The sequence below is a fragment of the Oncorhynchus keta genome, chromosome 35 (assembly GCF_023373465.1).
Source record: "Oncorhynchus keta strain PuntledgeMale-10-30-2019 chromosome 35, Oket_V2, whole genome shotgun sequence".
Taxonomy (NCBI): Eukaryota; Metazoa; Chordata; class Actinopteri; order Salmoniformes; family Salmonidae; genus Oncorhynchus; species Oncorhynchus keta.
In genome coordinates this window covers 14645350-14716704 of record NC_068455.1, presented here as the reverse complement: position 1 = coordinate 14716704, position 71355 = coordinate 14645350, and the positions used below count along the sequence as shown (strand labels likewise).

The window sequence follows — 71355 nt, the reverse complement described above, 5'->3', positions numbered from 1 at the left end:
GGTGTTGTCTGGTGTGGTGTGGTGTTGTGTGGTGTGGTGTGGTGGTGTTGTCTGGTGTGGTGGTGTTGTCTGGTGTGGTGGTGTTGTCTGGTGTGGTGTGGTGTTGTCTGGTGTGGTGTGGTGTTGTGTGGTGTGGTGTGGTGGTGTTGTCTGGTGTGGTGTGGTGTTGTCTGGTGTGGTGTGGTGTTGTCTGGTGTGGTGTGGTGTTGTGTGGTGTGGTGTGGTGGTGTTGTCTGGTGTGGTGGTGTTGTCTGGTGTGGTGGTGTTGTCTGGTGTGGTGTGGTGTTGTCTGGTGTGGTGTGGTGTTGTGTGGTGTGGTGTGGTGGTGTTGTCTGGTGTGGTGTGGTGTTGTCTGGTGTGGTGTGGTGTTGTCTGGTGTGGTGTGGTGTTGTGTGGTGTGGTGTGTGGTGTGGTGTTGTCTGGTGTGGTGTGTGGTGTGGTGTTGTCTGGTGTGGTGTGTGGTGTGGTGTTGTCTGGTGTGGTGTGTGGTGTGGTGTTGTCTGGTGTGGTGTGTGGTGTGGTGTGGTGTTGTCTGGTGTGGTGTGTGGTGTGGTGTTGTCTGGTGTGGTGTGTGGTGTGGTGTTGTCTGGTGTGGTGTGTGGTGTGTGGTGTGTGGTGTTGTCTGGTGTGGTGGTGTTGTCTGGTGTGGTGTGTGGTGGTGTTGTCTGGTGTGGTGTGTGGTGTGTGGTGTGTGGTGTTGTCTGGTGTGGTGGTGTTGTCTGGTGTGGTGGTGTTGTCTGGTGTGGTGGTGTTGTCTGGTGTGGTGTGTGGTGTTGTCTGGTGTGGTGTGTGGTGTTGTCTGGTGTGGTGTGTGGTGTGTGGTGTTGTCTGGTGTGGTGGTGTTGTCTGGTGTGGTGGTGTTGTCTGGTGTGGTGGTGTTGTCTGGTGTGGTGTGGTGTTGTCTGGTGTGGTGTGGTGTGTGGTGTGGTGTGATGGTGTGTGGTGTTGTCTGGTGTGGTGTGTGATTGTGTGGTGTTGTCTGGTGTGGTGTGGTGTGTGATTGTGTGGTGGTGTGGTGTGTGGTGATGTGGTGTGTGATGGTGTGTGGTGTGGTGTTGTCTGGTATGGTGTGTGATTGTGTGGTGGTGTGGTGTGTGGTGGTGTGGTGTGGTGGTGTGTGATGTGGTGGTGTGTGATGTGGTGGTGTGTGGTGTGGTGGTGTGTGGTGTGGTGGTGTGATGGTGTGTGGTGGTGTGGTGGTGTGTGATGTGGTGGTGTGTGGTGTGGAGGTGTGGTGGTGTGTGGTGGTGTGGTGTGTGATGGTGTGTGGTGTGGTGGTGTGGTGTGGTGGTGTGTGATGTGGTGGTGTGTGGTGGTGTGGTGTGTGATGGTGTGTGGTGTGGTGGTGTGATGGTGTGATGGTGGTGTGTGGTGATGTGGTGGTGTGTGGTGTGGTGTGTGATTGTGTGGTGGTGTGTGGTGGTGTGGTGGTGTGTGGTGGTGTGTGGTGTTGTCTGGTGTGGTGTGTGATTGTGTGGTGTGTGGTGTTGTATGGTGTGGTGTGTGATTGTGTGGTGGTGTGGTGTGTGATTGTGTGGTGTGTGGTGTTGTCTGGTGTGGTGTGTGATTGTGTGGTGGTGTGGTGTGTGATTGTGTGGTGGTGTGGTGGTGTGGTGTGTGATGGTGTGTGGTGTGGTGTGTGGTGTGTGGTGTGATGGTGTTGTCTGATGTGGTGTGGTGTGTGGTGTGGTGGTGTGATGGTGTGTGATGGTGTCTGGTGTGCTGTTGTCTGGTGGGGTGTGTGATTGTGTGGTGGTGTGGTGGTGTGTGGTGGTGTGGTGGTGGTGGTGTGGTGGTGTGTGGTGTGGTGGTGTGGTGTGGTGGTGAGTGGTGTGGTGTGGTGGTGTGATGGTGTGTGGTGGTGGTGTGGTGTGGTCTGTGGTGGTGTGGTGTGTGGTGGTGTGGTGGTGTGTGGTAGTGTGGTGTGTGGTGGTGGTGTGGTGGTGTGTGGTGGTGTGGTGTGTGATTGTGTGGTGGTGTGTGGTGGTGTGTGGTGGTGTCTGGTGTGGTGTGTGATTGTGTGGTGTGTGGTGTTGTCTGGTGTGGTGTGTGATTGTGTGGTGTGTGGTGTTGTCTGGTGTGGTGTGTGATTGTGTGGTGGTGTGGTGTGTGATTGTGTGGTGTGTGGTGTTGTATGGTGTGGTGTGTGATTGTGTGGTGGTGTGGTGTGTGATGGTGTGTGGTGTGTGGTGTGTGGTGTGATGGTGTGTGGTGTTGTCTGATGTGGTGTGGTGTGTGGTGTGGTGGTGTGGTGGTGTGTGATGGTGTCTGGTGTGCTGTTGTCTGGTGGGGTGTGTGATTGTGTGGTGTGTGGTGTTGTCTGGTGTGGTGTGTGATTGTGTGGTGGTGTGGTGTGTGATTGTGTGGTGGTGTGGTGTGTGATGGTGTGTGGTGTGGTGTGGTGGTGTGATGGTGTGTGGTGGTGGTCTGTGGTGGTGTGGTGTGTGGTGGTGTGGTCTGTGGTGGTGTGGTAGTGTGGTGGTATGGTGTGATGGTGGTGTGGTGTGTGATGGTGTCTGGTGTGCTGTTGTCTGGTGTGGTGTGGTGGTGTGATGGTGTGGTGTGTGATGGTGTGTGGTGTGGTGGTGTGGTGGTTTGTGATGTGGTGGTGTGTGGGGTGGTGTGGTGTGGTGGTGTGGTGGTGTGTGGTGGTGTGGTGTGGTGGTGTGATGGTGTGGTGGTGTGATGGTGGTGTGTGGTGGTGGTGTGTGGTGGTGTGATGGTGTGGTGGTGTGCTGGTGTGTGGTGGTGGTGTGATGGTGGTGTGGTGGTGTGTGGTGGTGTGGTGTGTGGTGGTGAGTGGTGTGGTGGTGAGTGGTGTGGTGTGGTGGTGTGATGGTGTGTGGTGTGGTGTGTGGTGGTGTGGTGGTGTAGTGGTGTGTGGTGGTGTGGTGGGTGCGTGCGTGTGTGCATGCGTGCGTGAGTGTGCTCGTAGAGCTTGGTAGATGTTTGCATTTTAAACACACACTTCATATACTGTAGGTTCAATTGTGTGTGTTTTAACTGTTCTCTGGACCTAGGCGGGGTGTGCAACATGTTGTAATCATTACACAAGCCTGACAGGGCTGGCCCGAAACGGGCTCAAAACACTCCCTGTCTCTTTGGCAAAGACATTTGTGACGACACCACACCGTAATCGCTGTAGCCACAAGCCAATTCAACTCCTACGCTGTCCTAGATTGTCTGTTAGAGACTGTAACCAACAAACACACAGTAGCTGTGATCACATGGGTAGAAGCATGGTTACTAGGCTGTAGTAAAGGCCAACTGCAGCCTAACCCAAGAACAGAGGTGTGATCAATGCTGCCGTGATTGTGTAATTGTTGTGTAATCTGTGAGATGCAGGGCTTCCTTGCAAAATAGACCTTGGTCTCAATGGGACTCCCTGTTAAAATTAAAATAAAGGTCAAATAAATATTTAAACGTTGTGGAAATATGTAATGATATAGAGCTGAGTCTGTGTTCTACATGTAAGATAATTATTATTATTATTTAACTAGGCAAGTCAGTTAAAAACAAATTCTTATTTACATTTACAGCCTACCCCGGCCAAACCCGGCGACGCTGGGCCAATTGTGTGCTGCCCTATGGGACTCCCAATCAGGGCCGGATAAGGAAAGCCTGGATTCAAACCAGAGACTGTAGTGACACCTCTTACACTGAGATGCAGTGCCTTGGACCGCTGCGCCACTTGGGAGCCCATCTTTATTCTGCATGATATATTTCTGCCTGAGTGTTCCACAACATTGTGCCCTGCTGAACGCAGCCTAGGCCAGGAGGATGTCTTCAATCATCTATAGAAATGATGGAACCTCTTTGATCATTTATCAGCTAAAGGTTCCCTGTAATTCAGGTGGAACCGGTAGGAGGGTCAGATAATATTTCAAGAGCTAATTACAAAGAAGTCAGTCAGCTGATATCCCTCCCCTCCTTTCCTCTCCCACCTCCCACCTCCCCATCCCCTTCCCTCCTGTCCTCTCTCTCTCCCCCCCTCTCCCCTCCCCCTCCCTTCCCCTCCCTTCCCTCCCTTCCCCACCTCTCACGTCTGTAGCCATAAAGTGCTTTAAAAAGATGGTCATGGCTCACATTAAAACCATCATGCCAGAAACACTAGACCCAATCCAATTTGCGTACCACCCCAACAGATCCACTGATAATATCATCTCAAACGCACTTCACACTGCCCTTTCTCACCTGGACAAAAGGAACACCTATATGAGAATGCTATTCATTGACTACAGCTCAGCGTTCAACACTATAGTGCCCTCAAAGCTCATCACTAAGCTAAGGACCCTGGGACTAAACACCTCCCTCTGCAACTGGATCCTGGACATCCTGACGGGCCTCCCCCAGGTGGTAAGTGCAGGCAACAACACATCTGCCACGCTGATCCTCAACACTGGGGCCCCTCAGGGGTGCGTGCTTAGTCCTCTCCTGTATCAAATCAAATCAAATTGTATTGGTCACATACACATGGTTAGCAGATGTTAATGCGAGTGTAGCAAAATGCTTGTGCTTGTGCTTCTTGTACTCTGTTCACCCACAACTGCGTGGCCAAGCATGACCTGACGACACAACAGTGGTAGAGCTGATCACTGACAAGGATGAGACAGCCTATAGGAAGGAGGTCAGAGACCTGGCAGTGTGGTGCCAGGACCATAACCTCTCCCTCAATGTGAGCAAGACAAAGGAGCTAATCGTAGACTATAGAAAAAGGAGGTTCAAACAGGCCCCCATTAACATCGACGGGGCTGAAGTGGAGCGGATCGAGAGTTTCAAGTTCCTTGGTGTCCACACCATCAACAAACTATCATGATCCAAAACATACGAACAGATTTATGAAAAGGGCACGACAACACCTTTTCCCTCTCAGGAGACTGAAAAGATTTGGCATGGGTCCTCAGATCCTCAAAAGGTTCTACAGCATCCTGACTGGATGCATCACTGCCTGGTATGGCAACTGCAACCGCAAGGCACTACAGAGGGTAGTGTGAACGGCCCAGTACATCACTGGGGCCAAGCTTCCTGCCATCCAGGACCTCTATACCAGGCAGTGTCAGAGGAAGGCCCTAAAAATTGTCAAAGACTCCAGTCACCCAAGTCATAGACTGCTCTCTCTGCTACCACACGGCAAGCGGTCCTGGAGCGTCAAGTCTAGAACCAAAAGGCTCCTTAACAGTTTCTACCCCCAAGCCATAAGACTGCTGAACAATTAATCAAATGGCCACCCGGACTATTTACATTGACCCCCCCTTCCCTTTGTTTTTACACTGCTGCTACTCGCTGTTTATTATCTAGTCACTTTACAAATGACCTCAACTAACCGGTACCGGTACCCCCTGTATAAAGCCTCGTTATTGTTATGTACATTTCTTGTTACGTTTATTATAAAGTTTAAAAAATGATGGTCGTGTTCTGCTCAAAACAACTTCATATTCCCTCACATGGCTTTTCCTGTTTGATGTTCAGTGTACATGGGGGGGGGGGTTGTATTGAAAGATCAGCACCTGCACACGAAGGAAGGAAATGGAACTTTGAAGCTGGGTGTGGCCTCATGAGCAGAGTACAGTGTCTTCAGAAAGTAGTTACACCCCGTGACTTTTTCCTCATTTTGTTGTGTTGCCGCTGGCATTTAAAATGGATTACATGTATTTATTTTTGGGTCACTGGCCTACGCTGGCCATAATGTCAAAGTGGAATTAGGTTTTTAGACATTTTTAAATTAGTTAAAATGAAAAGCTGAAATGTCTTGAGTCAAAAACTATGCAACCCCTTTGTTATGGCAAGCCCAAATCAAATCAAATCAAATCAAATAAAATGTTATTAGTCACATGCGCTGAATACAACAGGTGTAGTAGACCTTACAGTGAAATGCTGAATACAACAGGTGTAGAAGTTACAGTGAAATGCTGAATACAACAGGTGTAGTAGACCTTACAGTGAAATGCTGAATACAACAGGTGTAGTAGACCTTACAGTGAAATGCTGAATACAACAGGTGTAGTAGACCTTACAGTGAAATGCTGAATACAACAGGTGTAGAAGTTACAGTGAAATGCTGAATACAACAGGTGTAGTAGACCTTACAGTGAAATGCTGAATACAACAGGTGTAGTAGACCTTACAGTGAAATGCTGAATACAACAGGTGTAGTAGACCTTACAGTGAAATGCTGAATACAACAGGTGTAGTAGACCTTACAGTGAAATGCTGAATACAACAGGTGTAGAAGTTACAGTGAAATGCTGAATACAACAGGTGTAGTAGACCTTACAGTGAAATGCTGAATACAACAGGTGTAGTAGACCTTACAGTGAAATGCTGAATACAACAGGTGTAGTAGACCTAACAGTGAAATGCTGAATACAACAGGTGTAGTAGACCTCACAGTGAAATGCTGAATACAACAGGTGTAGTAGACCTAACAGTGAAATGCTTACATACGAGCCCCTAACCAACAATGCAGTTTTACAAAAAATAAGGATAAGAAAAAGAGATAAAAGTAACAAGCAATTAAAGAGCAGCAGTAAAATAATAATAGTGATACAGGGGGGTACCAGTACAGAGTCAATGTGTGTGTAGGGGGGGTGTAACGGCAGATTTCCTCATCGGCCGAAGAGGAGTAAGGATCGGACCAAGATGCAGCGTTGTAAGTGTTCATGACGATTTATTAAAAACGAACTGAACACTGTAATACAAAACAATAAACGATGTGATGAAAACGAAAACCGAAACAGTACCGTGTGGCGACAAACACTCACACGGAAACAAACACCCACAAACCAACAGTGAAACCCAGGCTACCTAAGTATGATTCTCAATCAGAGACAACTAACGACACCTGCCTCTGATTGAGAACCATACTAGGCTGAACACAAAACCTAACATAGAAAAACAAACATAGACTGCCCACCCCAACTCACGCCCTGACCATACTAAATAAAGACAAAACAAAGGAAATAAAGGTCAGAACGTGACAGGGGGACCGGTTAGTTGAGGAAGTATGTACATGTAGGTAGAGTTATTAAAGTGACTATGCATAAATGACAACAGAGAGTAGCAGTGGTATAAAGAGAGGGAGAGGGGGGCAATGCAAATAGTCTGGGTGGCCATTTGACCAGATGTTCAGGAGTCTTATGGCTTGGGGGTAGAAGCTGTTTAGAAGTCTCTTGGTCCTAGACTTGGCACTCCAGGACCTTTCCAGGACCTCTGTGGTGCCTCGGAGGCCGAGCAGCATACCAGGCTCTCACTGGTGCAGCTGTAGAACCTTTTGAGGATCTGAGGACCCATGCCAAATTTTTTCAGTCTCCTGAGGGGGAATAGGTTTTGTCGTGCCGTCTTCACGACTGTCTTGGTGTGCTTGGACCATTTTAGTTTGTTGGTGATGTGGACACCAAGGAACTTGAAGCTCTCAACCTGCTCCACTGCAGCCCCGTCGATGAGAATGGGGGCGTGCTTGGTCCTCCTTTTCCTGTCTTCCACAATCATCTCCTTTGTCTTGATCACATTGAGGGAGAGGATGTTGTTCTGGCACCACACGGCCAGGTCTCTGACCTCCTCCCTATAGCCTATCACCGTTGTGTCATCGGCAAATTTAATGATGGTGTGGGAGCCGTGCCTGGCTGTGCAGTCATGAGTGAACAGGGAGTACAGTAGGGGACTGAGCACGCACATTTGAGGGGCCCCAGTGTTGAGGATCAGTGTAGCAGATGTGTTGTTACCTACACTTACAACCTGGGGGCGGCCATTCAGGAAGTCCAGGATCCAGTTGCAGAGGGAGGTGTTTAGTCCCAGGGTCCTTAGCTTATTGGTGAGCTTCGAGGGCACTATGGTGTTGAATGTTGAGCTGTAGTCAATGAATTCAATGCATTCTCACATAGGTGTTCCGTTTGTCCAGGTGAGAAAGGGCAGTATGGATTGCAATAGAGACGGCATCATCTGTGGATCTGTTGGGGTGGTACACAAATTGGAGTGGGTCTAGGGTTTCTGGGATGATAGTGTTGATGTGAGCCATGACCAGCCTTTCAAAGCACTTCATGGCTAGAGACATGTTTAAAGGTCTTACTCACATCGGCTGCGGATAGCTGGTGCTCTCATGCATGTTTCAGTGTTATTTGCCTCAAAGCGAGCATAGAAGAGGTTTCGCTCGTCTGGAAGGCTCGTGTCACTAGGCAGCTCTCGGCTGTGCTTCCCTTTGAGGTCTGTAATGTTTTTCAAGCCCTGCCACATCTGACGAGTGTCAGAGCCGGTGTAGTAGGAGTTGATCTTAGTCCTGTATTGACGCTTTGCCTGTTTGATGGTTCGTCAGAGGGCATAGCGGGATTTCTTATAAGCTTCCGGGTTAGACTCCCGCTCCTTGAAAGCGGAAGCTCTAGCCTTTAGCTCAGTGCGGATGCTGCCTGTAAACCATGTCTTCTGGTTGGGGTATGTACGTACAGTCACTGTGGGGACGATGTCCTCGATGCACTTATTGATAAAGCCAGTGACTGATGTGGTGTACTCATCAATGCCATCGGAAGAATCCTGGAACATATTCCAGTCTGTGCAAAACAGTCCTGTAGCTTAGCATCTGCTTCATCTGACCACTTTTTTATGGACCTAGTCACTGGTGCTTCCTGCTTTCATTTTCGCTTGTAAGCAGGAATCAGGAGGATATAATTATGGTCAGATTTGCCAATTGGAGGGCGAAGGAGAGCTTTGTATTGTTCTCTGTGTGTGGAGTACAGGTGGTCCAGAGTTCTTTTTCCTCTGGTTGCACATTTAACATGCTGATAGAAATTCTGGAGTAAAAATGTGCTTAACAAGTCACATAATAAGTTGCATGGACTCATTCAGTGTGCCATAACAGTGTTTAACATGCATTTTTAATGACTACTTTATCTCTGTATCCCACATATACAATTATCTGTAAGATCCCTCAGTCGAGCAGTGAATTTCAAACACAGATTCAACCACAAAGACCAGTGAGGTTTTCCAATGCCTTCCTAAGAAGGGCACCTATTAGTAGATGGGTAAACATTTTAAAAAGCAGAAATTGAATATCCCTTTGAGCATGGTGAAGTTATTAATTACACCTTGGATGGTGTATCAATATACTATACCCAGTCTCTACAAAGTTACAGGAATCATTCAGTTGCCAGAGAGGAAGGAAACCGCTCAGGGATTTCACCATGAGGCCGATGGGGACTTTAAAACAGTTACAGAGTTGAATGGCTGTGATAGGAGAAAACTGAGGATGGATCAACAACATTGTAGTTACTCCACAATACCAACCTAAATGACAGAGTGAAAAGAAGGAAGCCTGTACAGAAAAAAAAATATTACAAAACATGCATCCTGTTTGCAACAAGGCATTAAAGTAATACTGCATAAAATGTGACAAAATAAATTTACTTTTTGTCCTAAATACAATGTGTTATCTTTGGGGAAAATCCAACACATCACTGAGTACCACTCTCCAAATTTTCAAGCACAGTGCTTGCGGCATCATGTTATGGGTATTCTTGTAATCGTTAAGGAAGTGGGAGTTTTTCAGGATAAAAAATGAATGTAGCTAAGCACAGGCACAACCTGGTTCAGTCTGCTTTCCACCAGACACTGGGAGATGAATTCACCATTCAGCAGGACAATAACCCAAAACACAAGGTGAAATCTACACAGGGAATGTTCCTGAGTGGCCTAATTACAGTTTTTAATTAAATCTGCTTGAAATAAGATTAAAAATGGTTCTCTAGCAATGGTCAACAAACAATTTACCAGAGCTTGAAGAATTTTGAAAATAATAATTTGCAAATATTGTACAATCCAGGCGCGCATAGCTCTTAGAGACTTACCCAGAAAGACTCGCAACTGTCATCGCTGCCAGAGAGAGAGAGAGAGAGAGAGAGAGAGAGAAAATATATACATACAACTGTAATCGCTGCCAGAGAGAGAGAGAGAGAGAGAGAGAGAGAGGAAATATATACATACAACTGTAATCGCTGCCAAAGGTAATTCTAACGTGTGAATACTTAAGTAAATTAGATATTTCTGTATTTCATTTTCAATAAATTTGCAAACATTTCTAAAAACATGTTTTCACTTTGTCATTATGGGGTATTGTGTGTAGATGGGTGAGGAGAAAATATATTTAATACATTTTAAATTCAGGCTGTAACACAACAAAATGTGGAATAAGTCAAGGGTTATGAATACTTTCTGAAGGCACTGTAAGTTTCAACATGGTTTAATAACTGATATCTTTGGCAGTGATTACAGTTTTTTAATTCAATTCAATTATTTAGAATATAGCCTATAGTGAACAAACCTATAACTAACATGAAGGAATTGGCTAGTGCACAAAAACGTTTCTGATATGATTTCCTGACTTAGATCTTAGATGCACACTGACTCAACTCCAATCATTTCCGTATTTTGCGCTCTCTCTCTCTGTCTCTCTCTCTCTCTCTCTCTCTCTCTCTGTCTCTGTCTCTCTCTGTTACCCTCTCTGTCTCTCTCTCTCTCGCTCTCGCTCTCTCTCTCTCTCTCTCTCTTTCTTTCTCTCTCTCTCTCTCTCTCTCTCTATCCCTTTCTCTCTCTCTCTCTACATATATATATATATGTCACACACACACACACACACACACACACACACACACACACACACACACACACACACACACACACACACACACACACACACACACACACACACACACACACACACACACACACACACACACACACACACACACAGTCAAAGCCTCACCCTCTGTTCAGTTCTGCGGAGCGCAACTATTTCCTGAGCGGTATAAATACAAAGGCGCGCAAACATCTGCATTTCACAACGAGGCGTGGTTCAGAACAGGTGGGCTGTTGCTGCTGTATAACTGCTGTGAGCATTAATTCAACTAGGATACTTCTTTCTATCCCGGAGACCAACACATCACCATGCCGAAGTGCCCAAAATGCACAAAGGAAGTTTACTTCGGTAAGAAGTTATTATTATTCATTATTATTCATTATTTTTGCTAAACAGGGGTGCACTTATTTTAGTCAACATTTAGTCAACATTTGACGAAGCCTGCAGACAGTTCAATACAGTTTAGTTAACCAACGTGTCTGTAGCTGTAAAAAAAAAAAAAAAAAAAAGCTCTTGAGAGATTGTGAGAGAGGAGCAATGCTTCGCTTGAGCAATTTCCTGTTAGGAATTATAGAATGAACATGTCTGTGACTGCAGAATATTTTTGGCATGCAAACTTTTAGTAACTAGTTAGTAACAATTTTAGTAATACTAGCTGACTAATTGGTTATTGACTGCAATGTTTATTTGCCCTTCCCAAAAGAGGAAGACATAATTCTACAAAAATCTGATGCAGTGAATTTAATGGGAGTCTTTTCCCCCTCAACTCTGGAGATTTTCCAACAGTGATAACATCTTGACAACAGACTAGCTGTGGTTGTGCAGGTCCTGCTAAGTCAGTGACTTAGCATAGGGAGAGGGGATAGAATAACAAGGATAAAAGGCTACAGCGGGCATTAAGACATCCCAACACAATATCTCTCTCAGATTGTATTGGAACAGGACATCACTAGTTATATATCAGGTTTGAAATGGGAAATTCATACATGTTCAAGTTGGCAGTAACCATCTGTTTGAGTTGGAGCCCAACCATCTTATCCCTCAACAACTGATATAGTGAGGAAGTGTACTGACAAGCACAACACTGTGAGGAAGGTGACATCTCAGATGAGCACGGTGCAAACTTAGATTATTATGAGCAAGGCTAAGGAAGGAAAACGAGTGCCATCACATTACAACCACTGGTTCCGTCTTGTAAACTAATATTCCCAATGGAAAATATCGCTTTTGTACGTATTTTAAGTGACGTCTTAAATGAAAGATGAGAAGAAGAGGAAATAAATATTTCCAGAGTCTGTAATGGGTTGTTTTATCCGGTGAATCCCAAGAACCTTGGTCTCCCTCTGTCTGGAGGTTCATGGAGGGAGGAGCTGATTGGACGGACAGACCATGTTATGTGTCTTGATCCATTTAGCACATTTCCTTCACTTCAGTAGCTTAACAGAGTCAGTCTGTCATCGCTGGAGACACACAAAGCCATGATACATAGCACAAAGGCTCTCTCTCTCTCTCTGTCTCTCTCTCTACAGTAAGGTTGGCCTGTCAGTCAGATGAATTGACTGATATGGCTGGGGAGCCATACCACCCCCCCCTCTCTCTCTCTCTCTCTCTGTCTCTCTCTCTACAGTAAGGTTGGCCTGTCAGTCAGATGAATTGACTGATATGGCTGGGGAGCCATACCACCCCCCCCCCTCTCTCTTTCTCTCTCTGTCTCTCTCTCTACAGTAAGGTTGGCCTGTCAGTCAGATTAATTGACTCTGCTGGATGGGGAGCCATACCCCCCCTCTCTCTGCCTCTCTCTCTCTGCCTCTCTCTCTCTGCCTCTCTCAATTCAATTCATGGTGCTTTATTGTCATGGGAAACATGTGTTAACATTGCCAAAGCAAGTGAAGGAGATAATATACAAAAGTGAAATAAACAATTAAAATGTACAGTAAACATTAAACTCACAGAAGGTCCAAAATAATAATGATATTTCAAATGTCATATTATATCTATATACAGTGTTGTAACAATGTGCAAATGGTTAAAGTACAAAAGGGAAAATAAATAAACATAAATATGGGTTGTATTGACAATGGTGTTCGTTCTTTTCTTGTGGCAACAGGTCACAAATCTTGCTGCTGTGATGGCACATGGTGGTATTTCACCCAATAGATAGATAGATAGATAGATAGATAGATAGATAGATAGATACATAGATAGATAGATAGATAGATAGATAGATAGATAGATAGATAGATAGATAGATAGATAGATAGATAGATAGATAGATAGATAGATAGATAGGGAGTTTATCAAAATTGGGTTTGTTTTCGAATTCTTTGTGGGTCTGTGTAATCTGAGGGAAATATGTGTCTCTAATATGGTCAAACATTGGCAGGAGGTTAGGAAGTGCAGCTCAGTTTCCACCAAATGTTGTTTTCTCGTGATTTGGTTGGTTTGTGTTTGTGGGGTCTGTTTGTGAACAGAGTCTCTCTACCCACCTAACAACTCCCCCATCTCTCTCTCTCTCTCTCTGTCTCTCTCTACAGTAAGGTTGGCCTGTCAGTCAGAGGAAGTGACCCTGCTGGCTGGGGAGCCATACCTTCCTTCTGCAGATTATCTTTTCGTTTTATTAAATGAAAAAACAGTTCTGCGTCTCTCCGCAGCTCTTGAACAAAATGGCTCAGAGAAAAAGGGCATTGAAGCTGAGCTTCGTTGTTTTAGCTTGTAAGGTGTTATCAGTTTTCTCTTTCATACATCTATAAAATAGTTGTTTTCAGAAAGTATCTGTCATTGCTCAAGGGAGCAGCTATACTATCTTACATTATAGTAGACACTTTAATCGAGAGCAACTTAAAGTATCAACTAGGATTAAATGCTTTGCTCAAGGGCACATCGGCACATTTTTCACCTAGTTGGCTTGGGGATTTGAAGCAGCAACCTTTCGGTTCATTGCCCGACAATCGTAACCGCTAGTCAACCTGACGCTACTGCTCCTCTGTTCATCATATATGCATCGTCACTTTAACCATATCTACATGTATGTGCATTTTTTGCACTATTGGTTATAGTCTGTAAGTAAACATTTCACTGTTGTATTCGGCGCACGTGACAAATACACTTTGATTTGATTTGACACCCTATCTAGTTTGGGAATGTTTATGCAGCAACTCCATCTTCATGTAATAAGCTTTTCACAACCTGTTCCCCTGTCGGCCTGTTTTCCTACCTGACGAGCCCTATTTCCTGTTCCATACATATCATTTATCTCCCCATCTCCTCTCTTTCTAAACTGTCTTTAGCCTTGGTTGATGTTCTCTCTACCCAACTCATAGCTCCCCATCCCCCCTGTCTCTTTCTCTACTCACCCCATCTCTACTCTCCAGAGCTCTCACCTCCCTGCCTCTCTCTCCCAGGGGTGGCTGAGCTGTCAGATGGAAGCAATAGTTCTACTGATACTTATTAAGTCAATGACTGTCGGAGGAAAAGTACTGTCTGCTTCCAGAGAGAGGAGAGCAGGAAACAATCAAACGTACCCCCCTCCCTGTAACGACAGAGAGACAGACAGAGACAGACAGAGACGAGGAAGGGCACCAACCGTCACAGTGTGCAGAGATTTATCCAGGATCCATCTTAACTACGTGTTCCCTCAATACATTATCTTCATGGACCATTTAGATTCAGATCTGAGTCAATCCAGGGTTATTCAGGGTAGTTGGAGTGGTGTAAGAAGGGTTATTCAGGGTAGTTGGAGTGGTGTAAGAAGGTTTATTCAGGGTAGTTGGAGTGGTGTAAGAAGGTTTATTCAGGGTAGTTGGAGTGGTGTAAGAAGGGTTATTCAGGGTAGTTGGAGTGGTGTAAGAAGGGTTATTCAGGGTAGTTGGAGTGGTGTAAGAAGGGTTATTCAGGGTAGTTGGAGTGGTGTAAGAAGGGTTATTCAGGGTAGTTGGAGTGGTGTAAGAAGTGTTACTCAGGGTAGTTGGAGTGGTGTAAGAAGGGTTATTCAGGGTAGTTGGAGTGGTGTAAGAAGTGTTACTCAGGGTAGTTGGAGTGGTGTAAGAAGGGTTATTCGGGGTAGTTGGAGTGGTGTAAGAGGGGTTATTCAGGGTAGTTGGAGTGGTGTAAGAAGGGTTATTCAGGGTAGTTGGAGTGGTGTAAGAAGGGTTATTCGGGGTAGTTGGAGTGGTGTAAGAAGGGTTATTCAGGGTAGTTGGAGTGGTGTAAGAAGTGTTACTCAGGGTAGTTGGAGTTGTGTAAGAAGGGTTATTCGGGGTAGTTGGAGTGGTGTAAGAGGGGTTATTCAGGGTAGTTGGAGTGGTGTAAGAAGGGTTATTCAGGGTAGTTGGAGTGGTGTAAGAAGGGTTATTCAGGGTAGTTGGAGTGGTGTAAGAAGGGTTATTCGGGGTAGTTGGAGTGGTGTAAGAAGGGTTATTCAGGGTAGTTGGAGTGGTGTAAGAAGGGTTATTCATGGTAGTTGGTCTTACTCACACACACCCCCGTTACCGTAACCACACCCCAATTGCAGTAAACACACCCTAATTACAGTAAACACACCCCAGTAACAGTAGACACATCCCAATTAGAGTAGACACACCCCCCCCCCCCATTACATTAGACACACCCCAATCACGTTAGACACACCCCAATTACAGTAGACACATCAAGGGGACTGAAGGATCTGTGTCTGTATATAAACCTCATTCACACACCCACCTACAGACAGACAGATGGACAACAGAGTGCCTGAGGAATGAGCTGACCATTCATAACCAGTGGTGACAACAGAAGTGAAGGAATGTTGTTCGATGAATCACAATAGACCTTATTCACGTGTCGGCCATGATTGCTCCAGAGTAGGAATGAAAACCCCTGTGTGAATAAGGTCAATTACTGTAACCCAACAGTGTTGCCTCTGTTACCCTCTAACACTGTAAGTCAACCTAGAGCAGTTGAGACACAGCAGCACCATTATATTCTGTCCCAGGGTAGTGGAGAGGGACATCCTTTCTCTGTCTCCTCATCTTGTTAGTGGAAGTACAGTAATTACCAGAGGTGGGACCAAGTCATTGTTTTACAAGTCACAAGTAAGTCTCAAGTCTTAGCACTCAATGTCCCAAGTTAAGTCCCAAGTCAAGACAGGCAAGTCCGAGTCAAGTCCCAAGTCAAGACCGTCAAGTATCAAGTCAAGTCTCAAATCCTGAACTTTGAGTTTTGTGTCCTAAACAAGTCATAATGTGCTCTTCACCAAATGTAATACCATTTCATATTTTTAACAAGAGTAATAGTATATTGCATTTACGCAAATCATTAATGCTTTTAAAAATATCTATATATGTATCACTTTCCAAATAAATGTTATATTTCCATGGAAATACATGGATAGCCATGAGGAAGACCCCCCCAATAGTGATCGACTATCGAGGATCGCTGTGGGGCGCATTCGGCGATGTAGGCTCGTACACCATCGCCCAACCTTAACACACACACACACACACACACACACACACACACACACACACACACACACACACACACACACACACACACACACACAGTAGGCTGACGGTTACAGTAGGCTAACGTATGTCAATGGTTTTAGGAACAGCGGTAACATCAGGCAGGATTTAGGCTACTAACTGCCTAGCCAGTTGTAGCTCAATCTTGGGTGCAATGATCACATTCCCGCACTGACTGACTGTGTGGAGGTTCGTTGATTTAACGTTACGTTAGCCTACATGATACACTAGCAAAGTAATAAAATATATAGCTGTCGGCTATATTAGCCACGACTTACCGTTCTTTGTGCAGCTTCAAATGTCAAACAAAGTTGGAAACCTTCGTCTGTAATTTTCTTCCCGCATATTTTGTAAGTTGCAATCAATTTTTTTGTTGATACAGCGTCGCTCTTTATATCCGAAAATAATAATTTTGTGTATCATCTTTCCAAGGGCTCCATCTGAATTCAGCCGCGGACGTTCCTCTGCTCTGCCACGCTCAACTGTTTCTCAGCTGGCACAGATTGATTGGCTGCTGTCCGATTCAAACTGTAAATTATTAAATGAAGAGTTGATGCGCTGCACACTTTTTAATAGCATCATTTTTAATGTTTGGGCTTGGGGAGGGTATCAAGTCAGGTCGAGTCATAAGGCTCAAGTCCAAGTCAAGTCACGAGTCATTGGTGTTAAAGTCAAAGTCGAGTTGCAAGTCATCATATTTGTGACTCGAGTCTGGCTCGAGTCCAAGTCATGTGACTCGAGTCCACACCTCTGGTGAATACTGTGGCCCAGAGGGAGGCCAAACCTTGGACCTGGTTCCATTCCACCCAGCCTCTACAGAGCCAGCTGGAATGCTGTAGGACTGACTGACTGGAAGACTGACTGGAAGACTGACTGACTGCACTGAGACACTGATTGACTGACAGATTTTTTTATTTAACCTTTATTTAATTAGGCAAGTCAGTTAAGAACAAATTCTTATTTTCAATGACGGCCTAGGAACAATGGGTTAGCTGTTTTTTTCAGGGGCAGAACAACAGAGTTTTACCTTGTCAGCTCAGGGATTCAATCTAGCAACCTTGTGGTTACGTCCAACGCTCTAACCACTAGTCTACCTGCCGACCCAGTGGAATTTGATTGCTGACTGACTGACTGGCTGACTGGAAGACTGTTGGACTGGCTTACTGACTGACTGGCTGACTGACTGACCGACTGATTGTACTGAGACACTGGAAACAATAATCTGACAGCAGTTGCCAGAATGGATCCATACTCACACTAGGGGCTCGATTTAATCCGTAGCGCTGAAGAATTGTGCTACAGCTCCATAGAAAAGTAAAGGCAGATGTTCCTGCGTTCACAGACACTGGATAAACGGTACATGCGGCATATGTCGGTTCAATCTGGAAATAATCTTTACATTGAATTTGCGCTACAGTGCGGATCATCAGCGGATTGGATCGAGTCCTAAATCACTAAAGTGACAAATACATTTTGGGGGTTTCTGTACTTTACTTTACTATTTATATTTTTGACAACTTTTACTTTTACTCCACTACATTCCTAAAAAAGATAATGTACTTTCAACTCCATACATTTTTCCTGACTCCTAAAAGTACTTGTTACATTATGAATGCTTAGCAGGACAGGAAAATGGTCTAGTTCACGCACTTAAAGAGAAAACCCCTGGTCATCCCTATTGCAGCTGATCTGGAGGACTCACTAAACACAAATGCTTTGTTTGTAAATGATGTCTGAGTGTTGGAGTGTTCCCCAGGCTATCTGTAAATTTAAAAAACAAGAACATTGTGCCGTTTGGTTTGCTCAATATAATAGAATTGGAAACGATTTATACTTGTACTTTTACTTTTGATACTTAAGTATATTTCAAACCAAATACTTTTGGACTTTTACTCAACTAGAATTTTACTGGGTGACTTTCACTTTTACTTGAGTCATTTTCTATTAAGGTCTCTAACTTTTACTCAAATATGACAATTGGGTACTTTTTCCACCACTGACAAATAACTATTGATACATAGGCCTACTGTGCATGAACACAGTAATACAGTATAGGCAAATGCAATTCTACAATATGTAGAGATTTCAGAATCATTTACAGTAATTCCAAATGTGAAGTAAGAGTTCACATGAGGGATCTGTCATCTATTGGTTAAACACTTCCTTTAAGTTGTGTATTGAGTGAGACTTTAGCAGGACACTCGTTCTCGTGTGTTCTGAATTTTCTCTACTTTATTTATGACCAAAATGAATTAGAATGTCATTTTGCTTTCAGCACCTCCTGTCCTTATGTTTGAACTTTACAGCATTTGGCTCCATTCAGACACAGCAGATGCTTAGTTGGCCCTCTCTCCCATTGCATCATGGGATAGGTCTCAGCAGACAGCCCTCCGAGCTTGAACATTTCTGCTCATAAAACCCATAAAAAATACTCTCTTTATCAGGTTTTTATATTTGCAAGGGAGGAGGGGAAATAGGGAGGGAAGAGAGGACATATTCCTCAGGGAGTCTCCACTCTCTCTCTCCTCAGACACTCAGCCAAGCACCACACCCTCCCAATATTCTTGTGACTAAAGTGTTATCTGTGTGCTGGTCTAAACGAGGCCTGTAAACGTTAAATCATGGAGCTCACGTGCAGTATCCTCACCAGACTACAGTCTAACATCCAGACAGTATCCTCACCAGACTACAGTCTAACATCCAGACAGTATCCTCACCAGACTACAGTCTGACATCCAGACAGTATCCTCACCAGACTACAGTCTGACATCCAGACAGTATCCTCACCAGACTACAGTCTAACATCCAGACAGTATCCTCACCAGACTACAGTCTAACATCCAGACAGTATCCTCACCAGACTACAGTCTGACATCCAGACAGTATCGTCACCAGACTACAGTCTGACATCCAGACAGTATCCTCACCAGACTACAGTCTGACATCCAGACAGTATCCTCACCAGACTACAGTCTGACATCCAGACAGTATCCTCACCAGACTACAGTCTGACATCCAGACAGTATCCTCACCAGACTACAGTCTAACATCCAGACAGTATCCTCACCAGACTACAGTCTGACATCCAGACAGTATCCTCACCAGACTACAGTCTGACATCCAGACAGTATCCTCACCAGACTACAGTCTGACATCCAGACAGTATCGTCACCAGACTACAGTCTGACATCCAGACAGTATCCTCACCAGACTACAGTCTGACATCCAGACAGTATCCTCACCAGACTACAGTCTGACATCCAGACAGTATCGTTAACAGACTACAGTGCCCTTCTCGGGGTGGTGTGGGGAGATGTCATTGTGAGTGGGCCATTGTCCATTAACTAAATGTGTCCTTTTATCTCTTTGTCTCACAGCGGAGAGAGTGACATCACTGGGGAAAGACTGGCACAGACCCTGTCTGAAGTGTGAGAAGTGTAACAAGACGCTGTCGGCCGGATCACACGCAGAGGTCAGCCGAAACACACACACACATGCGCACACACACACACACACACACACACACACACACACACACACACACACACACACACACACACACACACACACACACACACACACACACACACACACACACACACACACACACACACACACACACACACAACACACAATTAATTATTATTTGAGAAATATTTTAAGGAAAGAATTAAGGATATTGGAATCATTTATTTATGATATGTGTGTGTTCTCTTGTCATAGATCGTATTGTTCATAAACTACAATTAAGCCCACATTCTGGTCCATTAATCTTTCATGATTTTGTTTGGCTTTTCATCTGAATACATTCACATGCTGGTATTTTCAGTCAGCCAGGCTGGTACTAATACAGCCTGTACACTCTCTCTCTCTCTCTCTCTCTCTCTCTCTCTCTCTCTCTCTCTCTCTCTCTCTCTCTCTCTCTCTCTCTCTCTCTCTCTCTCTCTCTCTCTCTCTCTCTCTCTCTCTGTCTCTCTATCTTTCTCTCTCTGTCTCTCTCTCTCTCCCTCTCTCTAGCACGATGGCAAGCCTTACTGTAACAGCCCCTGCTACTCTGCACTGTTTGGGCCTAAAGGTGAGTTCCTATTTACAATGATCCTACAGTAGAGGTGAAAGGTGCCTTAACAGTCTATCTTGATGAGGATATCATAATTGAGAGACCCTATTATCGTAAACCATATTACCTAGGGTTGTTATATGTTTTTGGTTGAAAGTACATGTCAATGTAAGAAGGTAACAGTTGATATATAAGTTGAGTTCATTGATATGGGAGCCGTGTGTATATATACGTACCCTGATAAAGCTCCACTCTGTAATCTTTGGGAGGAGAACCTCACTATCGGGTATTCCTGACCATAACATCCTGTATGGAAAGTCTTGTTCATTGTGAACCTCAGTGGGTAAGGTTCACGCTTCCACAAAGAACATTGGGGTCATTAACATCTTATCAATCAATATATTTTATATTTTATCTACTGATAACCTAGAAACTCTCTCCTCAAAATACAGTCACTGTGTCTGAAAAGTGGGCTAGTCGAACCCCTTACATTGACAGATATCCTGAACGTGAGAAATAGTTGGAATGTTCTGCTGGAATTGGAACAGCGGTAGTCATAGCAATGGTCATGTTGGTTCCGTGTGGTGGTTCTAGAAGAGCTGTTGTGGAAAGGGGTCAGGGACCACAGGAGTTTCCATGATTGTGGTTCCGCTGTTCCACTGCCACCTGAAACATAATCCCAGAATGTTTTGTCGACGTACAGTATGCAGTCCCCTGACCCAACACTATCTTTCTTTCTCGCTGTCTTTCTCTCTCTCACTCACTGTCGCTCTCTCTCTGTCTCTTCCCTCTCCCCCTCTCTCTCTTTCTCTGACTCTCTCCCTCTCGCTCTTTCTCTCTGTCTCTCTCCCTCTCGCTCTTTCTCACTGTCTCTCTACCTCTCGCTCTTTCTCACTGTCTCTCTACCTCTCGCTCTTTCTCACTGTCTCTCTCCCTCTCTCTCTTTCTCTCTGTCTCTCTCCCTCTCGCTCTTTCTCACTGTCTCTCTCCCTCTCTCTCTTTCTCTCTGTCTCTCTCCCTCTCTCTCCCTCTCGCTCTTTCTCTCTGTCTCTCTCCCTCTCTCTCTTTCTCTGACTCTCTCCCTCTCGCTCTTTCTCACTGTCTCTCTACCTCTCGCTCTTTCTCACTGTCTCTCTCACTCTCTCTCTTTCTCTCTGTCTCTCTCCCTCTCTCTCCCTCTCGCTCTTTCTCTCTGTCTCTCATGCTCTCTTTTTCTCTCCCCCAAAGGATTTGGACGTGGGGGAGCTGAAAGCCACACATTCACTAAGTAGACCAACTCAGGTACAGTACAGACCATTCAGTGTACTCCTTCAAATATAGACCAACAGCGTTCATTTAAGTCACATTCAACTAGATCTCAATGATAATAAGATATTTGTCCTGTTACACACAACTGTGTTTCTTGCACATCCCAACTCCTCCTGAGACACCTGCAGGGTGACCATATTCCAGCACCACCAGAGAAATGAGGGTTAAGAGCCTTGCTCAAGGGTACAGCGACAGATGTTTCACCTTGTAAGGTTCGGTACTTGAACCAGTGAACTTTTGATTTCTTTCCAAAACGCTCTAACCTCGAGGCTACCTGCCACACCAGAATCAAAGCAAATATATGGAGAGAAATATACACCTTCACCACCAATCTCACAACCTTACAAACGCTACAAACATGAAAGATTGTTGTTTCGTTATACAAAATACAAATCTAACATGTTTTCTCCTTTGTTTACAGGTTCATCCACCACACCAAATGGGTTTCAAGAAGAAGGCAACTCAGCGTTCTATACCATCCTCCATACTATGCTAAACAAAAACAAACAACCAAAAAGGCTCCTTTTTGGAACCAGCGTTTTGTGTTATTTTCTGTCTTTGTGTTGTCTAGAGGAATCAGTCTTAATACACATTTTAATTGGCTATAGTGAGATGTTTACTATAGTCCTGATAGTGGATCGGGGGGTTATACAATATCCTCTCTGTTCCGGTACATGTTTTTAAAATTGTAATTAAACAGTCTTTTTCAAAATGTTTTTCTCTCTTATTCATTCATTCCTCATTGGCTTACTCAGATCAGTATTGTTTTTATATTACGTCTCATTTAGACGTTTCCTCATTAATACACTTGACAGATACATACAGAGCAATATGACACTATGTCATACTTGTCATACTGTCCTACTTGCTACAATCTATGGAAACTTGGACATGTCCACTATGTCCACTATGCCCACTATGTCCACTATGTCCACTATGCCCACTATGCCCACTGTGCCCACTATGTCCACTATGTCCACTGTGCCCACTATGCCCACTATGCCCACTATGTCCACTATGTCCACTATGTCCACTATGTCCACTATGTCCACTGTGCCCACTATGTCCACTATGTCCACTATGCCCACTATGCCCACTGTGCCCACTATGTCCACTATGTCCACTGTGCCCACTATGCCCACTATGCCCACTATGTCCACTATGCCCACTATGCCCACTATGTCCACTGTGCCCACTATGTCCACTATGCCCACTATGTCCACTATGCCCACTATGTCCACTATGCCCACTATGTCCACTGTGCCCACTATGTCCACTATGCCCACTATGTCCATTATGTCCACTATGTCCACTATGTCCACTGTGCCCACTATGTCCACTATGTCCATTATGTCCACTATGCCCACTATGTCCACTGTACCCACTATGTCCACTATGCCCACTATGCCCACTATGTCCACTATGCCCACTATGTCCACTGTGCCCACTATGTCCACTATGCCCACTATGTCCATTATGTCCACTATGTCCACTATATCCACTGTGCCCACTATGTCCATTATGTCCACTATGTCCACTGTGCCCACTATGTCCACTATGCCCACTATGTCCATTATGTTCACTATGCCCACTATGTCCACTGTGCCCACTATGTCCACTATGCCCACTATGTCCATTATGTCCACTATGTCCACTATGTCCACTGTGCCCACTATGCCCACTATGTCCACTATGCCCACTATGTCCATTATGTCCACTATGTCCACGATGCCCACTATATCCATTATGTCCACTATGCGCACTATGCGCACTATGCCCACTATGCCCACTATGCCCACTATGTCCACTATGCCCACTATGTCCATTATGTCCACTATGCCCACTATGCCCACTATGTCCATTATGTCCACTATGCGCACTATGCCCACTATGCCCACTATGCCCACTATGTCCACTATGCCCACTATGTCCATTATGTCCACTATGCCCACTATGCCCACTATGTCCATTATGTCCACTATGCGCACTATGCCCACTATGTCCACTGTGCCCACTATGTCCACTGTGCCCACTATGTCCACTATGCCCACTATGTCCACTATGCCCACTATGTCCACTATGTCCATTATGTCCACTATGCCCACTATGTCCACTATGTCCATTATGTCCACTATGTCCACTATGCCCACTATGTCCATTATGTCCACTATGCCCACTATGCCCACTATGTCCATTATGTCCACTATGCCCACTATGTCCACTATGCCCACTATGCCCACTATGTCCACTGTGTCCACTGTGTCCACTATTTCCACTGTGTTCACTATTTCCACAGTGTCCATATCTGCAAGAAGAAAAACAGAACACATCACATTGGCATCAGGCCAGCCATAGATAATACTTATTGTCCACATTCCTTGGCAGTTGGCACAATCACTAACTCAATCAGTAATCTAATTCGATTAGGATCTGGACACAGAACTATGTATGTGAGCAGGAATAGAACGCTTTCCTTCAACATTACAGTAAATACATGGGTAATCTACCTTGGCCAGAAGGGAAGTCCAGAAGGGAAGTCCAGAAGGACAGGCCAGAAGGGAAGTCCAGAAGGGAAAGCCAGAAGGGAAAGCCAGTGGGCAGGGAAGAAGGGAAGTCCAGAAGGGCAGGCCAGAAGGGAAGTCCAAAAGGGCAGGGAAGAAGGGAAGTCCAGAAGGGAAAGCCAGAAGGGAAAGCCAGAAGGACAGGCCAGAAGGGAAGTCCAGAAGGGAAGTCCAGAAGGGAAGTTCAGAAGGAAATGCCAGAAGGGAAGTCCAGAAGGGAAGTCCAGAAGGGCAGGACAAAATGGGAAGTCCAGAAGGAAAAGCCAGAATGGAAGTCCAGAAGGGAAGTCCAGAAGGACAGGCCAGAAGGACAGGCCAGAAGGGAAGTCAAGAAGGGAAAGCCAGACGGGAAAGCCAGAGGGCAGGGAAGAAGGGAAGTCCAGAAGGGCAGGCCAGAAGGGAAGTCCAAAAGGGCAGGGAAGAAGGGAAGTCCAGAAGGGAAAGCCAGAAGGGAAAGCCAGAAGGACAGGCCAGCAGGGAAGTCCAGAACGGCAGGCCAGAAGGGCAGGCCAGAAGGACAGGCCAGAAGGGAAGTCCAGAAGGGAAAGCCAGAAGGGAAAGCCAGAAGGGAAAGCCAGAGGGCAGGGAAGAAGGGAAGTCCAAAATGGCAGGCCAGAAGGGAAGTCCAGAACGGCAGGCCAGCAGGGCAGGCCAGAAGGACAGGCCAGAAGGACAGGCCAGAACGGCAGGCCAGAAGGGCAGGCCAGAAGGACAGGCCAGAAGGGAAGTCCAGAAGGGAAAGCCAGAAGGGAAAGCCAGAGGGCAGGCCAGAAGGGAAGTCCAGAAGGGCAGGCCAGAAGGACAGGTCAGGAGGGCAGGCCAGAAGGACAGGCCAGAAGGGCAGGCCAGAAGGGAAGTCCAGAAGGAAAAGCCAGATGGGAAGTCCAGAAGGGAAGTCCAGAAGGACAGGCCAGAAGGACATGCCAGAAGGGAAGTCCAGAAGGGAAAGCCAGAAGGGAAAGCCAGAAGGACAGGCCAGAAGGGAAGTCCAGAAGGGCAGGCCAGAAGGACAGGCCAGAAGGGCAGGCCAGAAGGACAGGCCAGAAGGGAAGTCCAGAAGGGAAAGCCAGAAGGGAAAGCCAGAGGGCAGGCCAGAAGGGAAGTCCAGAAGGGCAGGGAAGAAGGGAAGTCCAGAAGGGCAGGCCAGAAGGGAAGTCCAGAAGGGCAGGCCAGAAGGGAAGTCCAGAAGGGCAGGCCAGAAGGGAAGTCCAGAAGGAAATGCCAGAAGGGAAGTCCAGAAGAGAAAGCCAGAAGGGAAGTCCAGAAGGGAAGTCCAGAAGGGCAGGCCAGAAGGGAAGTCCAGAAGGAAATGCCAGAAGGGAAGTCCAGAAGGGAAGTCCAGAAGGGAAGTCCAGAAGGAAAAGCCAGAAGGGAAGTCCAGAACGGCAGGCCAGAAGGGCAGGCCAGAAGGACAGGCCAGAAGGGAAGTCCAGAAGGGAAAGCCAGAAGGGAAAGCCAGAGGGCAGGCCAGAAGGGAAGTCCAGAAGGGCAGGCCAGAAGGACAGGTCAGGAGGGCAGGCCAGAAGGACAGGCCAGAAGGGCAGGCCAGAAGGAAAAGCCAGAAGGGAAGTCCAGAAGGGAAGTCCAGAAGGGAAGTCCAGAAGGACAGGCCAGAAGGGAAGTCCAGAAGGGAAAGCCAGAAGGGAAAGCCAGAAGGACAGGCCAGAAGGGAAGTCCAGAAGGGCAGGCCAGAAGGACAGGCCAGAAGGGCAGGCCAGAAGGACAGGCCAGAAGGGAAGTCCAGAAGGGAAAGCCAGAAGGGAAAGCCAGAGGGCAGGCCAGAAGGGCAGGACAAAATGGGAAGTCCAGAAGGAAAAGCCAGAATGGAAGTCCAGAAGGAAGTCCAGAAGGACAGGCCAGAAGGACAGGCCAGAAGGGAAGTCAAGAAGGGAAAGCCAGACGGGAAAGCCAGAGGGCAGGGAAGAAGGGAAGTCCAGAAGGGCAGGCCAGAAGGGAAGTCCAAAAGGGCAGGGAAGAAGGGAAGTCCAGAAGGGAAAGCCAGAAGGGAAAGCCAGAAGGACAGGCCAGCAGGGAAGTCCAGAACGGCAGGCCAGAAGGGCAGGCCAGAAGGACAGGCCAGAAGGGAAGTCCAGAAGGGAAAGCCAGAAGGGAAAGCCAGAAGGGAAAGCCAGAGGGCAGGGAAAGAAGGGAAGTCCAAAATGGCAGGCCAGAAGGGAAGTCCAGAACGGCAGGCCAGAAGGGCAGGCCAGAAGGACAGGCCAGAAGGACAGGCCAGAACGGCAGGCCAGAAGGGCAGGCCAGAAGGACAGGCCAGAAGGGAAGTCCAGAAGGGAAAGCCAGAAGGGAAAGCCAGAGGGCAGGCCAGAAGGGAAGTCCAGAAGGGCAGGCCAGAAGGACAGGTCAGGAGGGCAGGCCAGAAGGACAGGCCAGAAGGGCAGGCCAGAAGGGAAGTCCAGAAGGAAAAGCCAGAAGGGAAGTCCAGAAGGGAAGTCCAGAAGGACAGGCCAGAAGGACAGGCCAGAAGGGAAGTCCAGAAGGGAAAGCCAGAAGGGAAAGCCAGAAGGACAGGCCAGAAGGGAAGTCCAGAAGGGCAGGCCAGAAGGACAGGCCAGAAGGGCAGGCCAGAAGGACAGGACAGAAGGGAAGTCCAGAAGGGAAAGCCAGAAGGGAAAGCCAGAGGGCAGGCCAGAAGGGAAGTCCAGAAGGGCAGGGAAGAAGGGAAGTCCAGAAGGGCAGGCCAGAAGGGAAGTCCAGAAGGGCAGGCCAGAAGGGAAGTCCAGAAGGGCAGGCCAGAAGGGAAGTCCAGAAGGAAATGCCAGAAGGGAAGTCCAGAAGGGAAAGCCAGAAGGGAAATCCAGAAGGGAAGTCCAGAAGGGCAGGCCAGAAGGGAAGTCCAGAAGGAAATGCCAGAAGGGAAGTCCAGAAGGGAAGTCCAGAAGGGAAGTCCAGAAGGAAAAGCCAGAAGGGAAGTCCAGAACGGCAGGCCAGAAGGGCAGGCCAGAAGGACAGGCCAGAAGGGAAGTCCAGAAGGGAAAGCCAGAAGGGAAAGCCAGAGGGCAGGCCAGAAGGGAAGTCCAGAAGGGCAGGCCAGAAGGACAGGTCAGGAGGGCAGGCCAGAAGGACAGGCCAGAAGGGCAGGCCAGAAGGAAAAGCCAGAAGGGAAGTCCAGAAGGGAAGTCCAGAAGGGAAGTCCAGAAGGACAGGCCAGAAGGGAAGTCCAGAAGGGAAAGCCAGAAGGGAAAGCCAGAAGGACAGGCCAGAAGGGAAGTCCAGAAGGGCAGGCCAGAAGGACAGGCCAGAAGGGCAGGCCAGAAGGACAGGCCAGAAGGGAAGTCCAGAAGGGAAAGCCAGAAGGGAAAGCCAGAGGGCAGGCCAGAAGGGAAGTCCAGAAGGGCAGGGAAGAAGGGAAGTCCAGAAGGGCAGGCCAGAAGGGAAGTCCAGAAGGGAAGTCCAGAAGGAAAAGCCAGAAGGGAAGTCCAGAACGGCAGGCCAGAAGGGCAGGCCAGAAGGACAGGCCAGAAGGGAAGTCCAGAAGGGAAAGCCAGAAGGGAAAGCCAGAGGGCAGGCCAGAAGGGAAGTCCAGAAGGGCAGGCCAGAAGGACAGGTCAGGAGGGCAGGCCAGAAGGACAGGCCAGAAGGGCAGGCCAGAAGGAAAAGCCAGAAGGGAAGTCCAGAAGGGAAGTCCAGAAGGGAAGTCCAGAAGGACAGGCCAGAAGGGAAGTCCAGAAGGGAAAGCCAGAAGGGAAAGCCAGAAGGACAGGCCAGAAGGGAAGTCCAGAAGGGCAGGCCAGAAGGACAGGCCAGAAGGGCAGGCCAGAAGGACAGGCCAGAAGGGAAGTCCAGAAGGGAAAGCCAGAAGGGAAAGCCAGAGGGCAGGCCAGAAGGGCAGGACAAAATGGGAAGTCCAGAAGGAAAAGCCAGAATGGAAGTCCAGAAGGGAAGTCCAGAAGGACAGGCCAGAAGGACAGGCCAGAAGGGAAGTCAAGAAGGGAAAGCCAGACGGGAAAGCCAGAGGGCAGGGAAGAAGGGAAGTCAAGAAGGGCAGGCCAGAAGGGAAGTCCAAAAGGGCAGGGAAGAAGGGAAGTCCAGAAGGGAAAGCCAGAAGGGAAAGCCAGAAGGACAGGCCAGCAGGGAAGTCCAGAACGGCAGGCCAGAAGGGCAGGCCAGAAGGACAGGCCAGAAGGGAAGTCCAGAAGGGAAAGCCAGAAGGGAAAGCCAGAAGGGAAAGCCAGAGGGCAGGGAAAGAAGGGAAGTCCAAAATGGCAGGCCAGAAGGGAAGTCCAGAACGGCAGGCCAGAAGGGCAGGCCAGAAGGACAGGCCAGAAGGACAGGCCAGAACGGCAGGCCAGAAGGGCAGGCCAGAAGGACAGGCCAGAAGGGAAGTCCAGAAGGGAAAGCCAGAAGGGAAAGCCAGAGGGCAGGCCAGAAGGGAAGTCCAGAAGGGCAGGCCAGAAGGACAGGTCAGGAGGGCAGGCCAGAAGGACAGGCCAGAAGGGCAGGCCAGAAGGGAAGTCCAGAAGGAAAAGCCAGAAGGGAAGTCCAGAAGGGAAGTCCAGAAGGACAGGCCAGAAGGACATGCCAGAAGGGAAGTCCAGAAGGGAAGTCCAGAAGGGAAAGCCAGAAGGACAGGCCAGAAGGGAAGTCCAGAAGGGCAGGCCAGAAGGACAGGCCAGAAGGGCAGGCCAGAAGGACAGGCCAGAAGGGAAGTCCAGAAGGGAAAGCCAGAAGGGAAAGCCAGAGGGCAGGCCAGAAGGGAAGTCCAGAAGGGCAGGGCAGAAGGGAAGTCCAGAAGGGCAGGCCAGAAGGGAAGTCCAGAAGGGCAGGCCAGAAGGGAAGTACAGAAGGGCAGGCCAGAAGGGAAGTCCAGAAGGAAATGCCAGAAGGGAAGTCCAGAAGGGAAAGCCAGAAGGGAAGTCCAGAAGGGAAGTCCAGAAGGGCAGGCCAGAAGGGAAGTCCAGAAGGAAATGCCAGAAGGGAAGTCCAGAAGGGAAGTCCAGAAGGGAAGTCCAGAAGGAAAAGCCAGAAGGGAAGTCCAGAAGGGAAGTCCAGAAGGACAGGCCACAAGGACAGGCCAGAAGGGAATTCCAGAAGGGAAAGCCAGAAGGGAAAGCCAGAGGGCAGGCCAGAAGGGAAGTCCAGAAGGGCAGGCCAGAAGGACAGGTCAGGAGGGCAGGCCAGAAGGACAGGCCAGAAGGGCAGGCCAGAAGGAAAAGCCAGAAGGGAAGTCCAGAAGGGAAGTCCAGAAGGGAAGTCCAGAAGGACAGGCCAGAAGGGAAGTCCAGAAGGGAAAGCCAGAAGGGAAAGCCAGAAGGACAGGCCAGAAGGGAAGTCCAGAAGGGCAGGCCAGAAGGACAGGCCAGAAGGGAAGTCCAGAAGGGAAAGCCAGAAGGGAAAGCCAGAGGGCAGGCCAGAAGGGAAGTCCAGAAGGGCAGGGAAGAAGGGAAGTCCAGAAGGGCAGGCCAGAAGGGAAGTCCAGAAGGGCAGGCCAGAAGGGAAGTCCAGAAGGGCAGGCCAGAAGGGAAGTCCAGAAGGAAATGCCAGAAGGGAAGTCCAGAAGAGAAAGCCAGAAGGGAAGTCCAGAAGGGAAGTCCAGAAGGGAAGTCCAGAAGGGAAGTCCAGAAGGAAAAGCCAGAAGGGAAGTCCAGAAGGGAAGTCCAGAAGGACAGGCCACAAGGACAGGCCAGAAGGGAATTCCAGAAGGGAAAGCCAGAAGGGAAAGCCAGAGGGCAGGGTAGAAGGGAAGTCCAGAAGGGCAGGCCAGAAGGGAAGTCCAAAAGGGCAGGGAAGAAGGACAGGCCAGAAGGGAAGTCCAGAAGGGAAAGCCAGAAGGGAAAGCCAGAGGGCAGGGAAGATGGGAAGTCCAGAAGGGCAGGCCAGAAGGGAAGTCCAAAAGGGCAGGGAAGAAGGGCAGGGAAGAAGGGAAGTCCAGAAGGGAAAGCCAGAAGGGAAAGCCAGAAGGACAGGCCAGAAGGGAAGTCCAGAAGGGCAGGCCAGAAGGGCAGGCCAGAAGGACAGGCCAGAAGGGAAGTCCAGAAGGGAAAGCCAGAAGGGAAAGCCAGAGGGCAGGCCAGAAGGGAAGTCCAGAAGGGCAGGCCAGAAGGGAAGTCCAAAAGGGCAGGGAAGAAGGACAGGCCAGAAGGGAAGTCCAGAAGGGAAAGCCAGAAGGGAAAGCCAGAAGGACAGGCCAGAAGGGAAGTCCAGAAGGGCAGGCCAGAAGGGCAGGCCAGAAGGACAGGCCAGAAGGGAAGTCCAGAAGGGAAAGCCAGAAGGGAAAGCCAGAGGGCAGGCCAGAAGGGAAGTCCAGAAGGGCAGGCCAGAAGGACAGGCCAGGAGGGCAGGCCAGAAGGACAGGCCAGAAGGGCAGGCCAGAAGGGAAGTCCAGAAGGGAAGTCCAAAAGGGCAGGGAAGAAGGGAAGTCCAGAAGGGAAAGCCAGAAGGACAGGCCAGAAGGGAAGTCCAGAAGGGAAAGCCAGAAGGGAAAGCCAGAGGGCAGGCCAGAAGGGAAGTCCAGAAGGGAAGGGAAGAAGGGAAGTCCAGAAGGGCAGGCCAGAACGGAAGTCCAGAAGGGCAGGCCAGAAGGGAAGTCCAGAAGGGCAGGCCAGAAGGGAAGTCCAGAAGGAAATGCCAGAAGGGAAGTCCAGAAGGGCAGGCCAGAAGGGAAGTCCAGAAGGGCAGGCCAGAAGGGCAAGGCCAGAAGGGAAGTCCAGAAGGAAAAGCCAGAAGGGAAGTCCAGAAGGGCAGGCCAGAAGGGAAGTCCAGAAGGAAAAGCCAGAAGGGAAGTCCAGAAGGGAAGTCCAGAAGGAAAAGCCAGAAGGGCAGGGAAGAAGGGAAGGCCAGATCTTCCTTCGTGACCTTTGTGGCTTCCACTGCCACACCCTGTTCCGAGGACATTGCCTTGAGCTCTGAGTTTACGACCAGCCGCCCATCCGCCCTCCGTCACCCAGCAACTGGCTGGCAGCCACCTCTCTAACCTTCCTCCCCTCAGCTGTCACCAGGCTGACCCACCGCCCACTGTTACCATGGTAATAGACACAAACAAGACCCAACAGCCACCTGACAACCCAGACACCTCTCTCTCTCTCTCTCTCTCTCACTCTCTCCCTCCCTCCCACCCACGTGCATTCCTCTTTGAACAAAGACATCCAGTGTCACACAGAAGTCTACCAAGCCATACCACAGACAGGGTGGTATGCCCAACTGATGAGGCCACAGAGCGAGGGGGGATTAGTAATAGCATCTGTGAAAAGTGCATTTATCTCCCAACTCCTTTCTTATCTGTTATCTTCCCCTAACTAGAATGAAAAGAGAATATAAAGTAAATAAACAAATTCCATGCATAGCACACTCAGAGAAAAAATATACAAATTGACTTCAGTTGTGGTTGGAGTATTTTTTACATACTTATACGCTCAGTGCCAACCATGTCAATAGAACCTGTCAAGTTCCACAGGATAACAAAAGACAAAAGAGTTCTTTCTAAACATTTTTGGAATAATGGGGGACAACATCTATCTGTGAGGGGGCTAGAAAGGGGGACAACATATATCTGTGAGGGGGCTAGAAAGGGGGACAACATTTATCTGTGAGGGGGCTAGAAAGGGGGACAACATCTATCTGTGAGGGGGCTAGAAAGGGGGACAACATCTATCTGTGAGGGGGATAGAAAGGGGGACAGCATCTATCTGTGAGGGGGCTAGAAAGGGGGACAACATCTATCTGTGAGGGGGCTAGAAAGGGGGACAACATTTATCTGTGAGGGGGCTAGAAAGGGGGACAACGTCTATCTGTGAGGGGGCTAGAAAGGGGGACAACATCTATCTGTGAGGGGGATAGAAAGGGGGACAACATCTATCTGTGAAGGGGCTAGAAAGGGGGACAACATCTATCTGTGAGGGGGCTAGAAAGGGGGACAACATCTATCTGTGAGGGGGATAGAAAGGGAGACAGCATCTATCTGTGAGGGGCTAGAAAGGGGGACAACATTTATCTGTGAGGGGGATAGAAAGGGGGACAACATCTATCTGTGAGGGGGATAGAAAGGGGGACAGCATCTATCTGTGAGGGGCTAGAAAGGGGGACAACATTTATCTGTGAGGGGGCTAGAAAGGGGGACAACATCTATCTGTGAGGGGGATAGAAAGGGGGACAGCATCTATCTGTGAGGGGCTAGAAAGGGGGACAACATCTATCTGTGAGGGGGATAGAAAGGGGGACAGCATCTATCTGTGAGGGGCTAGAAAGGGGGACAACATCTATCTGTGAGGGGGATAGAAAGGGGGACAGCATCTATCTGTGAGGGGCTAGAAAGGGGGACAACATCTATCTGTGAGGGGGCTAGAAAGGGGGACAACATCTATCTGTGAGGGGGATAGAAAGGGAGACAGCATCTATCTGTGAGGGGCTAGAAAGGGGGACAACATCTATCTGTGAGGGGCTAGAAAGGGGGACAACATTTATCTGTGAGGGGGATAGAAAGGCGGTAGCATAGAAAAATATAAGAAATATATCAACATGAAAAATGTGGGTCAGTATTCTCTTTTTTTTACAGGGTCCGGTCCCTGCAATTTCGAGGCAGAAGATTGTGTTCTCTCTCTCCCCCCTCTCTCTTTCTCTCTCTTCATGACAATTATCTTTTAACACTGGAAGGACAGACCTTAAAGGGGGGATGAACTTCCTGATTTGGTCTTGTTTTTCGAGTGAGTGACTGTAACTGGGTACTGTTTTGGCAGAGTGAATTTACAAATGCTTCACACCTGCTGAAGCACGCACAAGAGACACCCACACTGTGAAAGCGCGCACAAGAGATTCCCACACTGTGAATGCACACACAAGAGACACCCACACTGTGAAAGCGCACACAAGAGACACCCACACTGTGAAAGCGCACACAAGAGACACCCACACTGTGAAAGCGCACACAAGAGACACCCACATTAAAACATCCCCCCAAGACAACTCTCATTTGGCTTTAGTCATGGCTGCTGCATTTCTTAATGATCAAGTGGTCATAACTGAAGCCTAACAAAAGTTGTCTTGGGGGGGATGTTTTAATGTGGGTGTCTCTTGTGCATGCTTTCGCAGTGTGGGTGTCTCTTGTGCGCGCTTTCGCAGTGTGGGTGTCTCTTGTGCGCGCTTTCGCAGTGTGGGTGTCTCTTGTGCGCACTTTCACAGTGTGGGTGTCTCTTGTGCACACTTTCACAGTGTGGGTGTCTCTTGTGCATGCTTTCGCAGTGTGGGTGTCTCTTGTGCATGCTTTCGCAGTGTGGGTGTCTCTTGTGCATGCTTTCGCAGTGTGGGTGTCTCTTGTGTGCACTTTCACAGTGTGGGTGTCTCTTGTGCGCACTTTCACAGCGTGGATGTCTCTTGTGTGTGCATTCGCATGTGGGAAGCATTTGTACATTCACTCACTCTGCCAAAACAGTTAGTCACTCACCTTTCTAGATAACATGAAATAGTCTAACCAGGTCTTGTCTCTTAAGTCCCCTAACTTCTTTCACCAATTAGCTACAGCCAGGCTGTTGTGCAACTTGGCAAAATGGGTTTGACATTGGATAGCTTATCTCTGGGGCTAGTTAGGGACCATCATTAAATTACAATATGTAAATGGGAATATGTAAATGTTTTAATGTTGCACATCTTGTAGCTGTATATGCATTTCTACAATTTATAGTTGGTTTGAGATTTTAAAAAATTGTCACATTGTGTAATTTTCTGATGGTCCCTAACTAGCCCCATATAGATATCGAATGTCAAACAAAATGTACCATAGTTACGATCGGATCGGGAGCTCCATAGTTACGATCGGATCGGGAGCTCCATAGTTACGATCGGATCGGGAGCTCCATAGTTACGATCGGATCGGGAGCTCCATAGTTACGATCGGATCGGGAGCTCCATAGTTACAATCGGATAGGGAGCTCCATAGTTACAATCGGATAGGGAGCTCCATAGTTACGATCGGATCGGGAGCTCCATAGTTACGATCGGATCGGGAGCTCCATAGTTACGATCGGATAGGGAGCTCCATAGTTACAATCGGATAGGGAGCTCCATAGTTACAATCGGATAGGGAGCTCCATAGTTACAATCGGATAGGGAGCTCCATAGTTACGATCGGATCGGGAGCTCCATAGTTACAATCGGATCGGGAGCTCCATAGTTACGATCGGATCGGGAGCTCCATAGTTACGATCGGATCGGGAGCTCCATAGTTACGATCGGATAGGGAGCTCCATAGTTACAATCGGATAGGGAGCTCCATAGTTACAATCGGATAGGGAGCTCCATAGTTACAATCGGATAGGGAGCTCCATAGTTACGATCGGATCGGGAGCTCCATAGTTACGATCGGATCGGGAGCTCCATAGTTACGATCGGATAGGGAGCTCCATAGTTACAATCGGATCGGGAGCTCCATAGTTACAATCGGATAGGGAGCTCCATAGTTACAATCGGATCGGGAGCTCCATAGTTACAATCGGATAGGGAGCTCCATAGTTACAATCGGATCGGGAGCTCCATAGTTACGATCGGATCGGGAGCCCATAGTTACAATCGGATAGGAGCTCCATAGTTACAATCGGATCGGGAGCTCCATAGTTACAATCGGATAGGAGCTCCATAGTTACAATCGGATCGGGAGCTCCATAGTTACAATCGGATCGGGAGCTCCATAGTTACAATCGGATAGGGAGCTCCATAGTTACAATCGGATAGGGAGCTCCATAGTTACAATCGGATCGGGAGCTCCATAGTTACAATCGGATCGGGAGCTCCATAGTTACAATCGGATCGGGAGCTCCATAGTTACAATCGGATAGGGAGCTCCATAGTTACAATCGGATCGGGAGCTCCATAGTTACAATCGGATAGGGAGCTCCATAGTTACAATCGGATAGGGAGCTCCATAGTTACAATCGGATCGGGAGCTCCATAGTTACAATCGGATAGGGAGCTCCATAGTTACAATCGGATAGGGAGCTCCATAGTTACAATCGGATAGGGAGCTCCATAGTTACAATCGGATAGGGAGCTCCATAGTTACGATCGGATCGGGAGCTCCATAGTTACGATCGGATCGGGTGCAGTTGAATGGATTATTTGTGGGCATGAGGGCAGGATTGAAATGAACACTTCATTCCAGGATATGTCATATCTTCCTATCATCTTGCAAATTTCACTTTTGGATGAGAGCGAGACTGACTTTATGACCAAAATTATCCTATTTAAACATAGTAAATTGTGACAATAGAATACATGCTTCTGACTCTCATCGATGCCACATAAGCTGTTTTCAAAGTGAGAAGTTACTTATAAGGGGCAGTCGCTCTTTAACTGCCACCATGGTAGTCATGGTGACACTTCTCATTTGACGTGGTACTCTGGAAGTAAAAACTGTAGTGCTCCTATAGTCTAGAATCACAACCGTGTCCCAGATGGCACCCTATTCCTTTTATTCCCTATATAGGGCACTACTTTCTATGGACCCTGATCAAAAGTTGTCACACCCTGATCTGTCTCCACCCCCCCCCCCACCAAGTGTCTCCAATTTTCCCCATTATCCCCTGTGTATTAATACCTGCGTTTTCTGTTTGTCTGTTGCCAGTTTGTCATGTCTTGTCAGGTCTTACCAGAGTGTTTCTGGTGTTTATGGTCTAGTCTTTCCGGTTCTGACCTTTCTGCCTGTCCCCGATTGACTCTGCTTTGGGTTATGAACCTCTGCCTGCCCTTTGACTGCCCCTGTGTTATAATAACTATTCTGAGAACCAAACTATCTGCCTCCTGCATCATGGTCATATCCTGAGTCATGAGAAAAGTAGTGCACTACATTAGAATTAGATGGTTCATGTTGTGAAAAGTAGTGCACTACATTAGAATTAGATGGTTCATGTTGTGAAAAGTAGTGCACTACATTAGAATTAGATGGTTCATGTTGTGAAAAGTAGTGCACTACATTAGAATTAGATGGTTCATGTTGTGAAAAGTAGTGCACTACATTAGAATTAGATGGTTCATGTTGTGAGCTGTGTACAGCAACTCTGGAGGCAAGTCAGACTAATAATCCAACAACAAGCTGTTGTTTCAGGATGAATCACAACCCAAATAGCAAAGGTGTGATAGATGAAGGAACGAAAGTACTAAAGCTGTTACTGGGGAAAATGGTAGAATGGTGAAATGTCTCACCACTAACCCAACTTATACACTGAGTGTACAAAACATTAAGAACACCTGCTATTTCCATGACATAGACTGACCAGGTGAATTGAGGTTAGGGACGTGGTCCCGTGGTGGGAACATCAATCAGCGGAAATGTTCAAGAGCGCCACCTATAGAGGTTGATGAAACTCAAACTGTCATTAAAATGGACATACAATGTACTGAATTAAAGCTACACTCGTTGTGAATCTATCCACCAAGTCAGATTTGTAAAATGCTTTTTGGAGAAAGCATGAGAAGCTATTATCTGATACCATGCACCCTCAAAATACTGCAACGTCACCTAACACGACAGATTTTGCGTTAGCCGGCGCAAACCAAAACGCAGAAATAAAATATAAAACATTCATTACCTTTGACGAGCTTCTTTCTTGGCACTCCTAGATGTCCCATAAACATAATTTAGGGTCTTTTTTCGAATTAAATCGGTCCATATATAGCCTAGATATCGATCTAAGAATACTGTGTGAACAACGGAAAAAAATAGCTTTTTCTAAAGTAACGTCATTTTTTAAAATTAAAAAAGTTGACGATAAACTTTCACAAAACACTTCGAAATACTTTTGTAATGCAACTTTAGGTATTAGTACACATTAATAAGCGATAAAATTCATCAGGAGGCGATGTAAATTCTATAGATGTCCGTCTCGAAAAAATGTCTTGGAGAGAGCTCGACCAAAACATCTGGTCGGAGACCGGAGGGAATCGGTTCCCTTGATTCGGTTAGACCAAGAATCAAAGCTGAATCAAATGACAAGACTCTAGACATCGTGTGGAAGCTGTAGGCACTGCAACCTCGACCTAATTTAATTCGGTTCACTTTGAACAATTCCTTGAAGTCGCGCATGGATATTTATTTCCATTTTCAGTGATCAGATTTTCATGCACTTTTCGATGAAACGCACGTTCTGTTATAGTCACAGCCGTGATTTAACCCGTTTTAGAAACGTCTGAGTGTTTTCTATCCACACATACTAATCATATGCATATACTATATTCCTGGCATGAATAGCAGGGTGCTGAAATGTTGCGCGATTTTTAACAAAAAGCTTTGAGAGCTTTGACAGGACTGTATACCATGCAACATTACACCAAACTGGGATTTTTCAATCATACAAGTCCTAAACTAAGATGCTTTGGTCATGTATTGATGAAAAGATTGGATATTATAATCTGTAGTCATTACCATGGTTCAATTTGTAGATGGTTGAGCTACTTATTGAATACATTAACATTGTCAGTATATGAAAACATTTATTCTGCTTAAATTCTCGACTTCCCTAACAGGTTATACACTGAGTGTACAAAACATTAAGAACACCTGCTATTTCCATGACATAGACTGACCAGGTGAATTGAGGTGAAAGCTATGATCCCTTATTGATGTCATTTGTTACATCTACTTCAATTAAATCAAATCAAAATCAAATCAAATTTTATTGGTCACATACACGTGTTTAGCAGATGTTAATGTGAGTGTAGCGAAATGCTTATGCTTCTAGTTCCGACAGTACAGTAATATCTAACAAGTAATCTAACAATTTCACAACAGCTAACTTGTACACACAAGTGTAAAGGAATGATTAAGAATATGTCCATATAAATACATGGATGAGTGATGGCCGAACGGCATAGGCAAGATGCAGTAGATGGTATAGGGTACAGTATATACAAATGAGATGAGTAGGGTATGTAAACATTATATTAAGTGTTTAAGTTATTAGTGATACATTTATTCCATCCAATTATTAATTATTAAAGTGGCTAGAGATTTGAGTCAGTGTGTTGGCAGCAGCCACTCAATGTTAGTGATGGCTGTTTAACAGTCTGATGGCCTTGAGATAGAAGCTGTTTTTCAGTCTCTCGGTCCCAGCTTTGATGCAACTGTACTGACCTTGCCTTCTGGATGATAGAGGGGTGAACAGGCAGTGGCTCGGGTGGTTGTTGTCCTTGATGATCTTTTTGGCCTTCCTGTGACATCGGGTGGTTGTTGTCCTTGATGATCTTTTTGGCCTTCCTGTGACATCGGGTGGTGTAGGTGTCCTGGAGGGCAGGGAGTTTTCCCCCGGTGATGCGTTGTGCAGACCTCACTACCCTCTGGAGAGCCTTACGGTTGTGGGCGGAGCAGTTGCCGTACCAGGCGGTGATACAGCCCGACAAGATGCTCTCGATTGTGCATCTGTAAAAGTTTGTGAGTATTTTTGGTGACAAGCCAAATTTCTCCAGCCTCCTGAGATTGAAGAGGCGATGTTGCGCCTTCTTCACAACGCTGTCTGTGTGGGTGGACCAATTCAGTTTGTCCGTGATGTGTACTCCGAGGAACTTAAAACTATCCGCCTTCTCCACTACTGTCCCATCGATGTGGATATGGGGGGTGCTCCCTCTGCTCTTTCCTGAAGTCCACGATCATCTCCTTTGTTTTGTTGACATTGAGTGTGAGGTTATTTTCCTGACACCACACTCTGAGGGCTCTCACCTTCTCCCTGTAGGCCGTCTCGTCGTTACTGGTAATCAAGCCTACCACTGTAGTGTCGTCTGCAAACTTGATGATTGAGTTGGAGGCGTGCATGGCCACGCAGTCATGGGTGAACAGGGAGTACAGGAGAGGGCTGAGAAAGCACCCTTGTGGGGCCCCAGTGTTGAGGATCAGCGGGGTGGAGATGTTGTTTCCTACCCTCACACCCTGGAGGTGTCTCGTCAGGAAGTCCAGTACCCAGTTGCACAGGGCGGGGTCGAGACCCAGGGTCTTGAGCTTGATGACGAGTTTGGAGGGTACTATGGTGTTAAATGCTGAGCTGTCGTCGATGAACAGCATTCTCACATAGGTATTCCTCTTGTTCAGATGGGTTAGGGCAGTGTGGTTGCGATTGCATCGTCTGTGGACCTATTGGGGCGGTAAGCAAATTGGAGTGGGTCTAGGGTGTCAGGTATGGTCCTTGACTCAAAGCACTTCATGATGACGGAAGTGAGTGCTACGGGGCGGTAGTCATTTAGCTCAGTTACCTTAGCTTTCTTGGGAACAGGAACAATGGTGGCCCTCTTGAAGCATGTGGGAACAGCAGACTGGGATAGGGATTGATTGAATATGTCCGTAAACACACCAGCCAGCTGGTGTGCGCATGCTCTGAGGACGCAGCTAGGGATGCCTTCTGGGCCGGCAGCCTTGCGAGGGTTAACACGTTTAAATGTTTTACTCAAGTTGGCTGTGGTGAAGGAGAGCCCGCAGGTTTTGGTAGCGGGCCGTGTCAGTGGCACTGTATTGTCCTCAAAGCGGGCAAAGAAGTTGTTTATTTTGTCTGGGAGCAAGACATCGGTGTCCGCAACGGGGCTGGTTTTCTTTTTGTAGTCCATGATTGTCTGTAGACCCTGCCACATACGTCTCGTGTCTGAGCCGTTGAATTGCGACTCTACTTTGTCTCTATACTGACGCTTAGATTGTTTGATTAAAGAATATTTTTTTAAGCCATGAGACAATTGAGACATGGATTGTGTATGTGTGCCATTCAGAGGGTGAATTGGCAAGGCCAAATATTTAAGTGACTTTGAACATGGTATGGTAGTAGGTGCCAGGCACACCGGTTTGTGTCAAGAGCTGCAACGCTGCTGAGTTTTTCATGCTCACCCGTTTCCCGTGTGTATCTAGAATGGTCCACCACTCAAAGGACATCCAGCCAACTTAACACAACTGTGGGAAGCATTGGAGTCAACATGGGTCAGCATCCCTGTGGAACCCTTTCAACACCTTGTAGAGTCCATGCCCTGACAGACTGAGGCTGTTCTGAGGGCAAAAGGGGATGCATGTAATTATTAGGAAGATGTTCCTAATGTTTTGTGCACTCAGTGTATACTGTAGACCCATACTGGATAATATACAGAAATGCAGATGAGTGTTTTAAGTGGAAATCTCATATAAGGCGTTTATATTGTGTGTAGAGTGAGGTGGTGTGTGGGGAAACACACATCTGTTTGGATTACTTGCTAAGAAGCTTACTGTTCTACCATCAATGTCTATTGCCATCCTATGTGCTATGGCATTGTTCTAGTGCCAACTGCGCTGTTGAGTAAGAAAGAGCTTGAGGCCCCCTGAACTCCACAACTCAGCAAGATTACAACAGAAGGTCGATTAAGGCTCAGAGGCTGTGCTTTTTAACTTAACTGTTTTATGGCAGGATATTTAAAAAAAAATCCCCTCAGTAAAACAGACATTAACAGGGAAAACACAATACCATTGAAAAGAAAGGAAGTTTATTTTCTTTCCTCCAGCGTCCCACAGAATTCTTTAAGATGGTATCCGAGTCACGGAATTCACATAAAAGAAGTGGACCTGGCCAATTCTAAAGGTTCTGTAATAAACATAATGTTGGGAAATGCAGCTGTATTATTGCTACATTTCCTGTCGCCCACTGAGATATTCCACAGATCTGTCGCCCACTGAGATATTCCACAGATCTGTCGCCCACTGAGATATTCCACAGATCCGTCGCCCACTGAGATATTCCACAGATTTGTCGCCCACTGAGATATTCCACAGATTTGGCATGAGTAATTTAATGATACATTTCCTCTACGTGAGTCAGAGCACACACACACACACACACACACACACACACACACACACACACACACACACACACACACACACACACACACACACACACACACACACACACACACACACACACACACACACACACACACACACACACACACTTCACCTATTTATTTTTGCTGTCAATCATTTTGGAGTTGTTAGTGAAGTTCATACAGTAAGTGTTGCATGTCACTCAGAGTTTCATACAGTGTTGCATGTCACTCAGAGTTTCATATAGTGTGTTGCATGTCACTCAGAGTTTCATACAGTAAGTGTTGCATGTCACTCAGAGTTTCATACAGTAAGTGTTGCATGTCACTCAGAGTTTCATACAGTGTGTTGCATGTCACTCAGAGTTTCATATAGTGTGTTGCATGTCACTCAGAGTTTCATATAGTGTGTTGCATGTCACTCAGAGTTTCATACAGTGTGTTGCATGTCACTCAGAGTTTCATATAGTGTGTTGCATGTCACTCAGAGTTTCATATAGTGTGTTACATGTCACTCAGAGTTTCATACAGTGTGTTGCATGTCACTCAGAGTTTCATATAGTGTGTTGCATGTCACTCAGAGTTTCATATAGTGTGTTGCATGTCACTCAGAGTTTCATACAGTGTGTTGCATGTCACTCAGAGTTTCATATAGTGTGTTGCATGTCACTCAGAGTTTCATACAGTGTGTTGCATGTCACTCAGAGTTTCATATAGTGTGTTACATGTCACTCAGAGTTTCATATAGTGTGTTGCATGTCACTCAGAGTTTCATACAGTAAGTGTTGCATGTCACTCAGAGTTTCATACAGTAAGTGTTGCATGTCACTCAGAGTTTCATATAGTGTGTTGCATGTCACTCAGAGTTTCATACAGTAAGTGTTGCATGTCACTCAGAGTTTCATACAGTAAGTGTTGCATGTCACTCAGAGTTTCATACAGTGTGTTGCATGTCACTCAGAGTTTCATACAGTAAGTGTTGCATGTCACTCAGAGTTTCATACAGTAAGTGTTGCATGTCACTCAGAGTTTCATACAGTGTGTTGCATGTCACTCAGAGTTTCATACAGTGTGTTGCATGTCACTCAAAGTTTCATATAGTGTGTTGCATGTCACTCAGAGTTTCCATACAGTGTGTTGCATGTCACTCAGAGTTTCATACAGTGTGTTGCATGTCACTCAGAGTTTCATACAGTAAGTGTTGCATGTCACTCAGAGTTTCATACAGTGTGTTGCATGTCACTCAGAGTTTCATACAGTAAGTGTTGCATGTCACTCAGAGTTTCATACAGTGTGTTGCATGTCACTCAGAGTTTCATACAGTAAGTGTTGCATGTCACTCAGAGTTTCATACAGTAAGTGTTGCATGTCACTCAGAGTTTCATACAGTGTGTTGCATGTCACTCAGAGTTTCATACAGTGTTGCATGTCACTCAGAGTTTCATACAGTGTTGCATGTCACTCAGAGTTTCATACAGTGTGTTTTGCATGTCACTCAGAGTTTCCAGGCTCTGTAGTTGTAGTGTCTGGTAACTGAAGTGCTGCTGTGATGTCACAGTGTGTTGTAGATGCACAGGAAAGCAACCCTATGCGTTTCACTCTCTCCAGCCAACTGCTGAAGTGGTGGGATAAAGACTCATTACAGTACTGACTCTAAACATGAAGGCCAGAGTTGGATTTTTCTCACTTTTTCCACATGCATTAAATATAATGACTCAATAATGGGTACCATAATTTAGGCTTTTATGTATAATGTTGTCAGTTTGTCCAAGGATTGGCTAGGAGAAAATAAACTGTATGGTCATTTTCCCTCTGTACAGTATGAAATTGCTGTGACAGCGTATGGAACAGATGTATTTAATGACTGCAATACCAGGTGCTAGCAGCTACCATGTCACTTGGACATCCTACTTAAAATTGCAATGATGGTCCATTTCTGTACAGAGGCTGCATTTCCCAGGAGGAATACTAATGATCTCTCCATCTGGACTGAACTGTACATGCTTGGTGTTAAATCACGCTTTTCACTGAACACTGACTACACCACTTCCGCAACCCGTTCAAACCTCATGTTAAACAATAAATAATTGAGTGGAATGGCAACTCGATAAAAGACAGTACTGTGCAGCCGTCTTCATCTACCTCGCCAAGGCTTTCGACTCTGTCAATCACCAGATTCTTATCGGCAGACTCAGTAGCCTCGGTTTTTCGGATGACTGCCTTGCCTGGTTCACCAATTACTTTGCAGACAGAGTTCAGTGTGTCAAATCGAAGGGCATGCTGTCCGGTCCTCTGGCAGTCTCTATGGGGGTGCCACAGGGTTCAATTCTCGGGCCGACTCTTTTCTCTGTATATATCAATGATGTTGGTCTTGCTGCGGGCGATTCCCTGATCCACCTCTACGCAGACGACACCATTCTATATACTTTCGGCCCGTCATTGGACACTGTGCTATCTAACCTCCAAACGAGCTTCAATGCCATACAACACTCCTTCCGTGGCCTCCAACTGCTCATAAACGCTAGTAAAACCAAATGCATGCTTTTCAACCGATCGCTGCCTGCACCCGCATGCCCGACTAGCATCATCACACTGGATGGTTCCGACCTTGAATATGTGGACACCTATAAGTACCTAGGTGTCTGGCTAGACTGCAAACTCTCCTTCCAGACCCATATCAAACATCTCCAATCGAAAATCAAATCAAGAGTCGGCTTTCTATTCCGCAACAAAGCCTCCTTCACTCACGCTGCCAAGCTTACCCTAGTAAAACTGACTATCCTACCGATCCTCGACTTCGGCGATGTCATCTACAAAATCGCTTCCAACACTCTACTCAGCAAACTGGATGCAGTTTATCACAGTGCCATCTGTTTTGTCACTAAAGCACCTTATACTACCCACCACTGCTCTAGTCGGCTGGCCCTCGCTACATATTCGTCGCCAGACCCACTGGCTCCAGGTCATCTACAAGGCCATGCTAGGTAAAGCTCCGCCTTATCTCAGTTCACTGGTCACGATGGCAACACCCATCCGTAGCACACGCTCCAGCAGGTGTATCTCACTGATCATCCCTAAAGCCAACACCTCATTCGGCCGCCTTTCGTTCCAGTACTCTGCTGCCTGTGACTGGAACGAATTGCAAAAATCGCTGAAGTTGGAGACTTTTATCTCCCTCACCAACTTCAAACATCAGCTATCTGAGCAGCTAACCGATCGCTGCAGCTGTACATAATCTATTGGTAAATAGCCCACCCATTTTCACCTACCTCATCCCCACAGTTTTTATTTATTTACTTTTCTGCTCTTTTGCACACCAATATCTCCACCTGTACATGATCATCTGATCATTTATCACTCCAGTGTTAATCTGCAATATTGTAATTATTCCCCTACCTCCTCATGCCTTTTGCACACATTGTATATAGACTCCCCTTTTTTTCTACTGTGTTATTGACTTGTTAATTGTTTACTCCATGTGTAACTCTGTGTTGTCTGTTCACACTGCTATGCTTTATCTTGGCCAGGTCGCAGTTGCAAATGAGAACTTGTTCTCAACTAGCCTACCTGGTTAAATAAAGGTGAAATAAATAAATAAAAAAATAAAAAACTCAGAAAGTGCTTTGCTTGAACTTGGAACTATGAGATATCTTTAACGTTGTGTGTAAAGACAGACTGTCTTCAACAGTGATCCATTCATTCACTGTGGATTCACCAGGCCCGCGTTGGAGGGAGGAGTGTGTGTGTGTGTGTGTGTGTGTGGTTTCGCAAAGCTTGTGTTGCAGGGATGGATGAGAGTAATGGCAGTTACAGTCAAAACTGGACCAGGTTTCAGTAATTGAATATGCATGGCAGTTTCAGATATTCCCACACCTCTCATCCCTCCAGTAACAGGGCAGGCCTGGTGATGATTCTAGCTGTTAGATGCATCTAGATGGAGCACAACACTCTTCAGCAGATGTGTATAAATAAGGCCTGTTGTTTTTATTTTATTTTATTTTTTTACCTTTATTTAACCAGGCAAGTCAGTTAAGAACATATTCTTATTTTCAATGACGGCCTGGGAACAGTGGGGTTAACTGCCTGTTCAGGGGCAGAACGACAGATTTGTCAGCTCGGGGGTTTGAACTCGCAACCTTCCGGTTACTAGTCCAACGCTCTAACCACTAGGCTACGCTGCCGCTAATAAGGATGAAGTATAAAGAGGACTGTCTCAGCTGCCATAAGCACTGTGTCAGGCAGCCAGCAGCACTCCTTAACTACTCCACTCTGAGGGATTCATCACTGTGTCAGGCAGCCAGCAGCACTCCTTAACTACTCCACTCTGAGGGATTCATCACTGTGTCAGGCAGCCAGCAGCACTCCTTAACTACTCCACTCTGAGGGATTCATCACTGTGTCAGGCAGCCAGCAGCACTCCTTAACTACTCCACTCTGAGGGATTCATCACTGTGTCAGGCAGCCAGCAGCACTCCTTAACTACTCCACTCTGAGGGATTCATCACTGTGTCAGGCAGCCAGCAGCACTCCTTAACTACTCCACTCTGAGGGATTCATCACTGTGTCAGGCAGCCAGCAGCACTCCTTAACTACTCCACTCTGAGGGATTCATCACTGTGTCAGACAGCCAGCAGCACTCCTTAACTACTCCACTCTGAGGGATTCATCACTGTGTCAGGCAGCCAGCAGCACTCCTTAACTACTCCACTCTGAGGGATTCATCACTGTGTCAGACAGCCAGCAGCACTCCTTAACTACTCCACTCTGAGGGATTCATCACTGTGTCAGGCAGCCAGCAGCACTCCTTAACTACTCCACTCTGAGGGATTCATCACTGTGTCAGGCAGCCAGCAGCACTCCTTAACTACTCCACTCTGAGGGATTCATCACTGTGTCAGACAGCCAGCAGCACTCCTTAACTACTCCACTCTGAGGGATTCATCACTGTGTCAGGCAGCCAGCAGCACTCCTTAACTACTCCACTCTGAGGGATTCATCACTGTGTCAGGCAGCCAGCAGCACTCCTTAACTACTCCACTCTGAGGGATTCATCACTGTGTCAGACAGCCAGCAGCACTCCTTAACTACTCCACTCTGAGGGATTCATCACTGTGTCAGGCAGCCAGCAGCACTCCTTAACTACTCCACTCTGATGGATTCATCACTGTGTCAGACAGCCAGCAGCACTCCTTAACTACTCCACTCTGAGGGATTCATCACTGTGTCAGGCAGCCAGCAGCACTCCTTAACTACTCCACCTTGAGGGATTCTTGAAATCGTACATGGAGGAAGTCTCTGGCTCCAGGATGCAGCAGCATGATGATGATTGGTTGGCTGTAAGACTTCCTGTCTTCACCAGACTATAGCCTGGCTGACACTAGCCAAACTATACAAACTACAATCCAAACCTGGGGTCAAATAGGATAAGTTTTCCATCAACATGTTTGGGTGGCGCTTGATAAAAAAAAAGCTTTGTCGAAAAAATGACCAACAGAATAGTCTCGCCCATCTGCCATTCCAGGCAGGCTCAGTTCAAATGTTCAAAGTATTTTGAAAAGAAAACAGATAATATTTGAACCCTGTCAGGCTCCTGTAGGTTTTAATGAGGACCAATTAAATCCTGGACTAGCAAAATAACATGATATTTAAACACATTTACATCCCTCTCTATATTCTGTAGTTAATATTATGTTGCAAACTAGGAGTGTAGCTTCTCAAACAGAAACTCTGCCCTGTGGTGGATTGTTCTGGACCAGATGGCCAAACCTGACATAGTGTACACCTCAGTGCAGACAGACAGACAGACAGAGCTCCCCTGCCCTCACACAGAGAGAACTCGGCTTGAGCCTGGCTCTCTGACTTCATGTTTGGGAATATCCTGCGGATATGCGTGTCTGTGTCTAGGCTTGAAAATGGGGTATTAGTGTTCATTTATAACTAAAAACATTATGGCTGTAAATCATCAGAACCATCATCATCAGAACCAGCCCAGCCCAGCCCATGAATACTAAGTGAGTAAACCTTACACACAATAATATGCCCATAAAATACACATTGTTATTTTTGACAGCAGATGGACTCTCAGGGCATGGACTCTACAAGGTGTTGAAAGTGTTCCGCAGGGATGCTGGCCATGTTGACTCCAATGCTTCCCACAGTTGTGTCAAGTTGTCTGGATGTCCTTTGGGTGGTGGACCATTCTTGATAAAAATGGGAAATTGTTGAGCGTGAAAAACCCAGCAGCATTTCAGCCCTTGACACAAACCGGTGCGCCTGGCAGCTACTACCATACCCCGTTCAAAGGCACTTAAATCTTTTGTCTTGCCCATATATCTTCTGAATGGCACACATACATAATACATGTCTCAATTGTCTCAAGGCTTTAACATGCCTCCTCCCCTTCATCTACATTGATTGAAGTGGATTTAACAAGTGACATCAATATGGGATCATAACATTCACCTGGTCAGTTTGTCATGGAAAGAGTTCTTAATGTTTTGTAAACTCAGTGTATCTTTCTATTGTTGACAGACAGAAACGGATTCCTGTGGTAAAGGAGCAGTGAATCGGCTGTGTGTATCTGTGTGTGTATTGTGACAACCACCCAACAAACAGCCCACAAGGCATTCTTAATGGCGTGTATTATAAATAAAGAGGCAGGGTTGGCCTTGTAGTGAACAGAGGATTAGGATGGGTTGAGCTCTGCTCAGACAACAGGGTGGGGTCAGCCCAAGGTCGTTATTATGACTGTGAGCTACAAGGTCTGTTGTATTGACTGCATGGTTTTACGCCAGTCATATCTACAGCTCTGGGTTACATGATACAGGCAAGCAAACAACTATTAATAAGTTAATCATGTTAATACCGATAACCGTTTTGCATAAGTACCCATTTTGAGTGTTTACTGTATGTGTTCATGTGTGTTCTTAAGTAGTTTAAAATACATGCCAGATTATGTCAACAGTAGAAGGAAAACCAATTCCATGACATGTGTTTATTATAAGAGGACTGTAGGAGAAACCACATGGGTTTTATGAGGTCAGCCTGGGACAAACCACAGCCATGCACACATACACACACATGTAAATATGTGTATAGAATGGCTCACACACAGGTCAAACCAGAGGAGATCAGACCAAAAGTATAGATAGAAAGTTGAATTCATGGGTTCAAAAGACAGAAGCAACAGGACTGAAGAAGTGTAGCCATTTTCTTTTTTCTTTACAAACAGCAAGTCCTGAAGTGTTTTAAAGCCTAACTACACAAAACAGATAACTACTGATCATCATAATCATTAAAAGTCATATATTATATATAATACTAAGGCACATTCCAACAGAATGCTTTGTCTGTAGTGTCTGCCAGTTATTCTGTGTGCGTCCAAAATCAGACCCTATTCCCTGTAGTTGTTTCCTTTTGACCAGGCCACTATATAGGGAACAAGGTGCTATTTCAGACACACAAAAGGTTCTATAGGCTACTTCCAACTATAATACTTCAGCTCATAGTAATGTCAGTGAGGAATACATCAGGGTTTCTCACTACACTAACATTTTGACCATATGGAAATGTACAGCTTTTGGATGGTCTATATTCTACACGTTTATGTTTCGTCACTGAACAGCTTATGTTCAGTTTCCTTCCTTCCTTCATTTGTCCCATGGGGGTCGCTGTAGTACAATGCAATTTCCTTATGCAATTTTACTGGTATATTCTTAACCAATCAATAAATACATCCTGTGTCAATCAAACCAATTTAAAAAAAGATTTCATGCCTGAACTCTCTATACAGTACTGTACATACACAATTTACCCTGCCAAACCAGTAACAGGACCCTCAGAATAGCCTGGGTCCAGATGTGTTTGTTCTGTATAGCAAACTCTTATGGTATCCATTGGAAAAACAGGAATCTGGAACCAGGCTACCCTCAAAAACCCACCACCCTAAAATAACACATCTTAACACCATCCAGACTCTTTCTGAAACCTAAACCCCACAGACAGAGTTTTTAATATCATCCACTTGATCAGGAATGTAGTTGGACGACCAAAACAGTAGAAATCTGGGTCTTTGTAGTAGTGCTCCTGTCCTGATCAGCACCATCTGCACCTGTAGCCAGACTACTCCCTCTCTCCCAGGTGAGATAGATCCCTACCCCTGGCCTGTCAGCATGTTACCGTGACAACGCAGCACCTTCCTTTAAAACACCATGTATCACTACTCTGAGGAAAGCCTAAAATGTGTCACCCGGTCTCTAAACTCCCCCTCAACGGATCTATGCTGAACTCTCCTGTTAAAAAGGTACTTAAAGAGAAATAAAATGAAAATAAAATATGTTTTATGGCAGTTCTTAAAGTTACATTTTATGTGGGGTTGTAATGCGTATATATCCACACTCGTAAATATACATAAACATGACAAACTGATCATGAACTCATAAAAGTGAAGAATGGGCTTCTTGGCCCTTATGCTTTAGTGGGGAGAGAGAATGATATTCACATACACTAATGTGGTGCTTTTGGTTTCACTACGGACCCATTGAGGGTTAAATTGCTTTCAATAAATATATATATTGTACGTGTAAATAAAATGTCATTTAGAAGGTCGCTGTGCTAGGAGGCTGAGGTGGGCATAGCCAGGTGGTACAGGTTTCAGGGTTTGAAGGGGAGGAAATAGAGGCTAGTGGCGGGGTCTCAGGTCTCTGGGCTGCTTATAGAACGAGCTATAGAGGCGAGCCTAGTGATAATAACACTGTGTTGGATCGTGGAAGTAGTATTGGAGAAGTCAGGTTGGTCTCGGAGGCTGGGGACTGGACGGGGCAGACAGCAGCAGCTCAGGGCTGGGCCTCTGTGCAGACATCCTTCTCGTAGATGTAGCTGCCTACACCACCAGTGTTCACCCCTGGAGACAAGAACACGTTTTACATTTGAGTCATTTAGCAGGCGATCTGATCCAGAGCGACTTACAGTGGTGAGTGCAGACATTTTCAGACGTCTAGGGAGGATCACATGCGGAAAATGTATTGCAGTATAACAAATAATTTATTATCAGTTGGTGGTTTGAAGCAGCCTGAGTGAGTTGCATCACCTTTGTGTCGGAAGAGCAATATGAGTGGGTTCTTTAAAAAGCAATTCTACACTGCATAGACTACTGTTACAGTACAGCTAATACATGTCAGACAACAGCACCACCTGGTGGTTGAATAAAGAAGACAAGCGACGCGCCTACCTTTGGGTCCGAAGAGACAAGCATAGCATGGCTTGTGGCAGTATGGTTGGCCATCATGCTGTAAAGAAATTTAAAACAACGTAACCATACCACGTATTCATTGAGAATATCCATACTAGAACACATTTATGGGGCAGCAGGTAGCCTAGTGGTTAGAGCGTTGGACTAGTAACCGAAAGGTTGCAAGATTGAATCCCCGTGCTGACAAGGTAAAAATCTGTAATTCTGCCCCTGAACAATGCAGTTAACCCACTGTTCCTAGGCCGTCATTGAAAATAAGAATTTGTTCTTAACGGACTTGCCTAGTAAAATAAAAATCATATTTAGGTGCATTCAAGAAGACCAGCCTTAACAAGGTGTTGTGTAGATTCCCTGATATTAATAATGACTAGTTATTTAGGATGCTAGCTTATTTGTAGATCAGTGATTTTGTGCAGTCAGGGCCTTGTTCAGGCCAACTCCTTTGAACACAGTCTTTGAATAGCTGGCCCCTTCCTGTTAAAATACCCCTTTCACCCCATCCTCATCCCTTCTTTCTCCATCACCTCCCATCCTATACATCCCTCTCTCTCTCCTACCTCTGCATGGCTGCCGGCGGCCAGGGTCTTGCTGCATCTCTCACAGCGGAGACAGGGCCGATGCCAGTCCTTCCCCAGGGACGTCACCTTCTCAGCTGTCACACACACACACACACACACACACACACACACACACACACACACCTTAGAAATGAGATGCATTCATCTCAGGGTTGCTTCAGCAGGTGCCTCAGATGTGTTTGAAACGTAATTCAAAGGAATGACACACAGGAGCACACAATACCATGGCAACTGCACAACAGTTCATTCTCACCCTGGTAGTGTGTGATAGGTACTTAATATAATGGATACTTACCAAAGTAGACCTTCTTGTTACACCTGGGACACAGGTTGGCCTCACCAGAGAAGGTAGTGATGCTGGAAGCTGTACACACACACACACACACAGTAATATGGCCTACGGCCTGCAATGGTGCAAAACCCCAGTGTGAACAGCTAAATAAACTACCCTGTGATTGTCCCTGGAGTGAGCCTGGTGTTAACCTGATGTTAGCCTTACCCCTGCAGTGAGCCTGGTGTTAACCTGATGTTAGCCTTACCCCTACAGTGAGCCTGGTGTTAACCTGATGTTAGCCTTACCCCTGCAGTGAGCCTGGTGTTAACCTGATGTTAGCCTTACCCCTACAGTGAGCCTGGTGTTAACCTGATGTTAGCCTTACCCCTGGAGTGAGCCTGGTGTTAACCTGATGTTAGCCTTACCCCTGCAGTGAGCCTGGTGTTAACCTGATGTTAGCCTTACCCCTGGAGTGAGCCTGGTGTTAACCTGATGTTAGCCTTACCCCTGGAGTGAGCCTGATGTTAACCTGATGTTAGCCTTACACCTGGAGTTAGCCTGATGTTAGCCTTACACCTGGAGTTAGCCTGATGTTAGCCTTACACCTGGAGTTAGCCTGATGTTAGCCTTACCCCTGGAGTGAGCCTGATGTTAACCTGATGTTAACCTGATGTTAGCCTTACCCCTGGAGTGAGCCTGATGTTAACCTGATGTTAACCTGATGTTAGCCTTACCCCTGGAGTGAGCCTGATGTTAGCCTGATGTTAGCCTTACCCCTGGAGTGAGCCTGATGTTAGCCTGATGTTAGCCTTACACCTGGAGTTAGCCTGATGTTAGCCTTACACCTGGAGTTAGCCTGATGTTAGCCTTACACCTGGAGTTAGCCTGATGTTAGCCTTACACCTGGAGTTAGCCTGATGTTAGCCTTACACCTGGAGTTAGCCTGATGTTAGCCTTACACCTGGAGTTAGCCTGATGTTAGCCTTACACCTGGAGTTAGCCTGATGTTAGCCTTTCCCCTGGAGTGAGCCTGGTGTTAGCCTGATGTTAGCCCTTCCCCTGGAGTGAGCCTGGTTTTAGCCTTTACCCCTGGAGTGAGTCTGACCTGTATAGTAGGGCTCTAATCACAGGAAGACAACAAGGGTCTGCTACTCCTTTAGGATAAAGGTGTAAGCCTGTGTAGTAGGGCCTGTATAGTAGGGCCTGTAATAGTAGGGCCTGTAATAGTAGGGCCTGTAATAGTAGGGCCTGTAATAGTAGGGCCTGTAATAGTAGGGCCTGTAATAGTAGGGCCTGTAGTAGTAGGGCCTGTGTAGTAGGGCCTGTGTAGTAGGGCCTGTATAGTAGGGCCTGTATAGTAGGGCCTGTATAGTAGGGCCTGTATAGTAGGGCCTGTATAGTAGGGCCTGTATAGTAGGGCCTGTATAGTAGGGCCTGTATAGTAGGGCCTGTATAGTAGGGCCTGTATAGTAGGGCCTGTATAGTAGGGCCTGTATAGTAGGGCCTGTATAGTAGGGCCTGTATAGTAGGGCCTGTATAGTAGGGCCTGTATAGTAGGGCCTGTGTAGTAGGGCCTGTGTAGTAGGGCCTGTGTAGTAGGGCCTGTGTAGTAGGGCCTGTATAGTAGGGCCTGTATAGTAGGGCCTGTATAGTAGGGCCTGTAATAGTAGGGCCTGTAATAGTAGGGCCTGTAATAGTAGGGCCTGTAATAGTAGGGCCTGTAATAGTAGGGCCTGTAATAGTAGGGCCTGTAATAGTAGGGCCTGTATAGTAGGGCCTGTATAGTAGGGCCTGTATAGTAGGGCCTGTATAGTAGGGCCTGTATAGTAGGGCCTGTATAGTAGGGCCTGTATAGTAGGGTTTGAGTCAGCAGGAAGACAACACACACAGTCTGCTAATCCTTTCTAACAAAGGCAGCTACTTCCAATATTTCACATGTCATCAGTTATACACGTGGACACATGTGAACATACGAGACAGAACACGCACATGTAGCATGTACCTTTGACAGGAGCTCTGGGTGCAAACGCCGCCTTCTCCTCAGGCTTGGGGGGGGCGTCCACATCAGTAGGGGTCGGGCTATTGTTGAGGGGGGCTTCATACACATAGGACCCTGCTCCACCGATGTTTACACCTACAGAGGTCATAGGTCAGGTTCAACCCAGAGCCATATATCTATCTATCTAAGATACATATTATTTCATAGAACATATTTCCAAACATTTAGCAATCATAACATATGGCTGTGGTTCAGCCCACCTGCTTTACTACACAACAGTGTGTTTCTAAACAGTACAATCAAACTGGAGGTTATTAGGAAGTCAGTTTGAAGATCTTCAGATAGTTTTAACCACTGGGCTTTGGACAGACATACAAGTGTACTGCACCTTTTGGTCCGAAGAGGGCAGCATAGCAGGGTTTGTGGCAGAAGGGCTTCCCATCATGCTGTGTAAAGGGAATAAAGAAGAGGAGAATGACAGACAGGGAGTAAATAACAAGTCGAAAACACAAGACTAACAACCATATCTTGGCAATTTCTTTTTTCTAGCCAGACTCATGTATTGTGTGAGTGTGAGAGAGTGAGAGAGGGGCTGAGACAGATAAAAAGCACCACAGCATCCTGAGAAAGAGTCTGATAAATCAACAGTACTGGTATCCTGGTTACAACGACAACGTTTGGACATACGGTGTAGATGCAACACACAGACATGGGAGAATGGAAAGTGGGGATCAAACCAAACGCATCACATTCAGGTCCTGTTCAGGAGAATGGTTTTGGTTGGAGGATTACGGATTGGTGGTCATGTAATAGTTGTCAAATCAAACAGTCATGTAACAGGCAGCCAGGCAGCAGAGGGATCAGGGCCTGAGACAGATACCAGACCATCGTCCAGAAGAGAAGAGGAGACAGTGGTGATGTAACAACAGAGTGGCCTAGGTCAGCCAGTCAGTAGGAGGATCATCAGGGTCTAGACCAGAGAGCAGACATCCAGTCAGTCAGTAGGAGGATCAGGGTCTAGACCAGAGAGCAGACATCCAGTCAGCCAGTCAGTAGGAGGATCATCAGGGTCTAGACCAGAGAGCAGACATCCAGTCAGCCAGTCAGTAGGAGGATCATCAGGGTCTAGACCAGAGAGCAGACATCCAGTCAGTCAGTAGGAGGACCATCAGGGTCTAGACCAGAGAGCAGACATCCAGTCAGTCAGTAGGAGGATCATCAGGGTCTAGACCAGAGAGCAGACATCCAGTCAGTCAGTAGGAGGACCATCAGGGTCTAGACCAGAGAGCAGACATCCAGTCAGTCAGTCAGTAGGAGGATCAGGGTCTAGACCAGAGAACAGACATCCAGTCAGCCAGTCAGTAGGAGGATCATCAGGGTCTAGACCAGAGAACAGAGATCCAGTCAGCTAGTCAGCCAGTACGAGGATCAGGGTCTAGACCAGAGAACAGACATCCAGTCAGCTAGTCAGTCAGTAGGAGGATCAGGGTCTAGACCAGAGAGCAGACATCCAGTCAGCTAGTCAGTCAGTAGGAGGATCAGGGTCTAGACCAGAGAGCAGACATCCAGTCAGCTAGTCAGTCAGTAGGAGGATCAGGGTCTAGACCAGAGAGCAGACATCCAGTCAGCTAGTCAGTCAGTAGGAGGATCAGGGTCTAGACCAGAGAGCAGACATCCAGTCAGCCAGTACGAGGATCAGGGTCTAGTACAGTGATGGTCATGTTTCAGTGATATTCTGAGAGCTGCTGATCCATCTGGGTGTGTGTGTGTGTGTGTGTGTGTGTGTGTGTGTGTGAGAGAGAGAGTGAGCATGTGTCAAATAGTCAATACAAAATTGAGGCCTGCATTGGGGGCTCCCGAGTGGCACAGCGGTCTAAGACACTGCATCTCAGTGCTTGAGGCGTCACTACAAACACCCTGGTTTGAATCTAGGCTGTATCACAACCGGCCATTATTGGGAGCCCCATAGGGCGGCACACGATTGGCCCAGCGTCATCCGGGTTTTGCCGGTTTACGCCGTCATTGTAAACAAGAATTGGTTCTTAACTGACTTGCCTTGTTAAATAAAACATGGGTTTTACCATAAACTATACCAGGTGGATCTACAGATGTTGCATCTTAACTTTGTAATTTCCACTTAGAAATTGCAGGCTTGATTTTCCATTATATGTATCAACCCCTACAAAAATGTTCATGAATTATAATCCACATAATCCACATTTGCTGTTGCTGCAGGATTATTTTCCTGCTGTGAGAAACGGATCAAATCAAGATCCTACATCTGTATAGAGACTGATCCTGTGTGTGTGAGCCTACAGACCCACAGAAGTTGATGTCATTGTTCATCACTCACCTCAGCATGTCCTCCTGCGTTCAGGGTTTTGCTACAGCGGCCACACTTCAGACAGAACTTATGCCAGTCCTTCCCCAGTGATGACACCTTCTCAGCTAGAGAGAGAGAGAGAAAGAAAGGAGAAAGAGAGATCGGGAAAGGGCGGGGGAAGAAGATTATTACAGAAAACATTTGAATAAAGCAGAATTTCCTCCTTTGATTGAAATCAACAACTTCACTTCCTTTTATCGGTCTTCTTAAGGTCTTTATATACCTCTGTATAACCCATTATACAGTGGGGCAAAACAGTATTTAGTTATTCTCCCACTTAAAAAGATGAGGTCTGTAATTTTCATCATAGGTACACTTAAAACTATGACAGACAAAATGAGAAAAAAAATCCTGAAAATCACATTGTAGGATTTTTAATTAATTAATTTGTATTTGGTCACCTACAAACAAGCAAGATATCATCGGTATCATCATCGGGTATCATCGGATGGGGCCACAGTGTCTCCTGACCCCTCCTGTCTCAGCCTCCAGTATTTATGCTGCAGTAGTTTATGTGTCGGGGGGCTAGGGTCAGTCTGTTATGTCTGGAGTATTTCTCCTGTCCTATCCAGTGTCCTGTGTGAATTTAAGTATGCTCTCTCTAATTCTCTCTCTTGGAGGACCTGAGCCCTAGAACCATGCCTCTGGACTACCTGACATGATGACTCCTTGCTGTCCCCAGTCCACCTGGCCGTGCTGCTGCTCCAGTTTCACCTGTTCTGTCTGCGGCTATGGAACACTGACCTGTTCACCGGACGTGCTACCTTGTCCCAGACCTGCTGTTTTCAACTCTCTAGAGACAGCAGGAGCGGTAGAGATACTCTTAATGATCGGCTATGAAAAGCCAACTGACATTTACTCCTGAGGTGCTGACTTGCTGCACCCTCGGCAACTACTGTGATTATTATTATTTGACCATGCTGGTCATTTATGAACATTTGAACATCTTGGCCATGTTCTGTTATAATCTCCACCCGGCACAGCCAGAAGAGGACTGGCCACCCCTCATAGCCTGGTTCCTCTAGGTTTCTTCCTAGGTTTTGGTCTTTCTAGGGAGTTTTTCCTAGCCACAGTGCTTCTACACCTGCATTGCTTGCTGTTTGGGGTTTTAGGCTGGGTTTCTGTACAGCACTTTGAGATATCAGCTGATGTAAGAAGGGCTATATAAATACATTTGATTTGATCTGTAGTCTTCTTAAGGTCTTTATACACCTCTGTATAACCCATTGTAACTGTCACTCCTCTACAGTAGATGACACTAGAGGGAGAATGGAGCTCCTCAGTGCTTTACACTGTGGTTAGTATAATGATTTTCTGTGTTCCGCTGATTCCTATTTGGTAGTCTTTTAGGCAAATAGAGAAGTGGGTATTATGATCCTGAGCGTGCTTGAAGTGAACCAAATGCAATGCTGCTGTGAGGTCATCAGGAAGGGTATGGCTGGACAGCAGGGTCTCAACAGCAGCTAACCAAAATCCCTTTATATCCCTGTCCCCACATCCCCCTTCTCCTCCCTCTCCCCACACCCTTTCCAATTTTACAACCCTCCCTCTCTCTCCCTCCCACCTGCCCTCTCTCCCCCCCTCCCCTCCAGACAATGGTCCAGAGGTCTGCATGACCAGCTAAGCTCCCTACAGGAAACACCTTCTCTTACAATGGCAGTACACGATCAGTCGGAATTTAGGCCAGACCCCACTTCCTACACCTCCCTCCTCCCCTTTCTCTCTCCTCCTCTCTTCCCGCTTGGAGACAGAGGATTATTTTAGAAGGATTGTTAGGATTGTCAGCAACTCCCCATTGGAAAGAGAACATAAACTGCCCAATCAGTGTCATCACTTCTCACTGTTAACTGCACAAAATAATAACCTAATAGTGGTGGAGGATAACGGCTAGAGTTGTTGGACCTCCCACAAACAGAACAGCACAGTAGAACACAGCTCCAGTGTAATCTAACCAAATCACAGATTAGCCTAGATCAATGATTTCTTATCAAATGGGAGCGATTACAGACAATGTAGGCCTATGAGTAGGATGGGACACACGGCTATGTCAGCCAACACTCTGTCATTGTGTGAGGGATAGGTTAGCTAGATGATAAACAGGCCAGCTAACAGATGTATGAGTGAGATGGGATGGAAGCCTATACCAGTCAGCCAGCCAGTCCTCTGTCATTGTGTGAGGGATAGGTTAGCTAGATGATAAACAGGCCAGCTAACAGATGTATGAGTGAGATGGGATGGAAGCCTATACCAGTCAGCCAGCCAGTCCTCTGTCATTGTGTGAGGGACAGGTGATCAAGAGACCAGTTAAAACAGCTCTTCAGTTTAAAGGGTTAGAGGAGAGAGATATTGTTAGAGGAGAGAGGTTGTGAAAGGGCTGTCTGGGATATGTGTGTGTGTGTGTGTGTGTGTGTGTGTGTGTGTGTGTTAGTAGAAGAGAAGGATACCCAGCTGTCTATCCCCTGGCTGTCCTCCAAACAACCATTTCTCCTATACGATGCTACACGCACACACACACACACACACACACACACGGAATGGGCATTTGGACATTATTTCACTATTCTAATAATATCATACCATTTATTCAGATATCCGGATAATATAAAATTTAAATAAACATCTCTTCACCAATCAGAATGATGCAAATGCACATGGCAGCGGACAGGCTTCTTTTCTCTGTAGTCTTTCTCTAAAACCAACAGGCTGCTTTTCTCTGTAGTCTTTCTCTAAAACCAACAGGCTGCTTTTCTCTGTAGTCATTCTCTAAAACCAACAGGCTGCTTTTCTCTGTAGTCATTCTCTAAAACCAACAGGCTGCTTTTCTCTGTAGTCTTTCTCTAAAACCAACAGGCTGCTTTTCTCTGTAGTCTTTCTCTAAAACCAACAGGCTGCTTTTCTCTGTAGTCTTTCTCTAAAACCAACAGGCTGCTTTTCTCTGTAGTCTTTCTCTAAAACCAACAGGCTGCTTTTCTCTGTAGTCTTTCTCTAAAACCAACAGGCTGCTTTTCTCTGTAGTCTTTCTCTAAAACCAACAGGCTGCTTTTCTCTGTAGTCTTTCTCTAAAACCAACAGGCTGCTTTTCTCTGTAGTCATTCTCTAAAACCAACAGGCTGCTTTTCTCTGTAGTCTTTCTCTAAAACCAACAGGCTGCTTTTCTCTGTAGTCTTTCTCTAAAACCAACAGGCTGCTTTTCTCTGTAGTCTTTCTCTAAAACCAACAGGCTGCTTTTCTCTGTAGTCATTCTCTAAAACCAACAGGCTGCTTTTCTCTGTAGTCTTTCTCTAAAACCAACAGGCTGCTTTTCTCTGTAGTCATTCTCTAAAACCAACAGGCTGCTTTTCTCTGTAGTCTTTCTCTAAAACCAACAGGCTGCTTTTCTCTGTAGTCTTTCTCTAAAACCAACAGGCTGCTTTTCTCTGTAGTCATTCTCTAAAACCAACAGGCTGCTTTTCTCTGTAGTCATTCTCTAAAACCAACAGGCTGCTTTTCTCTGTAGTCATTCTCTAAAACCAACAGGCTGCTTTTCTCTGTAGTCTTTCTCTAAAACCAACAGGCTGCTTTTCTCTGTAGTCTTTCTCTAAAACCAACAGGCTGCTTTTCTCTGTAGTCTTTCTCTAAAACCAACAGGCTGCTTTTCTGTCTCTCTAAAACAAGCTGCTTTTCTATCTTTCTCTAAAAGCAACAGGCTTCTTTTCTCTGTATTCTTTCTCTAAAACCAACAGGCTGCTTTTCTGTCTTTCTCTAAAAGCAACAGGCTTCTTTCCTCTGTAGCCTTTCTCTAAAAGCAACAGGCTGCTTTTCTCTGTAGCCTTTCTCTAAAAGCAACAGTGATTTTTGCCATGATAGAACGGATTTGTGTTACAAAAAGTTGATCTGTGTCAAGTCTTGTGGAAACTCTGTTAGGTGTCCCCCAGTCATTGCTAGTTAAAGTAGGGCAAATAGCATACCGATGTCAGGGCAGCCTGGATGGATAAATGTGCTGCAAGAGCTCAACGCATGGTTCTGAAAACGTTTATTAAATTAAGTATTTCAAATGCATCATAGTATATCCTTGAAGCGAACAATGTCACAAGGATCATCTCATTTAATTTATAACAAAGCTTTTTCATTGTCAAAATAGGACGATTTATATATTTTTAAAATATGAACACAACTCAAGAAACCAAATACTAACGTCCGTTAGGATACCCGGATAACCGTGTCCCTAACACACACACACACACACACACACACACACACTAAAAGTTCTACATTTTTACAAGGTTCCATGTTGACCCGCTAATGAAAGGTCACCACCATCACCCCTGCCTCATTATGGTAATGAGTGAACACTAGTGTAAACAAACACACCGGAGCTCAGAGGGAAATCCTCAGGATATGCTGGTTAACAAGGTAAACACTGCTGAGGATGTGGAAAGTCCTACAGGACAGCTGTGAGTTTGATGACAGCATAACTGAACATATTGTGCTTATCTCTAACGGGATAGTGTTCCAAACAACTTGATTACAACTGCTTAATTATCAACACTAACGAGCCAAAAGCATATTCACACACACCCACGGGACGCACACATCACACAGTCACGCAAACACACAGTCTCACACACGCACGTGCAAACGCACAGACACACAACCCAGGCCAAGTGGATGAGCTGAGCTGAGCTGACCTTGGATCTCTGCGTCTGTTAAACAAGGTTTAACAAGTCATCACAGGCAAATAATGACTAGACTACTCTGCCTTGAACAACAATGACACAGCTGAACTACAGCAGCAGGAACAGGGAGGAATGTAAATGGGATAGTGATACCTTCTTATCAAATTACTTGAAAACTGGATTACAATCTAACTCAAATCCAAATCAGCAGGATGACCTCCGCCCACTCATATCTGATACGTGTGTGTGTGTGTGTGTGTGTGTGTGTGTGTGTACGTGTGTGTACGTGTGTGTGTGTGTGTGTACGTGTACGTGTGTGTGTGTGTGTGTGTGTTTCATTCTAGGTGTCATGCATGTAGTTCTACAATAGCCACAAAGATCATTAACAGCTCCAGCATTTCCACAGTTGGCTAGATGTGAGAACAGTATTCTACTAACTATAGCCCTCCATCATATGAAGTGATCAAGGCGGTTAAACCCCAACGCCTGCTCCCCGGGCGCCGATGACGTGGATGTCCATTAAGGAAGCCACCCGCACCGCTCTGATTCAGAGGGATTGTTGGGGTCGTGCAACTGACCAGTGATCCGTTTCCACTTCCTCCTTTCATTAGAGTTCACCCATCACTCCATCTCTCAGGCTACATTCTTTCCCACCAGCATCTGGAGAAGGTCTAATTTAAAACACAACAAGCCCTGGATGAAGAACATTCCTCTTGTGACAAATATTGAATTAATAGCTTACAACAAGGGATTCCATCCATTTAAATTAAGTCTATTTTATTTATTTGGCAAAACACCAGTCTCAGAGTATGAGAAGTGGGGCACTGCACCAGATCTAGCTGGTAGCTAACACCAGTCTCCGAGTATGAGAAGTGGGGCACTGCACCAGATCTAGCTGGTAGCTAACACCAGTCTCCGAGTATGAGAAGTGGGGCACTGCACCAGATCTAGCTGGTAGCTAACACCAGTCTCCGAGTATGAGAAGTGGGGCACTGCACCAGATCTAGCTGGTAGCTAACACCAGTCTCCGAGTATGAGAAGTGGGGCACTGCACCAGATCTAGCTGGTAGCTAACACCAGTCTCAGAGTATGAGAAGTGGGGCACTGCACCAGATCTAGCTGGTAGCTAACACCAGTCTCCGAGTATGAGAAGTGGGGCACTGCACCAGATCTAGCTGGTAGCTAACACCAGTCTCCGAGTATGAGAAGTGGGGCACTGCACCAGATCTAGCTGGTAGCTAACACCAGTCTCCGAGTATGAGAAGTGGGGCACTGCACCAGATCTAGCTGGTAGCTAACACCAGTCTCCGAGTATGAGAAGTGGGGCACTGCACCAGATCTAGCTGGTAGCTAACACCAGTCTCAGAGTATGAGAAGTGGGGCACTGCACCAGATCTAGCTGGTAGCTAACACCAGTCTCCGAGTATGAGAAGTGGGGCACTGCACCAGATCTAGCTGGTAGCTAACACCAGTCTCCGAGTATGAGAAGTGGGGCATTGCACCAGATCTAGCTGGTAGCTAACACCAGTCTCCGAGTATGAGAAGTGGGGCACTGCACCAGATCTAGCTGGTAGCTAACACCAGTCTCCGAGTATGAGAAGTGGGGCACTGCACCAGATCTAGCTGGTAGCTAACACCAGTCTCCGAGTATGAGAAGTGGGGCACTGCACCAGATCTAGCTGGTAGCTAACACCAGTCTCCGAGTATGAGAAGTGGGGCACTGCACCAGATCTAGCTGGTAGCTAACACCAGTCTCAGAGTATGAGAAGTGGGGCACTGCACCAGATCTAGCTGGTAGCTAACACCAGTCTCAGAGTATGAGAAGTGTTGAACAGAACAAATGAGATGGAATTGACCCCAATGCTGAATACAGAATATAAGTGGTATGTTTTTCGTTGAATGAACAGTATAATGCTATTTACATGTGTACAAGTGTACTATAGGCTAAATATTTCCAAAGTACAGTTGGTTGGACTCCTACATCAGCCATCATTAATGTGGACCCAACTGTTCTTCAGCCCCCCTCTCCCTTTATGTCCCAACCCCCCCTTCCCTCTCTCCCTACTTCTCTCCTCAAACCTCTCCAGCTGAGTCCAAGCAGGCGTTTGCACTGGTCCAGCCCTCCTCGGACGACTGCACTGGTCCAGCCCTCCTCGGACGACTGCACTGGTCCAGCCCTCCTCGGACGACTGCACTGGTCCAGCCCTCCTCGGACGACTGCACTGGTCCAGCCCTCCTCGGACGACTGCACTGGTCCAGCCCTCCTCGGACGACTGCACTGGTCCAGCCCTCATCTGATAACGGAATGTCCCAGTACCCAACATGCACCCGACTCCTGAGGACTGGGAGGCCTATAGGGTTGGTGACCAGGTGCAGGGGGCGAAAAGAGTATCCTCTCCTCTCCAGCAGCAGACAGGAAGGAACAACATTCAGCACGTGTTCCCCTCTGCATCCTCTCCCCAATCTGCCCCTTTAAATACAATGGTGGTAATAATACACACACACCTTCGAGGCCAAATGACCTTTGCTGTGTTTAAGACAATGGCTATTCAACATTTACACAGTCCCATGGCAAAGGTTGACATTGTAGCCTAAATCTGACATTCTTTACCTGACCCTGGCTTTGAATGTGGTTTGATTTAATGAGGTACCAGTTACATCCAATTGAACACTAGGATCAAACTCACTCTCAAACTATGAAGGCTACATACATTACATTTAAACTGATTTCCAGCATCCAGCTCACTACAATCTGATTTTTATTTATTTTCTAATATCCAATTTGTACCTGCAGCGATGGGACAAGACTGCAACTCCCGTACGGACTCGGGAGAGGCGAAGGTCGAGAACCGTGCGTCCTTCAAAACACGACCCCGCCAAGCTGCACTGCTTCTTGACACACTGCTCACTTAACCTGGAAGCCAGCAGCATCAATGTGTCGGAGGAAACACCGTACAACTGGCCTTGCCACAGGAGTCGCTACAGCGCGATGGGACAAGGACAAGCCGGCCTGACAAACCCTCCCCTAACCTGGACGATGCTGGGCCAATTGTACGTGGCTTCATCGGTCTCCCGGTCGCGGCCGGCTGCGACACAGCTTGTGATCGAACCAAGATCTGTAGTGATGCAGTGCCTTAGACCGCTGCGTCACTCGGGAGGCCCTCTAAAATCTGAACTTCTAATTAGCCCCAAGACCATAGGCATTATGGTAATACTGTAGCTTAAAGCTTTAAACTTTATGCCTTCTGATGGGCTGGGTGGACAGGTCGTATATACACCCATCTAATCCTCTCAGATCTACAGAAGTGGCTCAAGAGTAAGGGGTTGGTTTGTGATTCAGCATGAGACGTTTCCCTCTGTAGGATGTGTGTTCAGATCAGGACAAGCACCTCTTCCCTCCGGCTGGCTGATGCAACACAAGTGCAAAATAAACTAGTCTATGTTCCAAATGGCAACCTATATTCCCTATGTAGTGCACTACTTTTGACCAGGGTCCATAGAGACACAACCTAACTTCCCCTAGCTTTGGAGGTCGCCTGTCGCCTCAATCAAGGCCAGGTTCTCGCTCTCTTTCCCTCTCTCCCCTTCCTTCCCCCTCTCTCTCTCTCTCTACCGCTCTCCTGGAGCGCATTGAAGCAGTGAAATAACTGTCTTCCTGTCTGTTTGTCTGTACTGGTCAAAAACAGAGAGAGGAGGCTCAAGCAAAGCACACTTTTTTATAGACACTCTGCCCTGCTTAGTTCACCTTTGCGCTTTCTCCCCCCCCTCTCTCACCCCAGCATCTCACCCTCAATCCTAACTCATGTGCACTAAACACTAACCAGTCAGAACTTTGTGTTCTGAACTGGAGAGTCTACATATGGGCCAACATGGCTCTATTCCAGACAACTACTGTGCTGGCATGTTACAATGGAATCAGGACTGTGTGACTGCTAATGGCACCCTATTCTTAAAGTGCACTACCTGTGACCAGGGATCTGGTGAAAAGTAGTGCACTATTTAGGGAACAAAGGGTGCTATTTGGGACACAGCCATAGACCACGTGGCAGATGAAACTTTGTAGACAAAACCTATAATACTCTATGTGGGATTACTTTACACCTGTGGTCTGGTTGTCGTTTAGTGGTGAAACCAAATGCTATTTGAAATTCACATAATCTTTAGAGTCACAGAGAGAGCAGTCAGTGCATTAAATAAAGGGGCTTTAGCTCACCCTGTTCAGCTGAATATTGAAGGCTCAGGAAGACATCCTTTACAAAATGTCTAATAAAAAAAGGCCATTTCCCAGTAACCGTTTGGGTGGAGTAAATTATTAATGATTTTCTGCAGCTAGATGAAAACCAAATTACACCTTAATGTCAAATCTATTTAAAGATCATCTCTCTTATGTAAGAAACCATTTCGAGTCAACCACCTGCAGGTCAGAGCGATGAGGGCAGTTCATCTCTCAGAGCAGAGTTTACACAGGATCAGTGTTCAGGCTTCTATTCCATGTGTTTTCTGCTATGCGGGTATGTTCATTCCATAATGAAATTAGCAGGAAAAGCCTTGTCGCACCGCACATGCAAACGGTTTAACGTGACAGCAACAAATATCCATCAGAGATTTAGAAAGAGGGGAGATCTAAAGATGCAACTAGCATGGGTTACTAATAGGACTATGACTGTGCCTTTGGCTACTGGACAATGAAAGAAAGTTGATTTGAAAACCAATAGAACATGAGAGAAATAGGCTACATGGTTTCAATAGTATATGGAAGTCTTTAGAACATAATTGCCTCTACAGTTCTATGGTCACATCTTACTTTGAATGAAGGTAAGTCGTGTCTCATAAAACCTTCAGGTTTGAATCAATTAAGTATCAAGAAGGTTTTCAAAATGCATACTGCCTCCAGCTCATTGCAAAGTGGTGTGTGATGCGCTGAAGCCTACTGTTGCGTGCTTATTATGCAATTTACCATTTGAGGAATAAGATTTGTAGCTCTTTTTAATCGTGGCCATGAACTTTTTTAAATTTGGATTTAAAACATTTAACACGTGATTGCATTTAGATTTGTTGTGTAATGATTGGTCTTAAAAAGCATGTTTCACTCCAGCAGCAACGAATGAGCTGTTTGAGAATCTGTAGAAGCAGCTCTTGCGCTGTCTGATAGACAATCCACTCATAAGCTCTGTATCATGCTGTGCAGGTGTGATAATCATAAAGACTAATGAAAATACACACGAGCCAATTTAATTCCACTAAATTATGCAAATTAACCTATAGAACTATATGCATGACCGGTCAAATGCATTTACATCGACTGGCGTTTCAATCAATGAATAGGAAATGCCTGCTCCCGCTCCTCTCTGGCGCTCCAAGGGCACCAGGCGGCCCTTCATTACGTACACCTGTCACCATCATTACGCGCATCTGCACTCATTGGACTCACCTGGACTTTGTTGATTGCCCCTCTATATCTGTATTTTCCTCGGTTAGATCCCTGTGTCAGCATTATTGTTGTTTTGTTTTCCCCTGTCCAGACGCTGTTCGTATTCTGTTCCAGTACGTGTTTCATTAAAATGGTCACTCTCTGTACTTGCTTCATGTCTCCAGCGTCTGTCCGTACAACTATAATGCACTGTCAGTTTTTAATAGTTTACTCAGTTTTCTACTCGAGTCATCTTTATCCGGCTGCATGCCACTAACTACACCAAGCCCGGCCCACTGTCACTCAAGGAGAGCAGTTCCTCGACCATGTAGTCACAAGCACTTTCTTGCATGATCAGATAGATGCAACAAGATGTTGGTGACAGAACGCTTGTGGAAAGCAGCATATAATTTCACTTTTAGTTTGTGTAGCTTACAGCCTGCAAACTACTGTCTGCTAGTTTGTCTTTTCTTAGCAAGTTGTTGCTAAAATAAGTGTGGCAGTGTGGAAATGGTAATAAAAGTGAAAAAAATGCCTATTACCAGCTAGCTTCAATGTCAAACAACTCTTCGTCCGTGGCCTCCAATTGCTCTTAAATACAAGTAAAACTAAATGCATGCTCTTCAACCGATCGCTGCCTGCACCTGCCCGTCTGTCCAACATCACTACTCTGGACGGTTCTGACTTAGAATATGTGGACAACTACAAATACCTAGGTGTCTGGTTAGACTGTAACCTCTCCTTCCAGACTCACATCAAACATCTCCAATCCAAAGTTAAATCTAGAATTGGCTTCCTATTTCGCAACAAAGCATGCTTCACTCATGCTGTCAAACATACCCTTGTAAAACTGATCATCCTACCAATCCTCGATTTCAGCTGTGTCATTTACAAAATAGCCTCCAATACCCTACTCAATAAATTGGATGCAGTCTATCACAGTGCCATTCGTTTTGTCACCAAAGCCCCATATACTACCCACAACTGCGACCTGTACGCTCTTGTTGGCTGGCCTTTGCTTCATACTCATCGTCAAACCCACTGGCTCCAGGTCATCTACAAGACCCTGCTAGGTAAAGTCCCCCATTAGCTCGCTGGTCACCATAGCAGCACCCACCTGTAGCACACTCTCCAGCAGGTATATCTCTCTGGTCGCTCCCAAAACCAATTCTTCCTTTGGCCGCCTCTCCTTCCAGTTCTCTGCTGCCAATGACTGGAACGAACTACAAAAATCTCTGAAACTGGAAACACTTATCTCCCTCACTAGCTTTAAGCACCAACTGTCAGAGCAGCTCACAGAGTACTGCACCTGTACATAGCCCACCTATAATTTAGCCCTAACAACTACCTCTTTCCCAACTGTATTTAATTAATTAATTTATTTTGCTCCTTTGCACCCCATTATTTCTCTCTACTTTGCACATTCTTCCACTGCAAATCTACCATTCCAGTGTTTTACTTGCTATATTGTATTTACTTCGCCACCATGGTCTTTTTTTTGCCTTTACCTCCCTTATCTCACCTCACATTGTATATAGACTTATTTTTCTACTGTATTATTGACTGTATGTTTGTTTTACTCCATGTGTAACTCTGTGTTGTTGTATGTGTCGAACTGCTTTGCTTTATCTTGGCCAGGTCGCAATTGTAAATGAGAACTTGTTCTCAACTAACATACAGGTTAAAGGTTAAAGGTTAAATAAAATACTTTTAAAAAATGAAACCCCTGCTGTGTGTGTGTGTACACGTGGGATAAAGGAGTGTATAGTGTACTGAGTGGAAAATAGGGTGTTCTTCTCTTCAGCCCTGACACAGCCTGTTTAAGAGGAGGACTAAAGTATTCTCGAACCCAGAAAGAACACAAGTATAGCGACTATACAGACAAAGACAGACAAAAAGAGCCTTGCGTGTCTCGCTTTAAATAAAGACAAAGACAAGGCCATGCCTCTCCCCCACCCCCACTTAAAATCAGGAGAGGAATTCAAGGCCTGGGGCTAGAAAGACAAAGTAGGATAAAAAGAGGGAGAGAAGATTCAACATAGAAGAGTATCATAGCAGCACATCATCATTCTCTTCCTAGTTACCATGTTGTGCACAGGAGATGCTGCCTCCCATTATATTGGTCCCCTTAGGCCTTTTCGGGTTCAACTTTGGTTTACTGAGCCATGCCACCACACACACCCCTCTGGGTATCTGTCCTGGTCATATGTCAATCAATAGTCCATGTGCATTTAATTTCCAATACAGTTTCACATCTGTGAAGCTGCAGCAGTTGAAACTTGGAACACTAGAACTTTCATCTAACAAATGTGCAGCCATGCACTCTGGGAGTTAGAGTTCATGTCAACAACTGCATTCTTTCTCTGCCAACACTTAGGCTAAGGTTTTATTTTTGGATTTCATGAAATTTGCCTAAATCCATGATAATCTTGAATATAGGTTAAACATCCCACCTACTTGATATTATTGATGATTTAATCTGGTCCAGATTCTCTACATGGAATAGAAAGCTATGAATAAGTAAAGACAGGCTAAATAGAGATTTAACACAGAAAATAAAACAACAAATAAGATGATTGCAATGGCTTGAAACGCCTCTAATACAGTCAACATTTGCCTTAAATTAGAGGAGACTAAATATCACCATCAGCCCAATAACGAAGAAATTGAAAATAATAAAACATGACCTGTTTCCATTCCAGACAGTGGCACCATAAAGGGTTTCAAATGACAGACTCCATAAAGAGAGGTAGGGATAAAACACCCACTGTTCCAATATTGGGCATTGCCAGCTGCTGGAGGACTAGGTTGGGTGCAGACAGGGAGGTTCCTTCTCTACAGATGGCAAAGGCAAACCATACTGGCAAACATAGCTCAAGTAATATCTACATCAAATTCTAAAATTATTTTAAGATGCATTATCTTTTGCTTTGGCATAGCCATTCTCCACAGTAGGGGGCACGGTGCATAGCGGGCTTGAGCTATAAGGCACATGTCAACCACCATGCTGCTTGAATCCATGTAGCACATCCAGTAGCAACACTTTCTCCCAGCTGAAGGGAGTTAGGTCAGGTGGTTAAAGAGAGTTGTGTAGGTGATATTGTAGTAAGGCAGCAAGCCCAGCTCCTTCATTTGTGTAGCATTCTAGAACTCCTGAGTGACATCACCCTGATGTTCCAAGTTCCAACTAAACAGAGGGCAGAATAGCCAAGAACAGTACCAGACCAGACCTCATCACTTCCTGCACCAAAACTGTTATTATACTTAGTTACTCACTCACTCTTCAATAATCATAATGCAGACAAACCCACACAGGTCTCTTCACTGAATGTTCTCTCAGGGCTAGCCCTATAATCAACTAGGATATTCCCAGTAAAACTGTTACTATAGTTGTACTGTAGAAATATATCAATGCAGTAAGCAACAATTTCAAAGATTTTACTGAGTTACAGTCCATAGAAAGAAATTAAACAATTGAAATAAATTAATTTGGCCCTAATCTATGGATTTCACATGACTGGGCAGGGGCGCAGCCATGGGTGGGCATAGACCCACCCACTTGGGAGCCGGGCCCAGCCAATCAGAATGAATTTATTACAGAAATAAATACTCCTCAGCTCCCCCTCCCTCCACAGACGATCACACAGGTGAAGAAGCTGGATGTGGCGGTGACGTGGTTACAAACAAAAATCTAAAAACCAGGAAAAATACAACAGAGAAAACATCACAGATTTTATAGGCCCCATCTTAGAATAGCTGATTAACCAATATTTTACCAGGTATATTGACGGAAAACATTGGGTACTACTTTCTCTTGTACACCAAGGACCCGTGGTAGAGTTGTAAAAAAATAATAATTGTAGCTCGCACTATTGTTTCATTTTTTTACAAGTAGCGCTCCTGCTAGAAAAGACAGTTGGAGACTCTTGCTCTATAGCCATCATGTGCATTATCTGGCCTTGCTGGTCATCTATGAACGTTTGAACGTCCCAAAACCCAGTACAGACAGAAGAGGACTGGCCAATCCTCAGATCCTGGTTCCTCTCTAGGTTTCTTCCTAGGTTCTGTGCTTCTACATCTGCATTGCTTTGCTCTTTGGGGTTTCAGGCTGGGTTTCTGTATAACACTTTGTGCCAACTGCTGATGTAAAAAGAGCTTTATAAAATACATTTGATTGATTGATTTTGATCTAGACTAGTCACTGACTGTTGTCAGTTATAGCTACAGTATCAACCCCATACAGTATCAACCCCATACAGTATCAACCCCATACAGCATCAACCCCATACAGTATCAACCCCATACAGTATCAACCCCATACAGTATCAACCCCATACAGCTACAGTATCCCCAGCATCAACCCCATACAGCATCAACCCCATACAGTATCAACCCCATACAGCTACAGTATCCCCAGCATCAACCCCATACAGCATCAACCCCATACAGTATCAACCCCATACAGCTACAGTATCCCCAGCATCAACCCCATACAGCATCAACCCCATACAGCTACAGTATCCCCAGCATCAACCTCATACAGTATCAACCCCATACAGTTACAGTATCCCCAGCATCAACCCCATACAGTATCATCCCCATACAGCTACAGTATCTCCAGCATCAACCCCATACAGCATCAACCCCATACAGCTACAGTATACCCAGCATCGACCCCATACAGCTACAGTATCCCCAGCATCAACCCCATACAGCATCAACCCCATACAGCTACAGTATCCCCAGCATCAACCCCATACAGCATCAACATGATGCCCCATACAGCACTACAGATAAACATGGTGCCCCAGGCAGCACTCCACCCAACTGTGATGTGAAAACTTCACCACACGCAGTCTCAGTAAAACATTACTTGTTTCCCTCCCTCTGAGCACGACACACGTGTCTGTGTTACTGCCCTGTGTGTTACATAAAAATAAATTAATTAGGGGCAATGACATGACTCACCAAAGAACAGCTAACTGAGTAAAAGAGGCATTGTTATACAGTATGTCATATAATGGTATTTGGTCCTCTTCTGTAGCTCAGTTGGTAGAGCATGGCGCTTGTAACGCCAGGGTAGTGGGTTCGATTCCCGGGACCACCCATACGTAGAATGTATGCACACATGACTGTAAGTCGCTTTGGATAAAAGCGTCTGCTAAATGGCATATATTATTATTATTATTATATTATATATTATTATATATTATTGGTGCTCATCTGAAATCTTATTTGCCTGCTGTATGCAAACAATTGCCTGACTTGAGGGACTCTGGCATTGGCCCTTTAGGATGAGCAGCAGCTGTGATGTGCACAGCCTATTTTGCTGTTACAATATGACAGACGCTTCCACTCCCTAAATTGATTTGGACCTCATGGAAGCTTCATGCACTGTTAGGTGGTGATGTGTGTGAGATGTAGTTAGTTCGTGACAGGATGAGAACTAGCCAGGAATAATTGTTTGTTCCATGCTGACAGCAAAAACAACACACATGGACACACATGGACACACACGGACACACACAGACACACACAGACACACACAGACACACACAGAGATACACACAGAGATACACACAGAGATATACACACGGACACACACGGACACACAGAGATACAGTACACCCAGCAATCGGGTGACTGATTTTATCATGACATCAACTTATATATGATGCATGTGTGTGTCCCTGTGTGTGTTAATAAATCAAGTCTCTACACTGCCCAAGCAGATGTTTGGTATCTTTGTTTGTGATCAGGGCATATGGTTGAGATGGAACAGCAGGTTTGGAACTGACCCAGTTTGACTAGAACATAAGGCCACACTGCCTCCCTTCATATTGAACATTTGGCATGATCACATACTTGGCACTGACCGAGTAAGCAAGGACTGACTGTGCAGCAACCTCCAAAGCCAAATGCCAAGCACAACACATTTACTAGGCTATGTCATAGTTCAGTGTCAGAGATTAATCCAATATTTGGGGAATTTTAAATAAT

At 46.1% G+C, this 71355-nt stretch overlaps 2 protein-coding genes and 2 long non-coding RNA genes across 14 annotated transcripts in view; 2 read left to right on the top strand and 2 right to left on the bottom strand.

Annotated features, from left to right (window-relative positions):
• The first annotated feature begins 10752 nt into the window (after nucleotides 1-10752).
• Nucleotides 10753-22203, top strand: LOC118375428 (cysteine-rich protein 1-like). Its single transcript, XM_052496617.1, has 5 exons — nucleotides 10753-10969; nucleotides 19500-19594; nucleotides 20140-20197; nucleotides 21407-21460; nucleotides 21909-22203. Exons 1-4 carry the CDS (start codon nucleotides 10930-10932, stop codon nucleotides 21448-21450), a joined length of 237 nt encoding a protein of 78 aa, XP_052352577.1. The 5' UTR covers nucleotides 10753-10929; the 3' UTR covers nucleotides 21451-21460; nucleotides 21909-22203.
• Nucleotides 12307-15199, top strand: LOC118375429 (uncharacterized). Of its 2 annotated transcripts, none has more exons than XR_008092718.1 (3): nucleotides 12307-14405; nucleotides 14472-14569; nucleotides 14900-15199. It is a non-coding gene; the product is annotated as an uncharacterized LOC118375429 (long non-coding RNA). The 2 variants fall into 2 exon arrangements; XR_008092719.1 differs by having other exon boundaries at nucleotides 14439-14569.
• A 25745-nt stretch (nucleotides 22204-47948) lies between the features above and the next one.
• Nucleotides 47949-71355, bottom strand: part of LOC118375427 (cysteine-rich protein 2-like) — a 24196-nt gene continuing 789 nt past the window's right edge. Inside the window, exons 2-8 of the mRNA XM_052496615.1 lie at nucleotides 55261-55355; nucleotides 53296-53353; nucleotides 52911-53042; nucleotides 50930-50998; nucleotides 50614-50708; nucleotides 50036-50093; nucleotides 47949-49708 (exon numbers count right to left, since the gene is read on the bottom strand). Of these exons, the coding sequence (XP_052352575.1) occupies nucleotides 49641-49708; nucleotides 50036-50093; nucleotides 50614-50708; nucleotides 50930-50998; nucleotides 52911-53042; nucleotides 53296-53353; nucleotides 55261-55355 (575 nt within the window). The 3' untranslated portion in view covers nucleotides 47949-49640. The remainder of the gene's footprint in view (nucleotides 49709-50035; nucleotides 50094-50613; nucleotides 50709-50929; nucleotides 50999-52910; nucleotides 53043-53295; nucleotides 53354-55260; nucleotides 55356-71355) is intronic.
• Nucleotides 51009-52170, bottom strand: LOC127915877 (uncharacterized). Of its 10 annotated transcripts, none has more exons than XR_008092712.1 (5): nucleotides 51725-52170; nucleotides 51627-51684; nucleotides 51278-51575; nucleotides 51198-51237; nucleotides 51009-51157 (listed from the first exon to the last, which is right to left on the bottom strand). It is a non-coding gene; the product is annotated as an uncharacterized LOC127915877 (long non-coding RNA). The 10 variants fall into 10 exon arrangements; XR_008092716.1 differs by having other exon boundaries at nucleotides 51278-51564; nucleotides 51627-51644; XR_008092717.1 differs by having other exon boundaries at nucleotides 51754-52170.

Bases quoted from the DNA above. Each gene is read 5' to 3' on its own strand.
- LOC118375428 (XM_052496617.1), top strand. From the start codon at position 10,930: ATGCCGAAGTGCCCAAAATGCACAAAGGAAGTTTACTTCG. The intron at 10,970-19,499 runs GTAAGAAGTTAT...TTTGTCTCACAG, and splicing joins CACAAAGGAAGTTTACTTCG to CGGAGAGAGTGACATCACTG. The intron at 19,595-20,139 runs GTCAGCCGAAAC...CCCTCTCTCTAG, and splicing joins CGGCCGGATCACACGCAGAG to CACGATGGCAAGCCTTACTG.